A 72,089-nucleotide genomic window follows, 5' to 3' on the forward strand; every position below is an offset into this window, starting at 1 on the left:
TAGAAGAGTATATGTGTGCATTCATAGAAGAACAACATAAAGAAGAATATAAATATATCAATTTAGGTTGACCAGGAAAATGTCATAAGTGTAGTAAATTAGTTGCAAATAAATACTATAATACATATTCAATATTATGTCAAAAATGTTATAATAATAAGTTATTAGAAGTTAATTCAGCAGAATCATAAGAAAATACTGAAATATTAGGAAATATTGTTCATAGTATAGAAAAACCAAAAATAGTTCTTTAATTACCATAAATTGCGAAATAGAATTAGTAAAAGAACATAAGATACAAATGATAGCTATAATAGATACATGGAGTACAAAGAGTGTCATAAAAGAAGAGTTAGTACCAGAAAAATATAGACAAAAATTAGCAAAACTAGTAAGAATAACACAATTTGATGAGAGACCAATTTACTTAACACATTGTATAAATAATGAGTTTATTAAAGTAGAAAAACAACAATTTAATTTACCATTAACATTTGTTTCACCAGTAGGATCATATCCATTTATTTTAGGTTTAAACTTTTTGAAAAGTTTGCAAGGTTTTTTATTTATGAACCCTAACATAACATTTTTCAAAAGAGGCATTACAATAACTGACCAAAATAATACTGTAGAAGCATACTAAAACATAAGTATAGAAGAGTCTAGTGGCCAAGATAGTTATCATTTAGAAAACACAAAAGAAAATGATGAGCATAATAACGTAGAAGAGTTTGATGAAGACATATTTGAACATGAATACCCGATTTTAGAAGAAGGAACATGTATAGAAATATTACAGTTAGATAGACCAAAGAATTTAGAAGAATTGTTACAATTAGCAGAACAAACTAGGATTATAGGAGAAGATCCACAGTTACATTGGAGTAAAAATAAAATACTAGCAAAATTAGATATAATTAACCCAGATTTAACCATTAAGACAACTGATATGCCTTGTAGTCTAATAGATAAACAAGAGTTTGAGCAGCAAATAAAAGAGTTGTTAAATTTAAAAGTAATTAGACCCTCTAAGTCTAGACATAGATCAGCAGCATTTATTGTAAGAAAACATTCAGAACTAGAGAGAGGTAAGGCTAGAATAGTTTATAATTACAAGAGATTAAATGATAATACATACGAAGATAGTTATAAATTACCAAATAAGAATGAGCTTATAAATAAAATTCAAGAGAGTAAATATTTTAGCAAATTTGATTGTAAATCAGGTTTTTGGCAAATAAGATTAGCAAAAGAATCAATTGAGTGGACAGCTTTTACTTGTCCAGAAGGACATTTTGAGTGGCTCGTTATGCCATTTGAACTTAAAAATGCTCCATCGATCTTTCACAGAAAGATGGACCAAATTTTAAAGAAATATGATAATTTTTGTAGTGTTTATGTAGATGATATTTTAGTACATAGTAAAAATAAAAATGAACATAGGAAGCATTTAGAGATGGTATTACAAGAATTTATCAATAATGGAATTGTGATTAGCAAAAATAAAATAGCATTAGAAAAGCAAGATATAGAATTTTTAGGAATGTATATCAAGTCAGGTACAATACAATTACAAGATCATATAGCTAAAAGGGTGTTAGAATTTCCAGACAAATTAGAAGATAAGAAACAGTTGCAAGCATTTTTAGGATTGCTAAATTATGCAAGAAATTTTATCCCTGATTTAGGAAGAAAAATAGCAGTATTACACAGTAAAACTGGCAAAACAGGACGAAAATATTTTAATAGTGAAGATATTAAATTAGTTTAAAAAATAAAAGAAGAAATTACTAAACTTAAGCTATTAACATTATCATTCGATAATAGTTACAAGATAGTTGAAACAGATGCTTCATCATTAGAATGGGCATGTATACTAGACCAGAAAAAGCATAGGGAGTTTCCAAAGTCTGACAAACAAGTTTGTAGATATTCCTCAGGAAAGTTTAATGATGAACAGTCAAAATTACCATCAACGGATTTAGAAATTTTTGGGATAATTAATTCACTTGAAGCATTTTCTTTATTTTTACATAATGAAGTATTTACGATTAGAACAGATTGTCAAAATATAGTTTCTCATTATAACAAAATACATGCTAATAAACAGGCAATCCGAAGATGAGTTAATTTTGTTGATTCAATTACAGGAAATGGTTTTAAACCAATTTTTGAACACATAAAAGGTAATGACAATACATTAATTGATATCTTATCAAGATTAATTTGTTGAACATGTATGGAATATCGTGGATCATCATCAGCAAATAGCACAAGGCCGCAAGGCTGAAGAGTTTCTTTCAATCGCATGATGATGCACCATCAACCTCCAACATTCATTGGATTTCAAAATAGCACAAGCAGACCAGCATCACCACCAGTAACTACGTTCAACTTTAATGGCAATATTGTTAAAGGAATCAGAAATCCAACTCTGAGATATAGGTCAAGGGTACCAGAGCTTTCTGATAGGCAGCAGGTTCTCTTAGATAATTTTTGGAATATCCAAATTAAGCAGCCAAGCATGAGGTTAGGTCATGAAAAATTAATTAGAGCCTTGGAACAAGAGTTTGACAACTTTAATTTTAATTTCCACCAAAACCAATAGCATATTCATTCTTTTTAGCACAACCTTCAAGTCATCTCTAGGGACCATGAGTCATTACTTGACAAGTTTACCAAAATGAACCAAGAACTCCAATCTCTTAGAATGCAACAAAAGGCAAGTGACACCTTGAAAAGAGAATTGAAAATAGGTTTAGAAATTGATCAGCATAAGGATAAAGGAAAAGAAGTTATTGAACCTATAGAACAAGAGGCTAATGAGCCCATAGAAGAAATTAAGATTGAGCTCTTAGAAGAAGACGTTGAAATGGAGCAACATAAAAATAATAAGCAGCATCAGGTTTTGAGTGACAAAGAAAAACAAGAAAAATATGAAAGTTTTCTTAGGAATATGTCTTCAGACTTAATATTAGATGATGTTTTATTAGAAGAAATATCAAAAGCAAAATTAAGAATAATGCCACCAGATATGCAAAATGAGATCCTGAGCAGAGCATCATAGTCCATGAAGGAGTTACAATTACAATTACAATGTGCTTTGTATGAGTCCATCTTTGATCCAAAACCAGGGATGGATATTATTACAAAGATGTATCCACCATGCCTTTGTGATAGTACATAAAATTATATTTGTAAACCAGAGGTTAGCATAGCTGTGGCCAGGATAACATGAAAGATTTTAAACCATGGCATTTTAGTTATGAGCATCAGAAAAAGCATAATGTGGTAGAAGTTACCCCTGCCTTACTATTAGAGTTTAGTTATCTTGATAAAATATTCATTAACCATATTTCTCAACTAGAATCATTTCCTGAAAAACTTATAAAAGTAGCAGAAGATTATTTGGAAAGGTGGAAAGAAATTTGTATAAGCTTTATTAGTAGTCCTCCAGACTGGTATGTACATATGCATAAGGAGAAAGCTAGGCATATAGTCATGATTAATGAAGAGTCCTTTAGACTATCCCCTATCTCCTCACATAGGTGGACTCCTTCATACAAAGAAATTTTAAAATTTAGAGGGATCCAAATGTTTGTTTTAGATGAGTTTGAAGATTTTAGGCATGACATGGTACTAGTAGCAGAAGAAAAGAGATGTATATTTACAACAAGATAAGAATCGGTCATCAGCCTTATTGGAAGCCCCAAAATTTCAAAGAAGAAACAGTAGAAATATATTACAAGGTGAAAGAAGGCGATAAACAGTATTGAAATAATTTGACAAAAGAAAAGCTGCAAAACATCGACAACATGATGGAAGCCTGAAGAGATAGCTGTAAATTAGCATAAGTTTAATAGCATAATGTAAAATGATGTATTTCCAGACAGAAATGTCAACATCATTGTGGACCCCGGTGTAATGGCATAAGAGTAAATAAAGAAAAGAGCCTGATACATTATGAACTTTTCATACACAAAATGTTCTTTTGATTAAGAATGAATAGTACCAGGCCCTTTTCTTTAAAACTCCCTTTCATAAACCTACATATCTTTATATATTTGTTTATAAAAATTGTGCATGGTGTTTGTATATTGTAGGGCACGTACTCTACACAGAGCCTTATCATGTTGTGCTACGGGCCACTCAACTCAAAGGATAGGTGACCTTGTATTAAAGGTGCAATACAACTTTGTAGACTTCATCGTGTCACACACTTCACCCTTGTACAGTACACGATCTCATAAGCTCAAAGTACACTGCCCCATGGAACTTCGCCTTAGTCGCACAAACAAGCACAAACAAGCACAAACAAGTTCTCATATCAGACAACTATTGTCCAAGCAATGACTTCAACAATTAGCTTGGCAGCTCCTGCATCACACAGTCAGGGTGTTGGGTTGTAACTACTTTAGTACATGTGTGCAGAAGCATGGCAAGGTAACATAAGCATATATAATCCAATTTATGTGCATGGTCAGCAGAACATTGGATTTTGTTTAATCAACGTGCTTGTTTTGATGTAAAATAATTTTAAGCACACATGCATAAACTTAAATTAAGTTTAGAATTCCAACCTTTAGATTTCATATGAGGATGAATTCGTTGTTGAGACTCTCAAGTGTTAGCCTTCTACTAGTATCTACATGAATGAATCTCTGGTTAGTAAAATAGGAAGACGACAAACTGCTAGGGGTATGAGGTGTGGTGTTTTGTTTCTCAATTCCCTTCTATCTCAATTTTTTATTTCAGAATGTCAAATTCACACTAGGTCTAAAGACCCCTTAAGCTTATATAGAGAACAATTCCATAAGCCAGTAGGATTACAATTTAATCCTCCACCATACATGTGTGTTGCATTCCCTATGAAACACTTGCCACACACCCCCTTTGCCACTGGGGTTTGGCCCAGTTTGCTCCTATTTTATTTATTTAATTAATCTGGCATTTTCTTCCAGTCCGAGCTTCCTTATTTTATTTTAGTTCACATAACCAACAATTAATATATGGTCCAAACAAATTAATTAAAAGTAAAAACATTGAATATGAACAATCTATATGAAATTCAACATTCACCAATTTTATTCCAATATGTCATGTTATTGTGTGGGACCTTTTTTGTTCCAACTAAAGCTAGCAGTGGATAATATGATTAATCAAATTAATCTAATTTGATATAATTAGAACCTATTCTAATTCAACATTTTAAGAATATCCATAGACAGAATAGTAACATGTAGTAATGGCTTTCGGCTACTCAGATTAGTCAAAATATATTTGAATTAATACAACACATATTTAGAACCTTAGTTATGGTTACAATGCAATTTGATTCCTCTATCCAATATATTCCGATCATATATTTTAGAGCATGAAACATTTGTTAAACTCTAAGAATGAATATGATCACCCTGATGTATATCATGTAAGTTGCTTTGGCCAAAGAGTTATGGAGATAGATCATCAACGGGGCTACTAGAATAACAACCTTCATAATTACCTAGAAGGTGACAGATTCCTTGTTGTGCATTCACGTATCTCTATATTGATGTACATGATCCTAAACCATACACTATAGGGCTCTGCAATTGTTTAAGAGCTTCGGGGCGAAACCAAAGATTACATTCATCATCATGATATAACTAGTGATGGCTCAGGTCTAAGAACTAGTTGCATCCACAATGTAAGTTTAATACGATTGATAAGTAGGTTTATTCGTACACTTCTATGGTTGGTCAATGATCATTGAACTCGATCTTATATGGAGCAAAAAATGGAGCTGACAGGTGTAATACTTTTATGGAGAAAAAAATAATTCAAAAAATCATGGAGCTGACACGTGGACTTTTGTCCACAACTTATGAGAATGCCCTCACTAAATTGGTGAGACCCACATCCGTTCCACGCGTAGTTCAACCACCTAGAAGACCTTAGTTTCTAACTACAACTTATCGAAGCTCCTCTACTCATGGAAAAAATATAAAACAAGGGAATTAAATGTAGAATTAATAACTACTTCCTACCTATATTCCTTTAATCATGGAAGCACAACCACATCCAACCGAGAATTCTCCAAAGATAATTCCTACATATTATTTATTAATTTAATAATATTCCTAAGGATTACTCTTAAGCATCTATAAAATACTCCAACATCTTAAAGACACTTTACTATTGCATCTAGCCGATGACACACTCTGACCAATCGGATCTTGACACATGATGGCAATACCTACACATGTGGTCGGCCCTAGTTCCTACATATACGCCTCATTCTACACTCTCAAGTAAGTTGCAGTTAACTCTCCATAACTCAACCTTAAATCTCACTCTCTTTTTCTGAGAAACTGACTTAGGCATCTAAGGTTTATTGGCCAAACCCCCTCCTCCTTTTGAAGGTGCGTAGCTTTTAGTCTTGACCAAAGGTGTTTAATTTGTTTACTATATACAACTTCGTCAATCCTAAAGACGGCGAATGTTCACTACCACAACCTTACTTTGACCTATGGACAAATAAGAACATGAATAATCCCCTTTCTTTAGCTATATCAGAACATCGTGCACAAGATGATTAAAGGACAAAAAATTCACCTAACCCTAGATAGTCCATGAGGATTCTACAAGGAGTTCATAGGCACAAAGACTACTTGAGAAAGATGGACCTTTTGTATCGAGAAGTAGAAATTGAACGTTACTAAGATTGGGTTAGTAAATTGTCTACAAAAAATGGATTGACTGGTGAGTTTAATAGTCGTAAGCCCTGCATATGACTCAAACATCTTCTAGCCCAAGATGGTATACCAAAAAGTTGTTTACAAGGTTTGCAAATATGAAGATTTGAAATAATATATGCACTAAAAAAATTAGAGTGAAAGATATATTTTTGATTTCAAGTTTTACTCAACTTTTTCAATATATCAGAAAAGTTGGAGTTTGTTGACCCTCAAAATTACACGGACTAGACCGCAGTAATCTACAAGCTAACTACGCTTCTATGTGATGATTGTTGATGCGAGCGTGCCAATTCGGTACCAAGCTTGGTTAGGTTAATAAGATGGATGATGGTGTGAAGATGAAACGCGATGTTGACTTCTACATCAAGCGACTTCGACCAAGAAATGAACACTCTCGACCTTAGATTCTAAAACCTGAAGACAAGGTTATGCAATTGACTACTAAATTTAGGATCTTCTGCATCAGGTTTGGCAACTTTAACTATATTTGTGAACATATAAATGAGCCGAACTGGTACAAAACTAAAGGGATAAAGATATTAATAGGAAATGAGCGTCTTTGTGGTGAATGTTGTTCAATCGTCAGAATGCTGAGCTCTGAATAATACTTATGAGTAATCGATCATAGAATACTATACTTTGCCAGGAAAGTTGATGAAGTGACTTCGTTCGGTGAAAGGATTAGATATTTTTCGAGACTTGGGCTAAATAACCATCCGAAAGAGGAGTAAGTACTATTTAACCGAACTGAAGAAACTCTTAGACTGAACTAATTCTATAGCTCCAGTGATGTTTAACCAAATTGAATTTGTGCCGGTTTGTCAACCCAGTGATGTTTAACCAAATTGAATATGTGTTGACTGATCAGTGGAGTAGTTAGTATTTTTCTCAAGATATGAGAAAGTTTCGCATAGAGCGTTGTTTTATCTGTTGAGATGGAGGTCTGCTCTACGTTGCAAAACCACTTGTATTTGCATGGGTGAATTTTGTGATGGTTAAGTCTACCGAGTGGTAGAATCCTGGCAGGACTGACTCCTCAATACGCACTTAGATATCCTTGACATTACTTGTTAGACGCACTCCCCTGCCGAGACTCTATCTCTATCAAGCCTCGGCCTCTTCGACTTGAATTAAAACTTTGAACCTAGTCCTTTTATGCATCCAATTCATTCCTTACCTGATCCATAGGTTTTGATTCTTAAAATAATTCGAATGTTTTCAAAACTCACCGTGATCCTTCAAAAGTCCTAATCTAATCAGGACTCAACCAAATCAAAATTTGATCATTTAGCACTCCTAATCCTTCTAGGACTTGGGTGCAAATGAAAAAGTGGAAAAGAGTAGATGTGGGTGCAAATGAGAGAGAGAGAGAGACAGAGAGAGACAGAGAGAGAGAGAGTTTAGGGTATTGATAAGGTGAACCAGGATTCTCTCCTGAGCATTTCCCTAGGGATCCTAGGGATCCCACAATCTTGTCCGTTCATTTTATATCGTGCGGTCAGTTTTCGTTAGGTACTATTCATATTTGAATTTTAAAATTTAAATTTTAAATGATTTCTGACCGCACGATACACGATGAACGGACATGATTGCGGGATCCCTAGGATCCCTAGGGAAATGCTCAGGAGAGAATCCTGGTTCTTGATAGGGTAACGTAGCTATGAGGTTCAAAAGAAATAAAAAAAAGCAAATGTATAAAAGGGTATAATAGTAATTTCATTGGTTTTTGTTTTTGTTTTTGTTTTTGCTGATAAATAAGGTTTTATCAACCATAGTTGGATTAGTTAAAAGGTGAAAAAGATATGAAAGGAATAAAATTTGTCTACCATAGCAAAGAAGGGTAGTATAGGCATTAGAAGAAATAAAAGTACGAACTCCAAATTATAGAGTATGGTTGACAAAAGCAAAATTTTATGGAGTATGGTGGTGTGTTCATGGACTTTTCCAAAAATAAAAGTACAAACTCCAAATGATAAATTTGATCGAAAAATAGAATCCTACTTCGTGGATTGTTCCACCAGTCTGTGCTACTACATGAGCAAAAACGTGAGGTTTTGATGACTACTTTTGGAATGATAAATATCTACATCCTTACCACTGTATCATAATTTGTAGGAGCGATTTACGAGAACTCCAATTCCCTTCCTTTGCAAAATAATTCATCAAATTTGCACGTGGAATCGTACTGCAGGCAGAGAACAAAAGCAGCTAGTGGCTGGTGCGGAACATAAAAGGAAGTTGTGTACACCCTCTATGACTATATCATGCCACATGATCTAAAGTTATGTTCAACCTTCAACCTTCCCCTAAGGACTATGCATAGCATGTGGTTGAAACTTGAACTCAGATTTAATATTTGACCAGACAGTACTTGCACGGCCCTTTACTCACGTCCCTGCTGCGAGTTGCCCGTTCAGAGTCTTGAGACTTTTAAGAGCAGTTCCAGCGTGGTAGAGGCCCCTAGGGCTAGCCACTATGCTATCCACCTAATGAACACTAACTGTTCTTAATGAATAGTAATCGTTTTTTGCATCTCTACCCTTACATTGAATAGCCTTGGCAATTGATAATAAAATATTAGTATTTTTTTATTTATAAAATAACACAAAATAATTTTATTTGTAATTTCAGATAAGATGTATAATCGTTCTCGTTGCGCCACGTGTCAATTTCCGAAAAGACAATTATTGATGATGGATTTCCGATAAGATTTTTAATCGTTTTCGTTGCGCCACGTGTCATTATCCGAAAATAAAATTATTGGTGATGGATTTCCGATAAGATTATTAACCAATTACGTCGCACCACATGTCATAATCTGTTTACAATCTTTGAGGATAGATTTCTATTATATTTTTAACGAATGATGGCATGCCACGTGGCATTATCACAAATCTCACACCGTCCATTCTGAATCCTTTCTGAATCCTCCATATAATCCACCGTCCATTCTCACAAATCTCACACCAATTTTATCAAGATCTTTATCATTATTCATAGTTTCTGCTTCCTTTTTCACCAAAATCTCAATCATTATTTTCTGCTTCCTTCTTGGAATGTCTTCTTCTTCTTTAAGGATGATGTGGGAAATCAATTAGCAAGAGGAAGAATTGTTTAATCAATCAAAAGGAATGTTCAATCTCCAAGAGGCCTAAAATGAGATGGAAGATGATGAGGAGATTAGAAGGAGAGATGACGAAACAAGAATGACCAGAACCTCACATTCCTGTCGAGTTATCCAAGCTGTGGCTTAGATCAGCAGGCCCAGCCGTTCCGAAAACCTTGATAGAGTAAGCAACGACGAGGTACGAATCTCTTGGACGATTATTTTGTCCGAAATAGTGCATTCCCTGATACATACTTTAGACATCATTTTAGAATGGAACGACATTTGTTCAACAAAATCATGGGCGCTGTTTGCAACCATGATTCTTACTTTATGCAAAAGAAAGATGTTTTTGGTGCTATGGGCCTCCTACCTGAGCAAAAAATTACTGCTGCCTTGCGGATGCTTGCATATGGAGCATCTACAGACCAAGTGGACAAGATAGCGAGGATGGGGAAATCAACCATTCTTGAATCCTGATGAGGTTTTGCGGAGCAATCGAATCTATCTACATCGCAGAGTACCTCCGGAAACATACTGAGATGGACTTGCAAGGGCTTCTGAAGAAGGGCGAGATGCGAGGTTTTCCTGGGATGATTGGAAGCATCGACTATACGCACTGGACCTGGAAAAAATGTCCAAGTGCATGGCAAGGCGTTTATGGGGATAGAAAAGGATAAAAAGTATCATTTTGGAGGCAGTGACATCTTTTAACACATGGATTTGACACACCTTTTTCGGGGTTCCGGGAGCTCAAAATGACCTTAATGTCCTTGCCCAATCCCAAGTGTTCAACGATATCTTGCAAGGAAAGGCACCAAAGGTCATGTATTAGGTCAATGGACGTAAGTACGACGGACCATACTACTTAGCAGACGACATTTACCCAAGGTGGTCAACGTTTGTCAAAACAGTGCTATGTTCACGAAGTGCAAAGGAAAAACACTTTGCAAGCTGTCAAGAGGGGTGCAGGAAGGATGTGGAGCGTTGTTTTAGTATCCTCCAAGCTTGATGAGCAATTGTCAGGGTGTTGCCAGAATGTTTGATGTAAAGTTGCTTTGATCCCGCATGATGATGTGCATCATTCTTCACAACATGATTGTGGAAGATGAGTACGATTATGATGTTGTTGATGAATATGAGCTAGACATGATGAACAACTCAAAAACACAAATATATTGTGCTCATGACGCCACTGAAGAACTTGTGCAACACGAGCCATTAGAAAGGGATGGACGTTACAATGAAAGGCTCATTCAACGACATACTGCACTTCAAAGGCCATATATGCACAAAGCCTGGCAAATTGACTTGATAGAGCACCAGTGGGAATTGAAACAAACTCAAGATACTTAAGTTCGTTTAGTGTGTTTGTTTTTATTTGGTGTGTTTATTTAATTTTATTTGGTGTGTTTTTTTTAGTTCATTTCATAAGTTTTTTTATTATTTGGTATGTTTATGTAATTTTATTTGGTGTGTTTATGTTATTTGAATAAATGTTCTCTTTGTATAAATAAATTACCAAATTAAATAAATTTACTCTCACTTTAAATAAAGTACTAAATTCAATAAATTGGAAACAACATAAAGTACTATATTCAATAAATAATAAATTACAACCCAAAGTACTCTATTCATCATCACTTAACCAATTTGTGGTGCTAGGATGATCTTCTCTTGTCGTGCTAGGACCATCTCCTCTTGCTCTCGTTTCTTTTGCACGCCTCCTTCGCACCACGTCCACTTTCTCCGACTTCCAAAAATATTTAGAATTTGGAGACTTCCCTTCTAAAAGCATGTTCATAATGTCACAATCTCGTTGACCCATTCTTTCTTCTTTAACTTGTTGCCTTTCTTGCGTAAGTAGCTATCTTTCTCTCTCATTAGCTTGAAATGTTTTCTCAACAGCTGCAGCTTTTGCCTCCTCTCTAGCCTTATTAGCCTCAAATTTCACCATTTCCCGTGCCAAAGTCAATTCACCTTGGCGAGCAAGTTCATCCATATACTTTGCATAATCATTCTTGGAAGCACTCCCTTTTCTTTTTGAAGCCTTCTTACCTTGAGGCCTAATTGGATAACGGGTTGACCCCGACACTTGTTTAGGGGGCGTTTCGGGCACTTCTTCTACGTCATCTTCATGAACATGCCCACCGGTTGAATGATCGGGCGTAAAGTGTAAAGAGGTGCTATTCAAGAAAACTTCTGGACCGACAAGCACAACTCTGAATTTAGGACAATCTTTTACAATATTCCAACATTCCCACCGGTTGAATGATTTGTTTTTGCTTTTGGTTTTGGCATTATACCAAGCTTGTGCTTGAAGTTCCTACACAATGCGGGAGAAGAAATAATTATAATGAAAGTAGGTAACAAATAAATAATACAAACAAATAATTATAATCAAAGTAGCTAACAAATAAATAAGATAAACAAATAATTATAATGAAAGTAGGTAACAAATAAATAATACAAACAAATAATTATAATGAAAGTAGGTAACAAAAAAAAAATACAAACAAATAATTATAATGAAAGTAGCTAACAAATAAATAATAAAAATAAATAATTATAATCAATGTAGCTAACAAATAAATAAGACAAACAAATAATTATAATGAAAGTAGTTAACAAATAAATAATACAAACAAATAATTATAATGAAAGTAACTAACAAATAAATAAGACAAACAAATAATTATAATGAAAGTAGCTAACAAATAAATAATAAAAATAAATAATTATAATCAATGTAGCTAGCAAATAAATAAGACAAACAAAAAATTATAATGAAAGTAGTTAACAAATAAATAATACAAACAAATAATTATAATAAAAGTAGCTAACAAATAAATAATACAAACAAATAATTATAATGAAAGTAGCTAACAAATAAATAATACAAACAAATAATTATAATGAAAGTAGCTAACAAATAAACAATACAAACAAATAATTATAATGAAAGTAGCTAACAAATAAATAATACAAACAAATAATTATAGTGTAAATTTGGGTATAGTACAAACAAATAAATAATATATTGTTACCTGATCCTCTAAATTTTCCCCGCTTCGAAGATTACCACTAGCTTGTGGCAAGGCGTCTCTCCATGTACTAAATAATTAGCTAAGTAATTTCCAACGACTGGACATCGATTCTTTGGTTCTTTTCCCACCATTTTTCTCAAGAAAATTGGTATGAATAAGACTTCACATTTCTCACAACTGCATCTCATTACCCGTAATTGGATCATGAGTAACTTCAACCCAGCTAGTACACAATGCAACATCTTCAATAAGCGTCCAATTCGTACCTACATTAGTAATCATTTTGTTGGAAAAAAATTGGATTGAAACTTTTTTTTTTTAGGGAAAGATAGGAATGTGGTTGAAAGTAGTTGAGAAAATCTGAAATTGTGGTGTAAGGTAGAAGATAATGAGAATGTATTTATAGAAAAGTAAAATCATTTTTTTTTTAATTTTCAAATTCTTTTTTTGGATTTTTATTAATTTTTATTCACCTAATTAATCTCTGTCGTTGGATAAAAAAAAATTGAATTCCAACACTCTAGATTGTGCCACGCGACACAACAGTAAGATTTCTGATTTTTATTTTATTTTTAATTTATAAAGGTGAATAACGTGGACCGTTGATCTCAGATCCAACGGTCCATGTTAAATAAGGTTTTAAAATTATTATTACCGTTGGAAATCCAATGGTAGAAAACAAGTGACCGTTGAGATCCAATGGACGTCGAGGTGCCACGTGGCCTCCAACGGTCATTGACGCAGCTACGCACACGAGCCCCACCGACTGACGCAAAACAAAAGAAAAAACGTGGCTGACGTCAGGGAGACGTCAGCCTTGTGTCAAACCCACTCTGGGCTCTCGGGCTAGCAATTCTCCACGGGCCTGCTCGAGCTCCTTCACCAGCACACGCTGGACTTGATTGCTCAGACTCTTAGGCCATGTTCCCTCGCCCGTCCCTCAGGCTCCAGCCCACGCTGAAGCTGCTCTAACAAGTCATGCATGGGCGGTCCAACCTATTTACATGTATCTAAGATATATGGCCTATAGGTTTTCATCCATATCTTTTCTACTTCATTGATTAAAATCTTATTTCTTTTCAAATTTTAATTAAAGTCCTTAGATTTTAATAAACATCATTAATTATTTAATAATAAAATATTTAAATGTCAAGATAATTAAATTTATTTCTTTTTAATTAAATTGTATTTCTAAATATATTCATTTAGTGTTAGAAACATTACTTTTGGAATATTTATATTTATGGCTAAACTTTGTATCATATATTTCTATTTTTAGTTTGTACCGATTTTTAATTTGCAACCTTTTTTTTTTTTTTTAAATTTTGTCAATTTTCTTTTCAGTTTCAATTTGTACTCATATATTATTTTCTTTTTGTGACCATATTTTAAAAACTTTTATTTGTACTCATAATTTTTTTAACATTTTATTTGTACACATAATTTATTTATAATGTACCCATATTTATTTAAAAATGTACTACTGTGTTACATGCAAAATGTACCAATTTTTTTGTTTTGTGAGTAGCATACGTTTATGTAAAATGTACCCATATTTTAATGTAAAATCTATTTATTTTTTAAAATCTAAAATGTACCCATTGTTTTTTTTATATAAAATGTACCTCTTGTTTTTTTATATGTAATGTACCCATTTAATTTATATAAAACATGCCCATTTTTTTTTTGTATAAAATGTACAAACTTTTTGTATGTGAAATGTACCCACAATTTTATATAATGTACCAAGTTTTTATATGTAAAATGTACCCAGATTTTATTATATAAATGTATTCATATTTTTTTTTAAATAAAAAACAATTCTAGAATGCACCCATAAGCAATCTTTTTTTTTTGTTGTTGAGACCCATAAGCAAATTTCAATAATTAAATTGGTAGTGTAAATAAAAGCAAAATAACGGTTTGAGGCTTTATTGACATTGTTACATCTCTTTTATTATTATATCATTTGAGTGTGACTTTTTAGCTAAAATGGTTTTTGGTATTTGCATAACTCCTTACTTTGGTTCCTGATATTTGAAATCAATAGAAGTTGTTTCTGAGTTTGTTCACCATTAATCATTTTGGTCATTCCAAGAAAAATCTCCATCAAATAAGGAAAGATGACAAAAATACCCTCAATATTTGTCAAATCATTTAAATTTAGGGTATTTTTGTCATTTTGGTCCTTATTTAGTATAATTTTTCATGGAATGATCAAAATGATTGATGGTAGACAAACTCAGAGACCACTTCTATTGATTTCAAATCTCAGTGACCAAAGTGATGAGTTATGCAAATCTCATAGACCATTTTGGCTTAAAAACCTTTATGTGGAGAGGGATTTCAATCTAGAACCTAAACTGCATAAGGTTTGAATCTATAACAGTTAGAAGCCACGGACCGCAACTAAACTATCCCTATATATTATCATCACTCAAGAGGAGTGGAAAGAGAAAGTTGAGAAGGATGAGAGTTAGAGAGAAGACTAAGAGACAATTAGTACTCACAAATTTACACTCTAATTAACTACAAAATATGCGTAAGTACTACTTCCTTCCACATGGTATATTTGAGTCGTATTGTCACCCGTACTCGTGCTAAACCGAAGATGTGCAGTGCCCCCAAAGACGTCATATTCTTGTAATACTTTCTTATTTATGACGTTAATCCATGTTGTTGAATTTATTTATGGAGTAACTTGTTATATTGGCTCTTCATTTAGTCGTATTTTGTTATCAAATCTATGAAATGTCTCAAGTTATAACTATCAACCACGTTGATAAAAGAAACGAAAAGTGATTTTTGGGTAGCATGGTCACAAAGGGTGGGACTCACATGTAAGAAGTCTCCTACCATTGTGAATGCGTTGCGGGATTTGGATGACTAAATAATCTCTAATTTGAATTGTTTGTAGGCCTGACAATTTCTGACACGACCTGATAACCCGACACAACACGACACGAAATTAACAGGTGTTCGGATTGACACGATAACGAATCGGGTCTTATCGGGTAACCCGATAAGCACCTGTTAAGATAACGGGTTGGTTCGGGTATACACGTGGGTAACACGATACACGATAAGCAAAATATTAATTTTATAATTTTATAACCCTAAAAAAATACTATAATAATTATATATATATATATATATATTAATTTAACAATTTTATACACCTAATAACTATAATAATTATATATATATATATATGAAATTAAATATTAAAAATTGGTGACCATTGGATCGGCTTAAATATACATATCATTCAATTTCTTAAGTGTTATATGTACAAAATAAATAAATTTAAATCTACTTAATATATATATATATATATACCATTGAACTTGATGGAATACGAATTCTACGAAACTAATTTCAACGATCCAACCGTCAACCTTGTTTGTATATGCTTTGAGATCGCATCAGCAAAAAATTGCAAAAAACAAACATTCAGAGATCAAGTAACGGAACAAAACTTTTCGACGGTTATCAACGAAAAATCACGATTTAACAGTTATTTTAACTTCGATTTTGATGATTTTCTACAGCTACACTCCTTGACCCTATATGAATACAATGAATGAACTCGATCTTCAATTTAAAATATAAACACTAGTGGATACCACAAAATCTTATGTTATACTTAATGAAAGTATGAAGAAACTCTTAAGTGTTAGTAAATCTATTGTTTTGATGGGATACGCATTCTACGAAACTAGTTTTAACGATCCAACCATCAAACATGATTGTATATACTTCAAGATCGCATATGCCAAAAATTGCAAAAAATAAGCATTCAGAGATCAAGTAACAGGATAAAACTTTTCGACGATTATCAACTAAAAATCACGATTTAACGGTTATTTTAACTTTGATTTTGATGATTTTGTACAGCTACACTTCTTGACCTTATATGAATACAATGAATAAATTCGATCTTTAATTTAAAATATTGACACTACTGGATGTGGATACCACAAAATGTTATGTTATATTTAATGAAAGTATAAATAAACTCTAAGTGTTAGTGAATCTATCGTTTTGATGGGATACACATTCTACGAAACTAATTTCAACGATCCAACCGTCAAACTTGTTTGTGTATGCTTCAAGATCGCATACGCCAAAAATCGCAAAAAATAAACATTCAGAGATTAAGTAACAGGACGAAACTTTTCGACGATTATCAACGAAAAATCATGATTTAACGGTTATTTTAACTCCGATTTTGATGATTTTTTACAGCTACACTCCTTGACCATATATGAATACAATGAATGAACTCAATCTTAAATTTAAAATATTTACACTAGTGGATACCGCAAAATCTTATGTTATACTTGATGAAAGTATGAATAAACTCTTAAATGTTAGTGAATCTATTGTTTTGATGGGATACACATTCTACGAAACTAATTTCAACGATTCAACTGTCAAACATGTTTGTATATACTTCAAGATTACATACGCTAAAAATTGCAGAAAACAAACATTCAGAGATCAAGTAATGGGACAAACTTTTCGACGGTTATCAATGAAAAATCACGATTTAACGGTTATTTTAACTCCGATTTTGATGATTTTTTACAGCTACACTCCTTGACCCTATATTAATACAATAAATGAACTCGATCTTCAATTTAAAATATTCACACTAGTGGATACCACAAAATCTTATGTTATACTTAATGAAAGTATGAATAAACTCTTAAGTATTAGTGAATCTATTGTTTTGATGGGATACACATTCTACGAAACTAGTTTCAACGATCCAACCATCAAGCATGATTGTATATACGTCGAGATTGCATACGCCAAAAATTGCAAAAAACAAATATTCAGATATCAAGTAACGGGATAAAACTTTTCGATGGTTATCAACTAAAAATCACGATTTAACGGTTATTTTAACTCCAATTTTGATGATTTTTTGCGGCTACATTGCTTGACCCTATATGAATACAATGAATGAATTCGATCTTCAACTTAAAATATTTACACTAGTGGATACCACAAAATCTTATGTTATACTTAATGAAAATATAAATAAACTCTAAGTGTTAGTGAATCTATCGTTTTGATGGGATACACATTCTACAAAACTAATTTCAACAATCCAACAGTCAAACTTGTTTGTATATGCTTCAAGATTGCATACGCCAAAAATCGCAAAAAAAAAAAACCATTCAGAGGTCAAGTAACGGGACAAAAAATAAAAATCACGATTTAACGGTTATTTTAACTCCGATTTTGATGATTTTTTACAACAACACTTCTTGACCCTATATGAATACAATGAATGAATTTGATCTTCAATTTAAAATATTTACACTAGTGGATACCACAAAATCTTATGTCATGATGATTGATGAAAATTGAGGATTTTGTAAAAGGAATAACTGCAAGCTTTGAGTTCCATTGGCAAGGTTTAAACTTTTGAGAAAGGTTTCACAACCTTGAAAACAAAAACTCTTTTATTTTGCATATCCTTGCACATTTAATATTTTGTAATAGACTAGTAGTGTGTGGATGTTTGTTTATTATGCTCTTATTTTCGAGCGTAGATGTAGTACTTAAACGACAAATGTGTTTTAATGTTTTGAAGTAATATTTATATAGCAATGTGTGGTATGTGCAAATTTAAGAAAAAAAAAATTTCTTAATGGGTCATAATGGGTCGGGTCACTTTACCCAACATGGGTCGGGTCACTTTACCCGTTGGGTAAAGTGACCCGATCGTTTAAGGACCCGTTATGATAATGGGTATGACATGACACGATCTGTTAAGGTAACAGGTGTTACACGAACACGACAGACATGACCCGTTTGCCAAGCCTAATTGTTGGAATGATTTTCAAATAAAGATTAAGAAATTAAACAATTCTAATTATGAAACTTATAAGGTGAATATATGATTTATGGAATTACATCCAGTGGCGTAGTCAGGATTTTCAAATAATGGGGTCATGATTTCTACAAATAAAACTGCATTGGACCATTTTGTTGAGCACCTAGTAAAAACGTAAAGACATAAGCTTTATTGGTCCTAAGTTCCATTTAAGGTTTTGATATAAAGGCTCCCAGCTAGTGTTGTAGTGAAGCTTTTCAAATAATTAGGTCATGATTTCAACAAAAAAAAACTGCAGTGTACTATTTCGTTGAGCACCTAGTAAAAACATGTCAATTCTTGCCAACATCTGCTTAAGGCTTATGCCAACATATGTCAACAATTACTATGATACGTAAAGGCTTGTCAAGGGTGGCTACAAGAAACTGTAGAGGAGTGTTGAAGACTGCCAAGGCTTGTCAACTGAGGCATTTCATTCGAACATTTTGTGTGCACAACAGTCGGACACAAGAAGAGAGAAAGGGAAGTCAAGATAGAAAAAAATAGAAGTATGAGAATGAGGTTGTAATTTAGTTTGCCCTAGCTGTTTATAGGGTCAAATAAAATACACATGCAAATATATACTAGGTTTTAAAGTTGTTGGGGTCATGAACAACCAATTACCCCATACTGGCTCTGCCACTGACTACATCCCACGAGGAATGCAAATATTATCCACTATTTTCTCATGATAATAAATGTTCGCAGGCATAAGATAAAGGACAATACTTGGGTATTAACTAGTCATTACCCAATTTCATTGTCCATCTATGTGGCCTAATAATTATGTTAGAATTTTGTAAGATATTTCAAAATACAAACCATGCTCATTGTGACAATTCATTTTCCGTCAAATCCATTTGTTGGTTGAATTGAAATTCTAGCCAATAACATTGGCATTATTACTCATAATTTCAAAAGAATTGGGATGCTGGCAGTTTTGTAACCTTTCTACTCTTTATTTGATTATTAACGTGACCATTATTTATTTTTAACTCTCCAACATTATATACATAGTAAATGACCAAATTCCTTCGTTGAGAGCTCTGATTCGAAGACTCGAAGAAGACTCTCGCTTTCAACTTCCTTCGTTCGTAAATCCATGACTACGATAGCAAGAAATTCAGAAACTACAATCAATGGGACCCCCTACGTTGAAAGACTTGGACCAAACGATGGAGATTGCGTTGTGGCTCCACGCTGCCACTTCTTGAGGTGTACCACAATAAGAACTGCACCTTTGCCACCACGAGGTACCGTGGCCATACTAGCAACGGTTGCCGCCTTTGTAGTGGCTCATGGGGCAACCTTCATTCATCACGAGGAAACCTTAGAGCAAGAGGCCCACGATGCCGGCAGCCAGCAACCGTAGGCATAGGTAGTTGCTCACCCTCAACAGCAACCCTTGACGCTTACCTCTTTCATTTAGATGCAAGCTACAGCCTAGCACGAGCCCAACGCATTTACAACTCAAGGCCAAACAGGACAAACAGAGGTGGCCTATCGCCTATGCGCAGAACAAATCCAGATCTCGAGTCCGACGTTTGAACCAAGGGTATTTTCACCCCACTTGTTGCAGATTTGACCCATCCTGACTTAAGCTTTGTACCTAAAGTCCGTTACACTTCCACAACTTAAGCAAACGTATACCGTCTCAGCTTTTCCACTCTAAATGGCGAACAACACCTATCTCGACAGGTCGCTGAACTAACAAGCACCCTGGCGCAGCAGACAACCTTGGTGAATCAACTCTTGTAGCACACCGAGATGCAGCGTGCCCCAAACGAGGTGTCCTGAAGTAGGAAAAGGGCAAGCGATGACATTTCTCTCCAGCAGCATCCCAGAAAGCAGCCTTTCGACTAACCACGAACCGAGCGGTCTAGCAGTGTACATTTTCGCCTAGACCCCTAAGACAGCGTATACTCTCGTCTTAGCACACGGAGGAGCGTACACTCTTGGTTAGGCCTTCGGACGAGTATACATTCACAGTTGGGGCCACACTTCGATAGTTGACATGGACAAACTTTCAGGCGAAGTGTTTATTTGCGACTAGGCCTGCAAGGAGCATCATCCACCTTACATTCGAGTAGGTAGCACGACAGACAGGGAGATGCAGTTGCACAATCTGTCTTAAGTTCATTCGGCAGCCTACGAGTAATCCCCTCACATGCTAGGAATGTATCACATGCACTACATTTAGGGCATAGACGATCCATGCATAGGGAAAAACAGCCGAAACCAGCAGGTCATGATTGGGGGCAGTCGAAAACTTCGTTTCCTAGACAGAGGTAGATTCAGGAAGAAGTAGAGAGACTCATGACTGAGCGATTGCATGGATTCCACCACATCAAGACCATAAATGAGGCCATTGGTAGAGACGTGGCATAAATGGGTAGATCAGATCACCTTTAACAGACAAGATCGACCAGACGAAGCCCCTGCGTAAGTTTAATACGCCGTATTTCACTTTATTCAAGGGAGATGTAGACCGAAAAGGCGCTTGAAGCACTATCGCAGTATGATGATCCTCTACAGAGCCAACGATGTTGTAATGTGCAAGATATTCGCCTTTACTTTGTAGGCGAGGCACATGATTAGTTTTATACCTTGCCTCCACAGTCTATCAGAAGTTTCGACAAGCTTTCCATAGTTTTCACTATGGAATTCTCATCTTACCGCTCGATTAAGAAGAAGTCTGATCATCTCTTAAACATAAAAAAAAATCCAAAGGAGTCGCTCCGCGACTATATGAAGAGGTTTAGGCTAAAGAAGGCGAAAATAGTTGGTTGCCACGACTCAATCGCCAGCATTCTAAAAAGAACTCCCAGCAGATCATTCACTTATCGGAGAATTGGTTATGAAGGGAGACCTGACTCTAGCAAACTCATTTACTCTAGTAGAGAAACATGCACTTTGGGACAAGGCCCGATAAGCAAACAAGGCACCTGAGCAGTCTCAGAAGGAGTCCGAGATGACTTAGAAGAAAGTGGACAAGAAAAAGTCCAACAACCGAGGCAAGCATAGGGCCAAGCGTAAAGATCGATCCCAGGCAAAAGGAGGTTAGGCCACCAAGAACTATACCAAATTCTCGATCCCGATCAACTAGATTTTCCACAACCTCAAGAGTGTGCCTTGGTTCAAGCTAATCTAAATAAGGCACCTCCAAGCTAGATCACACCAAGTATTGTGCGTTCCATCAAGGTCTTGGTCACACGACCGACAACTGCTATACCTGAAGGGATTACCTAGAGAAGCTGGTGAATGAGGGTAAATGTGACATATACCTAGATAAGCCAATTGCGCAGCCTAAGAGGAACGCAGACAAAGACAAGAAGTCGGTTGCCAAGACTATCAAAATCAACGACATCTTTGTCGAGTTCGAATACTTAGGGGGCCACAAACAACTCCAAGGAAAGGAAGATCTAGCGGGCTATAGCAATCTTCCAAGTTCAGGCAGTTGATGTCAAACCTGGTCATATCATTGATTTTACCAAGCTTGATGCTGAGGGAGTTGATTTCCCACACGATGATACTCTAGTAGTGTCCGTTACTGGTACACGCTATAGTCGACAGAATGATGGTGGACAACGGTAACACAGTAAATCTACTTTAGATATCTGTCATTCAGAAAATGTGCCTGGAAAGCACAATAATACGCCGAGCAGATGTACTCACCGGATTCAACAAATACACCTCAACTGCTATTGGCAACATAACACTCGATGTGAAAACACCACCAATAGTCTAAAAGTAGACGTTCATTATAGTCAGCGACCCGTCTCTCTATAACGGGATTCTAGGAATGCATTGGCTAGTGAAACTGGGCACCGTAACCTTCATTGAGTACCAAAAAATTCAATTCCGCATCTCAAGATGAGGAGTCGGATAGATTAAGTCTCACCAGGCCACATCCCAAAGATGCACGATGCAAATACTGAAAGAGTAAAAGAATAAGTCATTCACCCTCATATGAGCTACCGAGGTTGAGAATGACAAGCTTGCTACCAAATAGCAACTATAACAGGCAGATTAAGATAATGACGTTTAAGATGACACACCGACAGAGGAAAAAGGATGGAAGCCGGAAGAGGACATCGAATACATCATTTTTTATCCTGAGCAACCGGAGAAGACGGCTAGAATCGGCTCACGACTAAGCCTAAAGAAAAAAGAAGAACTCACGACCTTTCTTTGGGAAAACCGTGACGTCTTTGCATGGTCACCCTTCGACATACCTTACACTGATTCCAAGATAGCCTGTCACCAGCTACATGTCGACCCCGCTGCCAAACCGGTGATCCAGAAAAGAAGACATTTTGTTCCAAGATGAGTAACAATCATTGAGGCAGAGATAGACAAGTACATGAAGCCGGATTCATGAAGGAGGCGATGCATTCAACATGGCTAGCCAACGTTGTGCTGGTTACAAAGAAAGAAATGGGCAAGTGAAAAGTATGTGTAAACTACACCGACCTTAACAAGGCTTGCCCGAAAGATCTGTTCCTTGTCATATGAATTGATTTACTGGTGGACTCACCTATAGGGAACTAACTGCTCAACTTCTTAGATGCATATTCTGGCTACAATCAGATCACCATATTTGAGCCCGACAAAGAGAAAACTGCGTTCGTGATAGAACAAGGCACCTATTGCTGCAAAGTTATGCCTTTTGGCCTCAAGAATGTAGAAGCTACCTATCAAAGGTTAGTAAATATGATGTTCAATAAGCAAATTGGGGTTACCATGGAGGTCTACGTCGACGACATCATGGTAAAAGGAAAGCAGTGGTCATACTAACTTAGAAACTTGGCAGATACATTCAGTATCTTTAGGGTGCACAAGATGAAGCTCAAACCTACCAAATACACATTTGTAGTCTCATCAGGCCAATTCTTAGGGTACCTCGTAACCCAGCGAAGAGTCGAGGCACATCCCAAGTAGATCAAAGCAATCTTAGAGATGAAATCCCCAACCACTTTAAAGGAGATCCAAATTCTAACCGGACGAGCAACTATGCTCAACCGTTTTCTCTCATGCTTAACCGATCAACGCAAGCCCTTTTTCAGGACTATTAAAAAATTGTAGAGAGACAAATGGGATGACAAGTGCAAGAAAGCATTTCAAAACTTGAAGAGATACTTGACATCACCTCCGATACTATCCAAGTCGAAAGTAGTCGAGGAATTATACATCTATTTGGTAGTCTCAGACGTAGCAATAAGCTCTGCCCTCATACGAGAAGAATTGGAGACCCAATTACCAGTATTATACACTTCTAAAGTTTTCCTCAATGAGGAAACAAGATACCCGAGGATTGAAAAGTTAATTTTGGCGTTAAATGTTGCAGCTTAGAAGCTCAGACCATACTTTCAGGCCCATACGGTCATCATTATGACTTAATATCCTCTACGATCTAGCGTACATGGTCCAGACGCTTCTCAACTAGTGATGAAGTAGGCGTTGGAACTCGGCCAATACGGTTTGGTTTTCCGACCCTACACCATGATAAAAGCTCAGGCCTTAGAAGACTTCATAGCAGAGTTTCACTTTCGGCCTAAAAGATATAGCACCATAGCCTAGAGGTACATTCGAAGCAGCCGAGCATGCCCTGACCACACCAACCCTTGTTGACAAGAACTTTTAGTGTCTGCACGTCGACGATTCATCCAACTATAAGGGTTCCGAAACAGGCTTAGTTCTCGTCACTATAGGCTTCAAGGCATCAAACAACAAAGTAGAGTACGAGGCCTTATTGGCAGGCCTCTAAATGGCACAAAATCTGGTAGTCAATAAGCTCGCAATCCATTCTGATTCTCAGCTCATCACTAGCCAGACTATCAAGAAGTATGCAGCAAAGCATCAAAAGAGGGCACTATATGTCGAGAAGGTACGACAGTTGCTTGAGGCATTTCAAACTTATACCCTCACACAAGTGCCACAGGCAGACAATGCTCATACAAATGCCCTGGAAGCCATAGGCTCCACTTTGGACTACTAGTTTAGACGCTTTATCTCGATCGAGTATTTGGGAAAGTCGAGCATAGAAGAGGAACCAACAGCTGAGGTGTTACAAGTCAACATAAACCTAAGTTGGCAAGACCCCATCATTGACTATCTAGTCAATAGGATACTTCATCCATAAAGATTGGAAGCTAGGAAGCTCCAAATAAAGGTAGCACGCTATTACATATGGGGCGGCATTCTCGTCAGAAGATCATTTTCAGGTCCACATCTTCATTGCCTAATGCCTCCTGATGACTTGAAAGTTATGAGCTCGATCCATGAATGAGTTTATGGAAACCACTTATGAGGTTGATCCTTAGCACATAAGGTCTTTAATGCTGGCTATTATTGACCCACCATGCATCAAAACGCTAAGGAATTTGTTCAAAAGTGCGATAGTTGCCAACGCTTCAAGCCTGTACCCGTAATGCTAGCCAACAAACTCCACCCACAGACAAGCCCATGGCTATTCATGCAATGGGCAATCGACCTGGTCATCCACCCGTTACTAGGGGCGGGGGCATGATGATCGTGGTTACTGACTATTTCACCAAATGGGTAGAAGCCGAGCCTATGACCACCACTACTCAATCAATTATAGAGCACTTCATATGGAGAAACATCATCTGCCAATTAGGTATCCCTTAATCTATCGTGACGAATAACAGCCCGCAATTCGTGGGCAAAGACTTGGCAAAATTCTTCCAGAAACATGGCATCAAGTAGCATATATCTACGTCTATATATCCCTAAGGCAACAGGCAGACGGAGGCATCTAACAAGATAATCCTGGACTACCTTAAGAAATCCCTCATAGACAAGCAAGGAAAGTGGCCAGACGAAATTCCTGGTGTCCTATGGGCGTATCACACAACCAAACGACCAGTAACCAACTAAACTTCTTTCTTTTTGGCATTTGGTTAAAAAACAATCATCCTTCCCAATGTCATTATGCCGAGCATCATCATTATACTACCAACTTTAGAGTAGAACAGTAAAGAAATGGCCATAAATCTAGATTTGGCAGAAAAGGAACGCGAGAAAGTCATCACTCGCATTGCAGCCTTCCAGCAGCATCTCCTTTCCAGCTACAATAAAAGGGCAAAGATCTGGCAGTGTCAACCTGGAGATCTAGTCCTAAGAAAAGCATTTGTCACTACCTGAAGAGAAGGCTTCAAAAAATGAATCCAATCTGGGAAGGTCCGTACAAAGTCAGCAGAGCAGGCTATAAGGATGGCTACACCATTACCACCATGAACGACAAAGAGATCGATAAACAGTGGAATGCTTACAATCTACGAAAGTACTACGCATAATCTCCCACTTCTCCCTGAGCGTTGCTTAGACAAAATAAAGCTCGAAGACTTAAGTAGCTCGATAAGCATTACCTCACAAACCGATGATGACCCAATTGTTACACAGTTTCTACCTTTTAACTAAGTTTAATAGCCTTCCTCTCATTTTTCAATGAACATTTCCGAAGTTATTCATCATTTGGCTCGATTGCGTATGTACAACAATTGTCTACTCCTGCTCTCATTAAATATTGCGCCCAATCAGGGACCCACTGTAGGCATTGCACCCCCTGGAGACCAACCTTGCTCTCCTCCTGGAAGAAGGTAAACTACGCACTCCGAATATCCAGACGTGGATGGGTCACGCTGCGCTGGTGTAACTAGAGCACGATGGCCTGCATCGACATCCCTAGAAGTAGCCACAATGGTCATTTTCAAGGCTTAGCTAGATTAAAGGATTTTAGGACATTAGCTTGATCCGCGAGGACTCGGGCCTCAAAGACGGAGAAGGCACGTTGTGCAGCTTACCCTTTGGACGGCTGCCCACGAAGATAGACCGCAGTTGAGCATCCAGGATGTGACCAGCTACTGGCAACCCTGATTGAGCATTCTGTATATGACCAACTAGCGATCCTTGTGTTATGATGTATATTTAAACTAACCTAAATAATATATTAATTTAAACCAAATTAAACTCACAAGCACATGAATCAATTGTGGTAATATATGCAAATACAAGGTCGATCCCATAGTGACTGCTTAAATACCAATTTAACCAATTAATCATGCTAGACTTAATTAAACAAACTAAGGATAGATTGAATTGAATAATTGAGTAATTGAGTAAGACTAAAATTAACAAGAAAAAACAATTAATTAAAATAAACACACAACACAAGAAATCCTAAGGTTATGAATCCACCAACAATAGTCCTATTTACTTTTCCTAGAGCCAACTACTATCCAATTACCGTGCCAATGTTAAAGGTTGTTCTTTCTAATGTATGAATTAATCTATGGTCAAGCATCAACTCTTGTATCACTACATGATAATTATATCCTATTGGTTAGGCATACAATTAAACACATAAAAATCCATTAAGTGTAGAAGAATCATGTCAACCAAGCAGGACTAGCTTGATATTGGTCATCCTCACTAGTTTGTCTACTCTTCTTAATCTGAGTTCCAATAAACCTAATTGATTGGTCATCCTCATAGATTTATCTAAATATCTAGATGCAAAATTCCTAAAGGTGATCAGTCATTAGAAATCTGAATCTAGAATAAAATACCCACAAAGATTAAGAATATAACATGGCATATAATCAGATAATAATTAACAAAGTACTTCGCAAATATTCATGTCATTGCTTCATCATAAACCTTAGAAAAAACTTAGTTACACATAGAAATAAAAATAAAAGAAAGATAGAACCCGAAATCCATGGGATTTATCTAATCCCGCAGCAACGTGCAGGCAATATTTCTAGTTGTGATCTAAAATTGATGCATTCCGTAGACAATGACATGAGACAAAGATAGGCCTGGCATGCAACCTATCATCTTTAATTTGACATTTTTTTTCACATATACACACATATATATTCTTTGAATTGTTATGATATTTGTATCATAATTAAACTTATGGTTGTGTGGTTTTGGTGTAGTGAGATATGAGGAGGGATGAAGGAGCTACATAAACTATAGCGAGCTGCATGAAGTAGTGAGATACATGAAGGAGCTATATGAAGGAGTGATGAAAGAGCCACATACATTGTATGTACAAAAGGGAAGATACTTTTATTTGCACGTCTTCAAAAGAATTCAAATTTGTATTTTCAGAGTTTGAGGACTTGTGTTAATAAGTTCAAACACATATCTTAGGTTTGTAATGAATGTATTGGCTTTACCACATTGATCTTATATACGTTTGTTTTTATTAATGATAATACAAAATATTCTTTAAACAACGGTAAGCGAAAATTTTGCCAAAAACCATATATTTCTTGCCTCAATTTCCATTGGTTTATTAATTATTGTTTATAATTTAATTACAATATTTATAAAAAAATTAAATAAAAAATATTTTGTCCAAAAAAAGAAAAAAGAAAAAAGGGTTTGCACGACGAAGAAGTAATTTGCGTCGTGCAAAGACCTTTTGCGCGATGCAGGTACTGTCGTCTCGCAAAGACCTTTTGCGCGATGTAGGTGCTATCGTCATGCAAACATAGGTTCTGTCATCGAGCAAAGACCTTTTGTACAAGGCAAGTTCTTCCGTCGCGCAAGGTCCTTTTGCGCGACGTAGGTTGTCTCTTCATCGCACAAACCCTGCTTTCACTGCCTTTGTGTGACGATTGGCACACGACGAAGATTTTGTTGGGCAAATTTTCTGGCAATGTTTTTTTACTTTGCAGGACGAAGGTACCTGCATCGCACAAACTATTTTTTGTACTAGTGCACGGGTGTGGCTTTTTGTATAAACTCTGAAAATTGAGAACTATAAAGCCAAGGTTTAGTTGGAAATTGTTGATAAGCCATCTCTTTCCTCCTACAGGAAACAATGAAACGGGATTAAAAAGTAACAATAGAAAAGGAAAATAATAAACATAAATTAAATAGAAAAGTAAGGGAAAGAACTTAATTCCACCACAAAGAGAATCCTATAATGGGTTTGAAAACTAACAAACTCCCGCAACTTTTTTCTTTTTGTTTTTTTTTTCAAAATAGAATAAACTATGAAAACTAATCTAGAAAAATTAAGAAAAGCGCAATTAACAAGCCAAATTGGAATTAAGGGGCAATCCCGGGCAATGGCGCCAAAAACTTGATGTGTATTTAAACTAACCTAAATAATAGATTAATTTAAACCAAATTAAACACACAAGCGCACGAATCAATTGTAATAATATATGCAAATATAAGGTCGATCCCACATAGATTGCTTTAATGCCAATTTAACCGATTAATCACACTAGACTTAATTAAACAAACAAAGGATAGATTGAATTGAATAATTGAGTAATTGATTAAGACTAAAATTATCAAGAAAAAAAAACAATTAATTAAAATAAACACACACCAACAACAATCCTATTTACTTTTCCTATGGCCAACTACCATCCAATTACCATGCCAATGTTAAAGGTTGTATTTTCTAATGTATGAAAATATGATAAATAATGCACCTATTATGTTACAGAATAGTATTCTCTCTACCTAGTAGAGGAACATCCCTTTTGAGCATTCACGATGTGACCAGCTAGCATTCGCAACTAAGCATCCCCGGTGCAATACATAGGTGATCTCCACGAGGGTACAGAATTTTAGCTTTGCCTACATGCGTGGGGTGCACGCGATTGAGCATCCTTGATGTGACTATCTAGCGTAAGAAGCTGAACATTTTGTATGTAACCAACAATCTCTGTGTATCCTTGGAAAACCTAAAGGCGCAGCTCATTTAATGAGCAACCTACGGTTTCGGGAAGATCCTTGGGAACCTAAAGTCCCTGCCAATTCAATGAGCAACCTACGGTTTCTGGAAGACTGTTTACGATACACCCTTTGAGCAGTTAGCCGCATAACCTACAACCGTACAATCTGGTGAAAGGTTAACAGGTTAATGCGAACATGCACTGCTTATCACATAACAACCCTTTAGGTTTACACTGACTCTCTGGTTAACAACTTTGCAGAGGTTCTAAGCCTAGATTGGCAATCATATAGGTCATGCAAGCCTATCTGCTTATTGAAAAGTAGCGCGCTTCACTAATGACCTTGTGATTTAAGATCTAGTGGAACACCGATACAAAATATGCAACTACAGAGGTCATTCGGCCCAGCAAGTTAGAAGTTTTGAAAGATGCCTCAAGCAAGCAAAGATTGACACCCGACAACTCGAAGTTGGGGCCTAAAACAATAAAGATGGGCTTGACTGCTTTGTTCAAAGCAGCTTGCTCAATTGTTCATTCTACGACAAATCCTTGAAGCAAGGCAAAAAGACAAGGATGAAGCAAGGTGAAGAAAAACAGTTTATTCATTTCTAGCAAATTGGTAAACCGACACGAAGGCCAATAGAGTTCAAGCACAGGAAAAAACAAAGTAGGAAATGAAAAGAAAGTAAATCCTAAAATGTATCTAAAAAGACTACTCTTCAGCAGCTGCATTGCTGCCAACAGCATCAACCTCCCACACTTCACCTACAGTTGCCCCATCTTGGGTAGCACTATCATTAGCCGCCTCTACTGGGCAGCACCACCTTCGGCCGCACCTATCTAGGTAGCCTAATCCTCAACTGCTCCACCAATAACGCTCTTGAAGGAAAACTTAAGGAGATCCTCGGAAGAAATAGCAAAAAGCCAGAGGACTTTATCGGAGTGGCGTAGTCGGATGGCATGCCAAAGAAATGATCTATGTAGCCAAACTTGTAGAAGTCAACTTGACATTGGGTAATGATAAGCTCAGGACTAGACTTTTTGCTCCTTAGCTGCTTATGTTCTTCAATCAGATCAATACGAGCATTCTGCAAGTCATCTAGTTCCTTCTTCAGGTTCTCACTCGCAGACAATACTCCTTGCAGCTCTACTTTCTTGGACTCAAGTCTAATGACGACCTTTTTAAGTCAAACAACGCCATTATGCATAGCGAACAACTCTACATCCTTAACATAGCGGGAAGACTGAAATTCTGAAATGGCACACTCAAGGTCCTACACTAGCAATGCTTGGACTTGAATCTTCTTATCTACAACGCCATATTTCCCCTAGATATCATCAAGCTAAGCCTTCAAATTATTAATCTTTTGGTGAGCAGTCTCAAGTTGCTGAGCAGTGAGGGTAGACATATCAGATCCCTTAAAAAAGGCAAATTCGGACAACAACTCTTTAATTTTATCAGTAGTCGAGCAAGCCTTTACTACCATGGTTGTTGCTATCTCCCTAGCAACCTTGGCGTCATCCTGCTCCACATGAGTGTACTCGACTACCAAGATCACAGATTTTTACAGCATATCAAGCAGAGAACCCCTTCGTGATTGAGCCTCATGCCTTGCAAAGAAACTAGAGTCACCAACTTTGATCACGCCATCAACAAACTTGGCACATGCTTTCGTGTCCTCAAGTAGATCAGGCTTCAACAATGCATGGATCTCAAAAAACTTCCCTAAGGTTGGTTTGGCAGGCTGATCATGATTGCTTATGCAGGTAGACGCTTCATTCTCAACAGGAGAAGCCGACCTTAGCATCACCTTGATAGTGGAATCGCGATCCTCCCTCTTCACCGCTACACGCACTTTTGAAGTTAAATCAGACTTGGGCACAGAAAGCTGCTTTGAAATATACCCAGGCACATAAGTCATAGCAGAACTATTTCACTGTGCAATCCTGTCCGCAATAGTTCTAGCAATCATTGGAGTAACAGGTTTCATAGGCTCAGATCCAACAGCCTCTTTCTTCCCCTTTGAAAAAGTCAAGTCAATAACGAGCCTCCCAGTAGTAGACGAACCCTCACAAGTAGTAGAAGAAGTCTTCGACTTTTTCTCCACCAAAGGCTTTCAAATAGGCGATGAAGATCTTTTTCTCCCCCCTTCGCTTGTAGTGGGCTCCATAATGACGATCGAACAAGTAAACACCTCACCCTTGATCCTCCTAATCTCTTCTAATAGGGACAGCTCACATGTCTCCTGATGTAAATTTAAACTAACCTAAATAATAGATTAATTTAAACCAAATTAAACTCGCAAGCGCACGAATCAATTGTAGAAATAAACGCAAATACGAGGTCGATCCCACAGAAATTGCTTTTAATACCAATTCAACCAGTTGATTACGTGAAACTTAACTTAACTAAGGAACGAATGATTGCTTAATTGATTATGAAAAATAATTGAAACTTTAACTTCAAATTAGACTAAGAATATGAAATAACGACAACACACAACAAAAGAAAGTTGAAAAGAAATTAATGTGATGAAAGCCTAAGGTTATGAATCCACCAAATACAATCGTATTCCCTTTCCTTCAAGCCAATTACTATCCAATTACCATGCCAATATTTAAGGTTGTTCTTTCTAAGATATGAATTGATCCTTGGTCAGGCATCAACTCGTGTGCTTATATATGAAAACTATATCCTATTGGTTAGGCATACAGTTAAACACATACAAACCCTTTAAACACAGAAGAATTATGTCAACCAAGCAGGACTAGTTTGATATTGGTTATCCTCACTAGTTTGTCTACTCTTCCTAATCTTAGTTCCAATAAACCTAATTGATATTGGTCATCCTCTCAGATTTATCTAATTATCTAGAAACAAGTTCACAATGATGGCCAATCACAAGAACATGTAAATCTAGAATAAATTAAGCACAAAGATTAAGAACTAAACATGGCATGTAATCAAATAATAATCAACAAAATAATTCGGAAATAATCATGTCATGGCTTCATCATAAACCTTAGAAGAAGAGTTTAGTTACACATAGTCATAATAAAAATCACAAAAGAAATCATGGAAAAAAAATAAAAATTCCAGAAAAGAATGGTAAGAACACACTTAAAGCCTGTCTTCACTTTGGACGAATCTTCCTTATGTATTTCGTTTCCTGCTCCCCCTCTAGATAGCCTTTGGTACTCTATTTATTCTAATACTATCCTAAAAAATCTGATAGAAACTATCCTCAAGGAAAACAAACTCCTAAGTAATTAATGAAACAAATTAGGAAAGAGTTCCTCTTGACTTGGGAAACACGGCATCTGACTTGCACGCCAGATTTGGGGTTGATTTATCTTTTGAAACATTCTGTAAAAATATGGGAAACGTAGCTTTATCTCTTATCTTTCCAGGCATATATCACATGTCACTAGGAAAATTCGAGAAAGCCTCCAAATCTTCATTCTCCCATAGCTGTGCAATTCTGACGGGAAAGTTACTTCTGCGGGATTGATTTGTAAAACTGGAACGTTTGGCTCCATGAAAAATTACGAAATTTGGACACAATGATCTTCCACCTCTTAGCCTCCTTCTCCAATTGTCCTTGCATCAAAACTCCTCCGAAAAGTCGAATTATCATCAAAAATGTCCTGCATGCGCAGATTGACAAAAACAGAGAAAAGGAAAGTAATAAGGCTCTTTTAAGACCAATTCTTTAACAAAACTTAGGGAGAATTAACCTGAAAATGTGATAAATAATGCACCTATCAAATACCCCCAAACTAAACTTTTGCTAGTCCTCAAGCAAAACAAAATAAAAGACAAGGAAAACAATAGACCTTCCAAAAATTAGCCTCAAAGCAATCTAGAGATGGTCACCAAACTTAAGAGAATTAAACATTGTTCAAAATCAAATTAACCAAACCTTACACAACATTCTCAAGTATGATGAGTGACATAACCAATATCAATACAACTTACTCAACCCGGATAGGTATATGCAAACCAAAGCTTCCACTTCAAATCCTCTATCATGAATATCACTCACAAAGGAATCACACATTAACGGGCAAAGTGTTTCACTCAAATCATGATATGCAAAATAAAACCCCATAAGCTTGCTCTTCATATCATCTCTCCACTAATGTAAATCAATGCAACACCAAAGATCAAAGGTCTTTATAATGGTTGTAACATTTGGCTAGGGTATGAGCTATCAAAGAATGGATAGGGAAAAACTAAAACTTAATAAATACCAAGTTCTCCTCATAATGTACTTGCGGTGGGTCCTCTTTTGAAACTTGAATTTCCTATTTTTGGCGTCCAGGACTCATGTCATAAGGATGGAACAATTTCAAACTCTTAATTCATAACTTCTTTTGATATCTTTTCTTTTTTTTTTTTTTTTTTTTCGGAAATATAACAATAACAAAATAATACTACACATGGTACCTCGAGAGATATTGAAGCAAGTTCTAGTGAATGATAATGCAATCATGAAACTCACAAGAAAGAATATGCAAGAGGCTCAAAATCTCACAAGGGTTCAAATAGTTTTCACTTAAAATCCACATATAAGTCTCTAAGTAGGAGATAATCATACTGACATTGGTTATTGGTATAAAATAAACTTGAGAATGATCACGTAAGAATTAGATTAACCATATCAAGCAGTTGAATTTTTACATAAAAAGAACAAATTCAAATAAGTCGGTGACCTAAAAGACAGCAACTTATTATCATTGACTTATGGAAGATCTAACAAAAGAAAACGACTCACGAAAAAGAAAATCTTTTTGAATTTTTGACACTTTTTATGATTTTTTTTTATTTTTTATTTTTTATTTTTTATTTTTTTATAAGACTTAAATAAAAGACAAAACATAGCACAAATAACCAAAGGAAAATAACATATGCCAACAGAAGTTGCAACAGCACGGTGCAAATATGATAAACCACAGGCATTTCGACCTTTAGACAAAGATTTGATCATAACTTGTGACAGAAAAATCCGATTTTCATAATCTTTATATGGCTGGAAAGAAGACAAAAAATTGAAGAGGACCACGCGGGCAAAATCTTCAAATTCCTTTCCAATTAAAACAGTTTTAAGCAAACATAGACAGCATGACACAGAACACAGAAACAGAAATCAGGATCCTCCCCCAAACTTGAATCAAACATTGTCCGCAATGTGTAAAACAAATAAAACAAAACAGAGATCATAAGTAAAGGTAAGGATGAGAACTTCCTGGGATTGTTAATTGAAGCATGCACGAGCAATATTGAACATGAGATGTCATGCCGGTAACGTATTCCCCTCAAACTGGATCATTGTAGACCACGGTTCCTGAGAGCATGAAAGGAATTAAAACTGACTCCAACAAAAATAAACTAAAATGAAAAATAACAAAAAGAAAGGAAAAGTTTAGAAAGCTTGGGTTGCCTCCCAAGAAGCGCTTCTTTATAGTCATGAGCTAGACTACGTCGGATGTCTAAGGAGTGACAGATGACGGGGCTTCAAAATAGGCAACTTCTTTGATTTCGGGTAAAGTTGCATCCAAGTAATGCTTGAGACGGTGCCCGTTAACCTTGAACAACTCTCCAGTTTGCAGATTCTTGATTTCGATGGCGCCATGAGGCATAACTTGAGTTACTTCGAATGGACCAATCCACTTAGAACGCAGTTTGCCTGGAAAAAGACGAAGTCTGGAGTTGTAGAGCAATACTTTCTGACCAGGTACAAACTCCTTTCGAATGATGGCTTTGTCATGAAACTTTTTGGTGCGTTCCTTGTAGATTTTGGCATTTTGATAGGCCTCGTTCCGCCATTCTTCAAGTTCATTTAACTAAAGCTTTCGCTTCTCTCCTGCAGCTTGGTACTCAAAGTTCAACCTCTTGATAGCCCAATAAGCTCTATGCTCCAATTCGACATGAAGATGACAAGCCTTGCCATACACTAAACGGAAAGGAGACATTCCAATAGGCGTTTTATACGCTATCCTATACGCCCACAATGCATCACTAAGCTTGAGAGACCAATCTTTGCGCGATGCATTTACCGTTGTTTCTAAAATCTTCTTGATCTCTCGATTTGAAATTTCAACTTGCCCACTCGTTTGTGGATGATACGGAGTAGCAACACGATGATTAATGTTGTATTTCACCATGAGAGCAGCAAAGGCTTTGTTGATAAAGTGTGGACCGCCATCACTAATAATTACTTGAGGTGTGCCAAACCTGGGAAAAATGGTACCCTGCAGAAAACGCAGCACAACTTTGTGATCATTAGTTGGTGTAGCAATGGCTTCTACCCATTTGGATACGTAGTCTACAGCGATAAGGATGTATTGGTTGTTGAACGAAGAGGGAAACGGACCCAGAAAATCGATTCCCCATACATCAAAAAGCTCCATAACCAATAAACTCTGTTACGGCATCTCATTTCTCTTTGATATGTTGCCTAACCGTTGACACCGATCACAAGTAGAACAAAACAAATATGCATCCTTGAAGAGTGTAGGCCAGAAAAATCCACTTTGTAGAACTTTGGCAGCTGTCTTACTCGGCCCAAAGTGTCCTCCACAGGCGTAACTATGGCAAAATTTCAAAATGCTTTCTTGTTCAGTAGCGGGCACACATCGTCTGATCACTTGATCTGAGCAGTACTTGTAGAGATATGGATCGTCCCAGAAATAAAGCTTCACTGTAGAGAGAAACTTCTTTCTGTGTTGAGTGCTCACATCAGGTGGTAAGACTCCACGAACAAGGTAATTGGCGATGTCGGCATACCAAGGGACCACGTCATGAATGGCAAAAAGTTGTTCATCAGGAAAACTTTCATTTAAGGGCAGCACGTCTTCTTCTTCATCTTGGACATGTGGAAGGCGAGATAAGTGATCTGCTACTACATTCTCAGCTCCCTTCTTGTCTCGAATGTCCAAATCAAATTCTTGCAAGAGCAACACCCACCGGATAAGGCGAGGTTTTGCATCTTTTTTTGCCAATAGGTACTTGAGTGCTCCATGATCAGTGTATACAATCACTTTTGAGCCAATGAGATACGATCGAAACTTCTCCAAAGCGAAGATTACAGCGAGCATCTCTTTCTCTGTGGTGGTGTAGTTCAACTGCGCATCATTCAAAGTTCGACTTGCATAGTAGATGACATGAGGAAGCTTCTCTTTTCTTTGTCCTAAAACAGCACCCACTGCATAATCACTAGCATCACACATTAGTTCAAAAGGCAAGCTCCAATTTGGAGCTATGATAATAGGTGCAGAAGTGAGGAGTTGTTTCAAAGAATTAAAAGCATGTAAACAATCAGAATTAAAATCAAATGCAGTATCTTTGGCAAGAAGATTGCACAACGGACGACTAATCTTGGAGAAGTCTTTGATGAAGCGTCGATAAAATCCGGCATGTCCAAGGAAAGACCTCACTCCCTTCACAGATGTAGGGGGTGGCAATTTAGATATCAAATCGATCTTTGCCTTGTCAACTTCAATGCCCTTGCTCGATATTAAATGGCCTAACACAATTCCCTGTTTAACCATAAATTGGAATTTCTCCCAATTCAAAACAAGGTTAGTTTCTTTACATCTTTCCAACACCAATTTCAAATTTGCCAAACAATGATCAAAAGAAGAACCATAAACAGAGAAATCATCCATAAAGACTTCAATAATTCTTTCAACCATATCAGAAAAAATACTTATCATGCACCGTTGGAATGTGGCTGGGGCATTGCATAAACCGAATGGCATGCGTCTGTATGCAAAGGTTCCATAGGAGCATGTGAAAGTTGTCTTCTCTTGGTCCTCCGGAGCAATTGCAATTTGATTATAGCCTGAGTAACCATCAAGAAAACAATAATGTGGGTGACCTGCGAGCCGTTCAATCATTTGATCAATAAAAGGTGAAGGAAATTGATCTTTGCGAGTAGAAGAGTTTAATTTACGATAGTCAGTGCACACTCTCCACCCAGTTGTCTGCCTTGTTGGCACCAATTCATTGTCTTCATTCTTGACCACGATGATTCCGGTTTTCTTTGGAACGACTTGAATCGGACTAACCCACTTGCTATCCGAAATCGGGTAAATTACACCAACGTCTAAGAGTTTCAAAATTTCTTTACGCACGACCTCCTTCATGTTGGGATTTAATCTTCGCTGTGCTTCTATGCTGGGCTTGGAATTCTCCTCCAAAAAGATTCGGTGCATACACATGGTTGGGCTTATGCCCTTGATATCTGCAATAGTCCATCCCAGAACCGTTTTATACTCTTTTAACACTTGTAACAGCTGCTCCTCTTCATAATTACTTAGGTCAGCTGCAATGATCACTGGAAGCGTCTTGGATTCACCAAGAAAAACATACTTTAAGTGCTCAGGCAACAACTTAAGTTCCAGTGCAAGAGTTTGCTCAATGGAAGGCAATATATGAGGTAACGCTGGTCCTAGAGGTTCCCATGCTTACTGCCATCTTGGTGCATGAATAGGGGATGAATTCAGAGCTGCAATTACGTCCATGGCTGCTTCTCCTTCCATATTGAACTCTGGGTATTCAATACATGTCTTCAACAAATCTGCCGAAACATTCTCCAAGAAGTTGGCATTGACAATAGGAGCAATAAGCTCGATGTTGCTGCACTCCTCTACATCGGCTGGTAACTTAAGTGCTTCAAACATCTTGAATTCTATGGATTATCCTTGAACTCGCAGCTTGAGTGTGCCTGCTTTGACATCAATTAAAGCGCCAGCGGTTGCAAGGAAAGGACGACCAAGTAAGATAGGAATGTTTTGGTCTTCCTTTATATCAAGCACAAGGAAATCCGCTGGCAAGATGAATTGGTCTACTTTGATCAAAACGTCCTCAACAAGGCCTTTGGGATAAGTCACTGATCGATCAGCCAATTGCAAAGAGACGGATGTTCTTCGTAGCTCTCCAATACCTAGTTGTTCATAAATGGAAAATGGCATGAGATTAACACTCGAACCAAGGTCTAAGAAAGCTTTATTAAATTTAAAATCACCAATAACACATGGGATAGTAAAACTCCCTAGATCTTGTAATTTTGGAGGCATCTTTGTAATCAAAACCTCGCTGCAACAATTGGTAAGCTCAATCTGCTCATGATCTGTAAACTTCCTCTTGTTTGTGCAGAGACCTTTCAAAAACTTTGCGTATGATGGAATTTGTGCTATAGCATCAAGTAAAGGAATGTTGATTTGAACCTTTTTAAATTGCTCCAGTATATCTAACATATTCTTGTCCTTTCTTTGCCTCTGAAATCTCTGCGGGAAAGGCATAGGAGGATCATAATTCGTCAACCTTGGAGCAGGAATAGGAGTAGCGAGTGGTAAAGAAGGTACTGGAGCTGCTGCTTTGTCATTCACTTCTTGATCATTTGGTACTACGACTTCTTCCCTTCTATCATAAGGTTTACCACTCTTCAATGTTCTAATGGCATTAACTTGCTCTTTGCCTCTTGGATTAACTTCAGATTGACTTGGAAAGCGCCCTGGTTCTCTTTCACTCATTGCAGCAGCGATTTGACCGACTTGTGCTTCCAATTTGCTGATGGCTTGACTATTAACTTGCTGCCCTTGCTGGATAGCTTGCACAACTTGCGAATTAGCGTGAGCCATTTGAGCAAAAGCTTCTTCCCAAGACGGTTTCTTGGTTTCTATAGGTGCTGCTCCTTGTTGCCATGGCTTAGATCCTTGGTTAAAATTATTCTTCCAAGCTAAATTAGGATGCTCTCTCCACCCAGGATTATAAGTATTTGAGAAGGGGTCGTTTCGTTGACGATTAAACGCATTGACTTGATTAGCCACTTCAACTTCTTGACAAGTACCACTTTGTGGACAAAGATGAGTAGGATGAGTCTGAGTAGCACAAATCCCACACGGTTCTGCATTCCTGGATAACATAGTCACCACTGCATCTAATTTCCTTGATAGTGCAGCCACCTCATTAGATGAACTTACTTCATATGCCGAATTCCGAGTTAACTCTCTACTATCCCATTGAGATGAATTTGCAACAACATTCTCAATGATAGTAGTAGCTTGATCTGGTTCTTTACCCAGTATATTCCCATCCGCTGCAGCATCCAATCTATGTCGACATTCATCACTCAAATGTTGGTAGAAGTATAAAATTAGTTGCCATGGTAAAAACTGATGGTCTGGACAACTAATTATCAAAGCTTTAAATCTCTGCCATGCTTGAAAGAGTGGTTCTCCCTTGTTTCGCCTAAAGTGAAATATGTGATCCCTCAACCTCTGAGTTCTAGACTGAGTGTAAAACTTTTGAATGAACTTACTAGAAAGTTGAGTCCAAGAGGTAATTGATCTCGCTGGCAGAGTTTTGAACCAAGTTCTAGCATCACCCGTGAGAGAAAACAGGAAAAGCTTTAGGCGAATGAACTCATCGGAGACGCCTTTAATATTTTGTGTCCCACAAATATCCAGAAAGTTATCTACATGTTCACTAGCATCTTGATTCTCATCACCAGAAAACTTGGGCAACATGTTAATGACATAATCCTTAATCTCATAAGAAGAAGTAGCATCAAGTTCAAGATAAACTATGCATGATTGTCGAGAAGAAAATTGCGGCATAGAGAAATCTTGAATAGTTCGGGGCGCATCACCGTTATTGCCGTTTGCAGCCATCTCTTCCTGTTCGTTCTTCTCCTTAGTCTTCTCTTCTCTCTGTTCTCTTTGTTCCTTGCGAATTTGCTTGAGTTTTTGTTCAATCTCTGGTTCAAATTCTACAAGCTGCCCTTCTGAGGAACGAGTTTCAATCATTCACCTACACGGAATCAAAGAATGATTTCAATAATATGCTGGTAGATGTGTCGCAAAGAACCTGGTGAGGATTAAACAGCAATTAATTTAAATGAACACAAAGAGAAAGTGAACCAGAGAAATCCAATTCCTAATAACGCACTGATTAAACCGCAAAAGAATCCAACTGGAAGAAGGAGAATGAAAAGACTCGGACTGGGATAGGAAAACTGAAAGCCAAAAGAAGAAGGTATCCACTGGATACTGACAACCGAATACTAATAGTCAAACTAGGAAAGATTTATGCAATCGGTGATTTTTTTATTTTTTTATTATAAAATGAAAGCAAAAAAAATAAAAATAAATAAATAAAAAATAAAATAAATAAAAACTAAACTAAAAATAAAATAAAATAACCTAAAATTAAGAGAAATCAATTAAGTAAAGTGTAATCAACAAGCCGAGTTGGGATTAAGGGGCAATCCCCGGCAACGGCGCCAAAAACTTGATGTAAATTTAAACTAACCTAAATAATAGATTAATTTAAACCAAATTAAACTCGCAAGCGCACGAATCAATTGTAGAAATAAACGCAAATACGAGGTCGATCCCACAGAAATTGCTTTTAATACCAATTCAACCAGTTGATTACGTGAAACTTAACTTAACTAAGGAACGAATGATTGCTTAATTGATTATGAAAAATAATTGAAACTTTAACTTCAAATTAGACTAAGAATATGAAATAACGACAACACACAACAAAAGAAAGTTGAAAAGAAATTAATGTGATGAAAGCCTAAGGTTATGAATCCACCAAATACAATCCTATTCCCTTTCCTTCAAGCCAATTACTATCCAATTACCATGCCAATATTTAAGGTTGTTCTTTCTAAGATATGAATTGATCCTTGGTCAGGCATCAACTCGTGTGCTTATACATGAAAACTATATCCTATTGGTTAGGCATACAGTTAAACACATACAAACCCTTTAAACACAGAAGAATTATGTCAACCAAGCAGGACTAGTTTGATATTGGTTATCCTCACTAGTTTGTCTACTCTTCCTAATCTTAGTTCCAATAAACTTAATTGATATTGGTCATCCTCTCAGATTTATCTAATTATCTAGAAACAAGTTCACAATGATGGCCAATCACAAGAACATGTAAATCTAGAATAAATTAAGCACAAAGATTAAGAACTAAACATGGCATGTAATCAAATAATAATCAACAAAATAATTCGGAAATAATCATGTCATGGCTTCATCATAAACCTTAGAAGAAGAGTTTAGTTACACATAGTCATAATAAAAATCACAAAAGAAATCATGGAAAAAAAATAAAAATTCCAGAAAAGAATGGTAAGAACACACTTAAAGCCTGTCTTCACTTTGGACGAATCTTCCTTATGTATTTCGTTTCCTGCTCCCCCTCTAGATAGCCTTTGGTACTCTATTTATTCTAATACTATCCTAAAAAATCTGATAGAAACTATCCTCAAGGAAAACAAACTCCTAAGTAATTAATGAAACAAATTAGGAAAGAGTCCCTCTTGACTTGGGAAACACGGCATCTGACTTGCACGCCAGATTTGGGGTTGATTTATCTTTTGAAACATTCTGTAAAAATATGGGAAACGTAGCTTTATCTCTTATCTTTCCAGGCATATATCACATGTCACTAGGAAAAATCGGGAAAGCCTCCAAATCTTCATTCTCCCATAGCTGTGCAATTCTGACGGGAAAGTTACTTCTGCGGGATTGATTTGTAAAACTGGAACGTTTGGCTCCATGAAAAATTACGAAATTTGGACACAATGATCTTCCACCTCTTAGCCTCCTTCTCCAATTGTCCTTGCATCAAAACTCCTCCGAAAAGTCGAATTATCATCAAAAATGTCCTGCATGCGCAGATTGACAGAAACAGAGAAAAGGAAAGTAATAAGGCTCTTTTAAGACCAATTCTTTAACAAAACTTAGGGAGAATTAACCTGAAAATGTGATAAATAATGCACCTATCAGTAGGGATCCCCAAAGCAACCAACACCACTCGCGGTATTCAGTAGGGATCCCCAAAGCGATGTGCACCTTCTTCATGTTTGGAGAAGTTTTGGGAGTTGAACCGAATTCTGAATCTACATAAATAGAGAAAAAATAAGAAGACAGTTCAACAAAAGTGTAAAGCAGCTTAGAGATTAAGTAGCCTACTTACCATCGATAAAAGCAGTCGGAATGCGCAGCCCAAGCGAGAAGTCGGATTCCCACTCTCCGCTAATCTCTAGGGTCTCTCTAGACAAGTCATGATCCTCTTTGCTCGAATGATTGAAAAGCCTATAGCAGGTCTTCAGCTGCCCAGCACCATCGATGTAGCCTATGTCAAAGAAGTACCAAAACTCGTTGGCAATCAGGTCCAAGTCAAAGAACCTGCTTAAGTTGTAGAACCCCACTATTAAATGGACACGCTCAAAGGGCACTGAGCAGGAGCACACTTCATAGAGCAAATCACCACTTGGAAGAATCGAGGCATAGGAAAGGGAACCCCAACACAAAATAGTAGGGGTGAAACTTGATAGCTTTCCTAGAGCCACACAGTTCATTGCTCCATCTTTGAGTCACTTCACGCGAACCCCAAATGGAATTGCTTACTTAAACATCTCGAGGAAGTCTTTGAACTGTTCATCGGAACCTACCTTAACGTGAGCAGCCCTGAAGTAGCCTAACTTACTTGCATATCCACCTTGACAATACAATGGTAGAATAAATTTATCATTTTTATAGCTTGAGGAAGATATGTTCGAAAATCCTACAACGGTGCAAGAAAAAATGGTTAGAAGGCTACTCAAAGAAGAAATAAAAAATAAACAAATTTCTAAGACCAAGACCGCAAATGACCAGTAGCCAAGCCATGCCCCATGGCCTAGTCTCATTTCCTCAACCCAAAGGGTGCAACAGCCCAGATTGCATGGCAAGGGACAAGTGCCCTAGCGCTGCCTCTCTTCCCCTTGCAACCCAATAAGCCATCACGGCCTAAACCAAATGGAAAGAGGCTGGCGCCCACGTATCTCCATTTCTCTTTTTCACGTCTCCCTTACTGCATGGGCCCAAGCCCAATAACCCAAGACCCAAGCCCCATCGCTAAGGTCCAGCGCATGGCCTCGAGCCTAATGCTATCACATGGAAGGCCTAACCTTTCCTTCTCCATAGACTAGCACACCGAGCCGAGCACCGACCAACCGAGCTGAGCCACCTGTAACGGCATAACTACCACGGCAGCAGCACAGCGGCCCCACGGCTGCCATTTTTTGCCGCCTCCTCGACCCCTGTTGAGCCAAAAATTCAAGCCCTGAGACTTGAAGAAATCAAGAAGAGAAAATTAATTTTTTTCTTACCTTGGAGAAGAAAAGAAGCAACAAAATACAATTCTTTGCACAGGCAAGTGAAGAAGATTGCTAATGGAGGGGGAACAAATATCCTCTGCCTTTCTCTCTTTCTTGTAGGGTTTTAATTGCACTCCAAATTTATTTAATCCCCTGCTTGACACAAACTTAAATAGGTTTTGGCGGTAATTACATTCCCTTTCCTAGAAGAATTTAAATTCCAAATCAAAAAGGAAATCTACATCAAATTGGGACACAAACTCTATTGCAACTTTGGATTCCTACACTTCTTGCCCTTTCTTACAAGCAGCCCAGTAGGTGTAGGGACATTTGTGGAGCCAAAATTCATGGATCTAACACATGGATTATTTCCCAAGAAAGACAAGATTGCCCTTATCAAATTAGCAGGGAGCAGTCTCATTCACCACGCTCAACTGAGGTAGAGTAAGTAGAGATCAACGACTGCTCAAGGCCCTCCTGCCCGTAGGAAAGGTCAAAGATATTTATGATAGAATAATCCCTTATTCTTATCATAAATACATTCCTAATAAGAGAAAACCTACTTCAAGTAATTAATCCTAATTCCATTTATTTAGGATATTTACCTAATTACTCCAAGATATTTATTACACAAATATCTTGGAATATTCTCACTTAAACACAAGCCTAGGGCCGGCCACCCCTAAACCCTAGAGGACTGACCCATCTCCTCCATTTTTCTCCTATAAATACCCCCTTTATCTCCGAAATTCAATAAGCTTTAGCTACCCCAAAAGAGGCTTTTTTGCTTCCCTCAAACACTTAAACACTTAAACACATTCTTTTTAGAATTCTAACTTTGGCATCAAAGATTCTTCGGCCAAAAGCCCCCCCCCCCCGGTTTGTCGTGGGCGCATGAGGCTTTTAGCCTTAATCTTAGGTGTTATTATTTTGCAGGTGTAGATTCGTCAATCAAAGAAAGGCAGAAATTTGCATCCACATTCCACATCACACCTCACTTGAGCAAGCAGTTATTTGCTTAATCATCCTATCTTCAAGTCATTGATCTTATCGGGATATTTCCTAAGACATGCTAATTCTTTCAAGAAATTTCAGGATTTGGTATGAAACCGAACCAAAGGAGACAAAAGGACATTCTCAAAGCTCAAGTCCACCTTGACCTAATAAAAGTCCCACAACACCTAAGCTTTTTGGTTGCCTAAAGAATATTTTCCATTCATTTTATTTTATCATGTTGATCTAGGTTTTTAACTCTCTGTTCAATATTCGGTTTTGATTGTGGCATTCCGAAAATTACATACTTTCCCATCCTCCACTAGCCTTTCATACATAATGATTTTTCGAGTTTAAATGTGAATGATTTTAACATTTAGGGTTTAGTGTTTAGAGATTACGGATTAGGGTTTAGGGTCATAGATTATACTACCATGCTCCATAGTTTTTAAGTTAAAATAATTAAAGAAAATTGTTATTAGCACTTTCAAAAAGTCATCATGCACTCCTACTATTATTTTTCTTATATATTTTTTTTCCGAAAGAATGCAGAGTAGCAATAGTAGCACCCTAATAAAAAACTGTAAAGTTATTATAGAAACTCTTGTACAATTTTAGGCCAATCATGCTCTCTAATTTAAGGAGTTATAAGAAGCCAACATTAATAGAGTATGTGTAAAAAATAATAATACAATAATAATTACTAACGATAAGTTGGCTAGAGCATGTACTGTACTTAGGGATGGATTTTTTTGTTAAATTGCCATGCCAACCGAATTGCCAACTGTGCCACACCGATTTTGTGCCAAATTTTTTCTACCAATCGGTAATGGTACGGTATTGTACCATACCGAAATTTCATGGTACGGTATTGGTAATGGATACTGTTTATACCATATTTAGGGCCTCGTATAAATACTCGAGGGACTCAAATGTAATTATGTGGTAAAGGAAAGGGCAAATATGTAATAAGTGAGGAGTCCTTATTCTATAAAAGGACCCTTCACCCTTACAATTAGGGGAGGCCATTTCTGGAGCCTTCTCACCCCTCTCACATCCCCTCTCATATTCAGAGGTTCTCTCCCTCATACTCTCATAAAAATACATAATCAGTGTGGACGTAGCCCAAACCTTGGGGTGAACCACGATACATCTTGTGTTATTTACATTTCTTGCAGATTCAAGGTAGGATTTATGTTGTTCTAAGACCTCCGGTTTTGTGCATCAACATTTGGCGCCGTCTGTGGGAATCGACACAAAAAACTATGTTTGTTCTCTTTCATTTCTTCACATCCACTGTGAATCTGCAAAATCACAAAAACCAGGAACACCACTCTCTCTCTGCCTCTCTCTCTCTCCCCATGGTTTCTTCAACTTCAGTTAATGCTTTGAATTTGGCATTTGGGCCTCCTCGATATTTGCAGTGTGAAATCTCTACATACAAGATCCCCACCCCTTTACCGTTACCGCAACCACCGGTTTCCTTCTTCATCTCCCTCCCTTTTATTCCTTGAGAAATCTCTGTATACAAGATCCCCGATCGTACTTTCTTGATTGAATCACTTTATGCTTTCCTGAAGCTTCAAATCCTTTAAGATGGCAGATAACGACGAGGGAGGAGGCTCGGAGACCCTTCTTCGCCTCTCTCCGCCCAACCGCTTGATCGCCAGGTCCAGGCCAGTTTCTTGGTCGCCGCTTACAATCTTGCAGTCGTTTCCCTTTCCAATTTTCAGATTCTATTGTCTCTCCAATGCCAGCTGCACGACTCCGCCGGTGCCGACACCACCACAGCTGCCCAGTTTCTTCACTGTCTCATCTCAACACTCTGTGCTCCTCCTCCATTTCTCCTATAGAAGCAGATGTTTTCGACGGTGCTCTCGGCAGCTTTACTAGCCAAAGACAAGCTCAACGCCTTTGGATTGATGGAACCCTTCACGGAATTATCGTAGAGGTCGAGCAGGGCCTACGCCATTTATCCCAAAACTTCATTCTTTAACCACGACTGCCTCCCTAATGCCTGCCAGTTTGATTATATCGACATAGACAGCGAACACAACACGGACATGGTGATCAGGATGATTCATGATGTCCCGGCATGGAGGGAGATCTGCCTGAGCTATTTCCCGGTGAATCAGAGTTATTCGAACCGGCAGAGGACTTTGGCGAGGGACTACGGTTTTGCTTGTCAATGTGATCGCTGCAAGGTGGAAGCTAGTTGGTCTGACAATGAAGAGGGTGAGGAAGAAGCAAAGGGTATGGATGAGGACCAAGACTAGAAAAATGGAGTCATCCTCGGAATCAGAACCCGAATCCGAGATTGACATTGAAGAAGCCAAAGCCAAAGCCCAAGAGGAAGCCGATTTCCCACACGCGTATTTCTTTGTCAGGTTCATGTGCAACATAACTAATTGCTGGGGCACCCTGGCCCCATTGCCCCCGAAAGATGACGGAAGTCCTTCGAATGTCATGGAGTGCAATGTCTATGGCAGCCTTAAGAAGAACGAGCATAGCTAACTGCTTCCCTTGCTTGCTGGCCTTGTGTCTACGACAGCGTCGTCCCTGGCAATGGCATGTGGATCTTTTCTCACTTCCAAAGTTCCATCAAGCATTCAAGTTCTTCTTTCTCCAGTAACAGGTGATGAGACAGAGAGATGCGCAGTGGGAAACAGAAACAAAAGCAAAAGAGAAAGGCAATGGGAACAGAAAAGAAAAAGAAAAAGACAAAGGGAAAAAAAATGAGTGAGAATGGATGGGCATGACCAGGCTGTCCAAGAAAAGCAAGTGGAGTTAGCCCTCCAGTTTCGCCAAGAGACAGAGACACAGTGGAAAGTAAAAGGAAAAGAGAAAAAGAGAGAGCAAAAGTGAGGAATAAACACCCTACCATAATGATGGGATTTACTTTTCTTATTTCTGAATGATGTAATTTATTTTTCTTATCATTCGGAGACATCTGTATAAACCCCATCAGAGGGTAAAAAAAAAATGGCAAAGCCCAAAATAAATGGGCTGGCATGTTGTGGAGGGCGAAGGCCCATAAGCCCAAAATAGCACCAACTAGATGACCAAAAGTACGCCCAATACTCCAAAATTATTCGACAACCTGCCACTATTAGCACCAACCAGGTGATCAAAAGTACGTCTAGTACTCCAAAATCATTCGGCAACCTGCCGCTATTACCACCAACCAGGTGATGAAATGTACTACCCGTACTCTAAAATCATTTGGCAACTAGTCATTCATTCCACCAACCAGGTGATGAAATGTACAACCCGTACTCTAATATCATTTGGCAACTAGCTATTCATGCCACCAACCAGGTGATGAAATGTACAACCCGTACTCTCCTTCATGCCACTAACCAGGTGATCAAAAGTATGCCCAATACTCCAAATTACACATGAGCATTACTCATTTCATTCATACATAAACATTCATGAGCATCACTCATGACAATCATACATAAACATTCATGTCATCATTCATGAACATCACTCATGTTAACATTCATGAGCATCACTCATGACAACATCCATGAGCATCACTCATGACAACATCCATGAGCATCATTCATGTTAATCAACATAAACATTCATGAGCATCACTCATGTCAAATAACTTCAAAAGCTCCATTTACAAAAGCTCTAGCTTCAAAAGCTTCATTTATAGAACTCCAGCTTCAAAGCTTCACTTGCAAAGCTTCACTTGCAAAGCTTCACTTACAAAGCTTCAATGCAGGGTATACAAATACCACTTCCGAACAACCACCACTTCAGCCCATACATGGATTCAATTTGAAGTCTCCAGCCAACAGACTCTATTGACCAAAGACTTAGGGAACTACATTATGTACCATATATTGGGCCTCAACTGGGCCTCATGAAATATACTTGAGGGACTTAGCCCATTATTTATGTATTAAGGAGCGAGCCCTTATTCTATAAAAATGACTCCCTCACTTTCATTAGAGATAACCCATTATTTATGTATTGAGGAGCGAACCCTTATTTTATAAAAAGGGACTCATTCACTTTCATTAGAGAGCAACGCCACCAGCTGAGCAATCGCCTCGCCGCGAGCATCACTCCTAACCCATCACTTATGTATTGAGGAGCGAGCCCTTATTCTATAAAAGGGACTCCCTCACCACCATTGAAAAGCATCACCGCCAGCTGAGCAACCGCCTCGCCGCGAGCATCAACTCTTAGCCCATCACTTATGTATTGAGGAGCGAGCCCTTATTCTATAAAACGGACTCCCTCAACTTTAACGCCACAAGCCGAGCCAACCAAGGCAACATAAACCACGAGCCGAGCAGCCTCGCAGCATGTGCTACTTCTAGTTGAGCATCATTTCAGATTGAACACCGCCTCATATCGAGCATCAGTTCAAAACAACATCTAGTTACTTCGGCCCACACATGGACTGAATTTCAAGTCTCCAGCCAAAAGACTCTCTTGACTGAAGACTTGGGGGACTACTGTTTATACCATATTTAGGGCCTCGTATTTAGATCTCGTACAAATACTCAATGGACTTAAATGTAATTATGTGATAAAGGAAGGGGCAAATATGTAATAAGTGAGGAGTCCTTATTCTATAAAAGGACCCCTTACCCTCACAATTAGAAGAGGCCATTTCTGGAGCCTTCTCACCCCTATCACATCCCCTCTCATATTCAGAAGTTCTCTCCCTTATACTCTCAGAGAAATACATAATCAGTGTGGACGTAGCCCAAACCTTGGGGTGAACCACGATACATCTTGTGTTTTTTACATTTCTTGCAGATTCACGGTCGGATTTACGTTGTTCCAAGACCTCCGATTTTGTGCATCAACAGATACCATTACCACGGTATTACCGTACCATACCGAAAATGCAATATAATATATAATTTATAAATTATATAACACATATTTATAATATTCCAATAATTTGAAAATAAAACCCTACTTATATTAGCATTGTTGTTGATGACTTTGATCTCTTGAAATTGTGGAAATCAAACACAAAAGAGTTCCTAATTCTTTTACAAATAGCCAAAATATCTTTGTAACCCCCACTTCTATTGTTGCTAGTGAAAATACATTTAGCCTAGGGAGGAGGGTTATTGACCCTTTTAGGGTATCCTTGACTCCAAAAATAATGGAGGCACTAGTGCGTACTAGTGGTTGGCTTAGGGCAGATAAAGTCAACTTCTACAAGGAACCAACATAATATATGCTTTAATTTTACAAGGAAATGGAAGAAGAGAAAACAAAAAAGATATGCTTTAATATTTTTAGTAAATTTGTTATTAAATGGTTTTCAACTTTAATTCTTCTTGCTACTAATTAATATATGTTTTCTTTGTTTCTAATGTAGGCTTGACACAAACTCAATTTTTTACAAGTTCAATGCCTCCTCCAAAAGCTTCGACATCTCAAGCTTGAATAACTGATAAATGAATTCTCCTTTTTGAAGTTTACTTCCAATTTTCATTTGGTTTGAAACTTTAATTTTTATTTGGATTGTTAACTTCTATTTGTTTTGGTTCGTAACTTCTATTTGAATTGTAAGCTTAATTTTCATGATGAATCTTGATGCATCATTTGAATTATTATGTGTGTGAATTGTGAATGATGAATAATAGATGAAATTAATCTATAATGTATGAGATAAAGGTACAAAAAAAAAAGTTTTGCCCTTGAATTGGGTTAAAAAACAAAAACAGATTTGTACTACCTCTTATCTGCTCCCTAGTTCAAATTCTCATATTCGTAGTCTAATATAGAGATGATAAATATCAATCGAAGAATAAATGGAACCACTAGGATCTCATTTCTCTCTTCTCAAAATTGGTAATTTTAGACTTTAGTGGCGTGTTTACGAAACGGGGTAGGAATGGGGAGCAATTGGAAATGCACGCCTTCCCAAGAATTCCGGCGTTTACTAACATTTGAGGAATCAGAAAATAAGTGGGCTCCACCTAATATCCGGAATTATGCAGAATTGGATTACCAAAATGAAGGTGGTATTTGGATTCCGGGGAGAACACTTCATCCAGAATCAAACCTTTCTTCCCAAAATACCCACATCTTCTCATTGGCTTTGCCATTCTCTGCAGCAGCTATCTGCTTTTCTCGTTCTCATCATTTAACAAAATTTCCCTACCTCCTCAAAATCCTCCAAACCCTCCTCTATCAGATTCAGCAAATCATCACAAGATGATCCAGAGGACTCGCTATCATTCACAATGGCTTCTTCCTCTCTGCAATAACGTGTTGTTTGCTCTCTGCAACAGCGCCTTCACTGAATCCAACCGACCTCGAACTCAACGACATTTTGCCGGAATTCGTCGCCGGAGCTGGCCTTGCATGCATAGAAAAATGATAGGGTTTAAAACCATCGAATTCAAGCTCAAAAACCAACTAAAATTCGTCCCTAATCAAGATAATTACCCAGAAATTCAGAGAATAGCAAGGAACCTCACCTGGGTTTAAGGTTAGAGCTCGGAGCTCTTGGCTTCAATGGAACTGCACCTCATGGTGCTCCGATGACGCATGCAAGGCCATCACCGAGTTCCCTGAGTCCCATTGCTCTCAAAAATGTAAGTTTGGGGTTCGGTTTGTGGAGGAATTTAGGTGGTAGTGAGGTTTGGGGCTCTCAGAGCTTGAGAGAGAGCTAAGGATAGAGTGACCGACAGTTAGAGAGAGAGAGAGAGAGAGAGAGAGAGAGAGAGAGAGAGAGAGAGAGAGCTATTTACAAGAACGAAGGAAAGAGGGAGACCAAGAGTGGATTAATCCAACTTAGAAAATCTAAGTGAAATTAAAAATTTGTCCCTTGTTAATTGTAAATTTTACAATTATGCCGTCGAGGCTTCGATTTTGATTTTCGTTTTTCATTTCACATCCACGTACATGAATATAGTTAGGAAAACGTAAGAAAATATAAGAAATTGGATTTCGAGTCGAGGCTCGAAAATTACTCAAGACACCCATTCAAGGGCAAAATTATCATTTTCACATATCTTGAAAATAAAACACATTATTTTAAGGGACGGGTTATAACATTAAAGTTTAAAAACCCCATATTTATAAATAATACATCATACATAGAAAGAAATAATTATTGATTCTTATGATTGATATTACTTTCTTTGATATGACAAGTGATGTGATGTGAACTTGATTACTATTATTGTAGTATTATATGTATATAGCTTTTACTATATATATGATTTCAAAACGGGGGTTATTATATTCAATTATTTTAACTAGATAAACTTGATCCACTCATGCTTTGTTTCTCAACCCCTCATGATGTAACGAGAATAAGGAGAACCCCAGAGGTGACGAGTGGGCTTCATAGTGAGGCATCCATCCCTTGGACTTTTGGTGATGATTCCTTTGCTCCAGTTTCTTCCTGGGACAACCCGTCCCAAATTTTATGATTTTATAAATCTTAAAATGTGAATTCACGAGAATACCCTAGATGCGAGGGTATTGACTTTCGTGGACCAACATTTAGTAAGATGTACAACATATTTCTATAGCGATCCAAAGCGGGTATATTAATATCTTATGTCTTTCTTTATATCCGTGCATTCAAACCATTTTTTTAAAAAAAGGTTAGTTTGATAGAGGAAGAAGGAGAAACGGAAGAAAAGGAAAGAAATCAGGGCATTGGCTGCCCAATCAGAGTTGAGGGAGACGGAGCAGTTAGGAGAAGAGGGGAGAGAGACAGACCAATGGGAAGGAAGAGAGAGCAGAGAAAGGAGAAAGGTGAAGAGCACCCAACCCGAACCCTTTCGGTGACCCGTTCACCTGCACCCAACCCAGTTTCAAAACCAGTTCCGAGCCGTTTTGCAGGCGAATTTCATCCCATTTCCATCGGCTATCATCACCATACCTATTCCCCTTATTCTTCTATCAAGATTCGATGGAAATTGGGTCAAATCTGTGACATTTGGCGATGGTGACACCAACAGGTCTTGTGTCGATTCTCCCATTTCTGAAGCAATTTCTTCCAATTGCCACCACCAATAGACTTCCCTTGAAGCCTAGAACAATGCCCAATCATTGGTTGGAGCGTCAGAGTCGAATTGGGATGAATCAAGAACACCTATTTCTATGGTTCCTGGCAGATTTGAGGTAAATTGGAGCCTTTCCAGGTCAAATTGGACTTGGCCACAGGCGACGATAGTTCATGACGTCTCGATATGTGTGCTAGGGAGTCGTAGCACAGACCTCAGGTGAGTGGGTCTTTTCCTTTCTATTGTATATTATATATATATATATATATATATATATATATATATGATTGACAATTCCACAAACGGTCAGAAATTGATTATTTCATATAATTACTGTTAATGCTTTGAAGTACTAATGTGAACTACGAATGGCTTGATCCCTGATTAGGGTACGTAGGCAGTCTAACGAGACGTTAGATGATATATATATATATATATATATATAATTGACAATTCCACAAACGGTCAGAAATTGATTATTTCATATAATTACTGTTAATGCTTTGAAGTATTAATGTGAACTACGAATGGCTTGATCCCTGATTAGGGTACGTAAGCAGTTTAACGAGACGTTAGATGATATATATATATATATATATATATATATATATATATATATATATATGATTGACAATTCCACAAACGGTCAGAAATTGATTATTTCATATAACTACTGTTAATGCTTTGAAGTACTAATGTGAACTACGAATGACTTGATCCCTGATTAGGATACGTAGGCAGTCTAACGAGACGTTAGATGCATCCATACCATAAATGAGACTAAATAATTGAGACAATAGCCTTGTTTGAGAAATTGAGCAATATGAAGGAATCTGGTGAAAAATGTGAGATTTAACCTTACATCTCGATGATTAAATGTTGATTATAAATCAATGTGTGAAGAAACGAGAGGTTGTGGTTTTACATTTTATAAATGTCATGCCATAATTAGTTTATATTTTAGTATGTAATTTGGTACAAATCCGCATAGTGTTGCACACAATACAAAGGTCAAGGTAAGTTCGGGTGCGTTATAATGTTGGTATGATTGAATAATAATTAGTGATGAACGAATATGAGTAGAGCTCATAAACCTGCATCCCAGTGTTAGTGCTCCCGTCTGTGGCCAGGGCACAGTTCTTCACGTGATGTTCACCTTACGCACCTTACGCTCACCTTGGATTCAAGGTTCGTGCACAGGCCTGTCGTACCGACCACTATAGGTGGTTCCGACTCGTAGGTGATCCACGATTATTCGCACAGTCTTCACGTGATCGTAGCACTAGAGCGTATTTATTTACACCCAGTCCTGTTGTACAAACCACTATATGTGGTTCTAACTCGTGTGCAGAGATATGTGATGAGCTAGCATATGTAATGAGATATGTGACGAGCTAGCATGTGTAATGAGATATGTGACAAGCTAGCATATGTAATGAGATATGTGACGGGCTAGCATATGTAATGTAATGAGATATGTGACAGGTTAGCATATGTAATGAGATATATGAAGAGCTAGCATATGTAATGAGATATGTGATGGGCTAGCATATGTAAAGAGATATGCGACGGGCTAGCATATGTAAAGAGATATGTGACGAGCTAGCATATGTAATGAGATATGTGACGGGCTAGCATATGTAATGAGATATGTGATGAGCTAGCATATGTAATGAGATATCTGACGAGCTAGCATATGTAATGAGATATGTGATGAGATATGATTAAGTCGTACAGATCACTAGAAATGACTCTTACTTATAAGCTAGCATTGATTGATGAGATATGGTTGTAGTCGCACAGGTCACCATAGGTGACTCCGACTGGCATGCTAGTATGGGTTATTAAGCACTTCATTATTTATATTGCTAATGTGATGCTATGATGTGGTATACTTCTGGATTTAATGTTAGTATACTTTTAATTTCATGTTTATTCGTAGTATGATTTTCTAGAAGATAAACAGGTGTTACAATGAGGGATTATATCATTTAGAAGGTCTTTATTAAAGCTCTATTTTCTGACACTCACTCTTGTTTTTATCCTTCCAGGTCTAGTAGTAGAGCTTTCGTATCGACGATGATTCATGGCAAGTCTTGGTATTGGAGATTACCTTCGATGGTATGATTTTCAATCCACACCACTGTACTTTACTTGTGCTCTGACGTCACGTGTGAAATTGGTTCATATCCGCTCACAGTGCACTCTTGTATTTAGGCACTCTTAGGTTTAAATTTATTGACATTTTTCCACATCATCATACTTTATGACTTCGTCACCCTCCAGGTGTTGGCCAGTACAGCTCGATTCGGAGTCCTAGTGGACATCTCGGGTCGGGGTGTGTCAATTCTAGTTTGTAACAATCATGTAATCATACTTTCGATTATGCATAACTGCACTTTTATGTGTTTGCTGTTTTATGAAACTTCTAGATGCTCTGATGTAAATAATAATGAGATTTAATCCCCGAAAATGTGTCCCCAACTGGGGAGTTTGATTAGGAAACTTTGTAGCAACTCTTATTAATAATCAACATTTTGGTTCAAACTCACTCACATGGTGTTTATCTTACTATGGCTTTCGTTATTAGGTTGGCTTGTGACGTCATCTCTCAATGGGGACATATGGTCAATTTAGTGATAGCCAGCACATGACGGCCTCATAACTTGTGTTATTGGGGTCGGGGTATGTCATTTAATTCTTGAAAAAATTGAAATTTTGATTAAAACCTAGTGCTTAAATTATATATTGGTTATAGTGTTTTGATGTGCACTTTAATTCAAATTCATATTTTATTTTTGTTTCAATATTAGAATTAAGTACCTAAAGCTCCCCAACCTTTTAGTGTCATTCCAAATTAATCTCAACTTTTTTGAACATTTCAAACAAGTACCAAACCTATTGAAAATGTCATATCCGTTAAGCCCCAGTTAAAAATATGTTAAATTAAGTAGGGCTTACATTGTATCCAAAATCAATAGAAGGTCATAAAAGCATAGCCTCCACCAACTAGATGACTACCACCCATGTTAGGCAATCACCTCCAAATCCAATGCAAAACCACCAACTCCACCCTACAACTCAAGCCACCAACATCGAGAAAAAGTTTATGGAGGTTGCTGAAACAGTATGGACCGTCATGATGTGGCTATCACCATCTTCATGCCCACAAAGAAGAATTTGAAGCTTTACGAGCTAAGAATTTGCAAATGATGAAATCACATGAGCATCTAAATTCTTAATCCTCTTTCTTGTTAGGAGATTGCCAACCTAATGTAATTTCTATTTGGATCCATTTTCGATTCGATTCAATACGTGTTTGATCATTTGGGATTCATATTATATAATTTATATTTGAAAATTAAATTTTGAGGCACTACTATTAATGTTGACCATGATATACCAAGTTGTTTGGTTTTTAATGTAATCTATGTTTAAAAAATTTACTAGGCTTTAACAAATGTAACATTTCAATAGATTGAATACTTGTTTGGAATATTTTAAAAGGTTGAGACCAATTTAGAATGACACTAAAATGTTGACGGGTTTTATGTACTTAATCCTAATATTTAATGTATATTTTTATAATGTCTCTCTTAATTAAATATTTAAATTTTTTAATATACACATTTTAATTTATTAATATTGTTTAACTCCCTCCAAATATATCCTTATAAATGTACCTAAATGAGAAACATTCCACAAAAATGTGACACATAAGAAAAATATGTAAATACATAAGTGTACAGAAATATTAACATGGATTGATGTATCTAAATGTATGTACTGAAATTTATGTACAAAATGGAAGTACTGAAAAGTATTATGAATAATTAATGTACCTAAATGTCTGTATCAATGAATATATATTGAAAGATATTAAATGAATTAATGTACCTAAATGAAAAACACAAATTGTATCGAAATATAATACAAAAAAACTAGTTTACCTATATGTCTACACCAAAATATATAATTAAAGGTAACTAATACATTAAAATTAGAAATAAAGAGAAATAAAACATCAAAATATAATTAATAAATGAGGTGATTAAATATATCAGGGCACGAAAAATTAATTAGATATTTTTTTTTTTAACAAATGACATTATTTACACTAAGAGAGAAGGGGTGGACTTAACCTCGCAATGAGTTAGTAATAATGCGGTTTAAATTCTTCTTTGGCGATAATCGAGTCTAAGGCCTCTTACTTACAAATGAAGAGGAATACAACTATACTGTAGTACTAAGTAGCTTAATTACATATTAATCTTACACAAAATTATAGTCTAAAAGTGATATTTTCGAACGATGAAAATGAAGTTTTCTATAGAAATATTATCTTTAGATCATTAACTTAAGATGCCGCTGGACTACTATCTCTCAAAAGCAATGGTATAAAATAGGCTATTTCATCGGACTAAAGTCATCGGCCTACTATGACAGTCTACCATCTCCTCCCTCAGAGTAGCTCCGGCGGGAGCTCCTGCTCGAGGGACAGGCTCCTAAACAGGGTTTGATTGCCCAAGGGAGGAAGTCCAGCGTTCGCTGGCGAGGGAGCCCAAGCAGCCCCGAGCGCCAGGGCGTCGATTCTCGCCATCCCGAAAGCCTGAGGTGGATCTGACGTCAGTTGACGTCAGACGCCTGTTTTAATGTTTTTTTCTGTTAGGCCGTACCTCCTCCAGCTCTAACTCCATGGCCGTACCTCCTCCAGCTCCCACTTCACTCTTCCCCCCACTCCTCTCAGCTTTTCTTCTCCCAATCGCGAAAAACCGAAATCTCTCTCGTCTCTCCGATTCCGGTCAAGCTCTCCCTCTCGGTCTAGCCAAGAGAAGCGAAATTAAAACGCCGAGCAAGTAAAGGAGTACCTTCGAGGCCGGTCTCTCCGGCTGCGGAGCTCCATTCCTGGTTCGACCCGTTTCCGACGGGGCTTCGTCCGTACAACTCCATCACAAAAACGGCGGCGTGTTGGGTTTGTTGTACACTTTCAGCAACTATGAGGAGCAGAGTAAGGGGGAAAGGGAGAGCTGTACATGATTCCCACCACCCTTCTAGAAAGGCCTTAAAGGATCGAAGAAGCTCGATCAAGCAGAAGAGAATGTGAGAGAAAGAGGAGAGAGAGAGGAACGGAGACGGTTGCTTCACAGTGATGGAGAAGCTTAATGCTCTCTCTTGATTTTTCACGCTAGTTCTTGCAAATTGTAATGCTTTTGTGTGTGTTCTTACCTCTATAAAAATTTAAATTTTGATAAGTGGATTGCTTATTCTTACTAAATTTTGGTAAGTGGAAATTAAGTAATTTAATTAATTAAAAATTAAATAATCGCCGAGTGGATTTTGCGAAATTACAAATCTTATACGAAATTACAAATAAAATTATTTTGTATTATTTTATAAATAAAAAATAGTATTATTTTATTACCAATTGTTAAGGCTATATGCAAAAAGCAGTTATTGTTCATTAAGGCGGTTACTGTTCACAGGGTGGATTGAATAGTGGATTGACTGGGAAAAAGCTCGAGTTGCTCTCAAACTCAAGATAACCTATCCCGGCCCCTCAAGCGGTAAAGGGCCACTTGCTGGCCTATAGAATACTTAAATTGTTATTTATGAATATGAACTTGTGAAAGAAATTCGGTCGTACAATATAATTTATCCTTATTACTATATTTATTTTGGAGAAAAGTTACATAAAGTACACAACCATAAATTTATAAACTTTTGTTAGGTGCACTTAGCACAAATTTTAAACAGACAGGTCCCCTACTAATTATTGTAAACCATCCATTTCAAGGTACAACTTGGAGAGCAGAGCTGATTTTTTCGGTCAGTGCTATTGTTTTAGCGTCTCCTTGCAGCAGTTTCTCTTTGGGCATTAAAGAAGACAGCAGTCACAGGAAGGCCAAGGTCATTTGCCTCTGCAAATTTTCGGGTATTGAAGTGGTCCTTTGATGCAGGAGGGATCACTGTCTGCCTGGCTTTCTGCTTGAACAGAAGAAACACAAACCTGTGGATCCCTATGTTTGGCCTTGGCATTTCATATTTCAACACCTCCTTTCCTGTTTTTAATTAAATATCACACGTTCAAACAAACAAAAAATCATATTCATTATCTCTCTAAGAACATAATGGACTTACCAAATGTGTTATCAGTAGTGCCTGGGATGTCAGTCACAATCCTATAATCAAGAAGGCCAATTATTTAGTCCAAATTTTTTAACAAAATTATCACACTGAATTCATGAGTATGCAATAGAAGCTTCTGTCTTCTGATTATGTAGGTTTATCCAAAAACAATTATAAGGAAATAGAAACTCCCTGCATCAGGCCATCTCTGACAGGAAAAAAAGCCCAGATAAACATACAAACTTATTGGAAAGGAAAAGGATCAGTAAGATTCAAGGACGCAGTTAATTTTATGTTATATAAAAAAGACGCATATTTAGTTTATAATTTGCATGATTTTCTCGATGTCTTGTAAAAATATTGGTAACCCCTAATAACTGATATTCTCTGCGGTATAAAAGGTTTGTGTTTCATATTTTAATCTTCAGGTGGATATAATCGCAAGTTAATTAATTAGAGGTCGGTACAAGTGTAAGTGTTCCCTCAGATATGGGTCTCTAGGGCCGGGAAAATGATTGCCTTTTATTTTCTTTTCCTTATTTAAGGTTGCATTTTTATGATCATCTCTTCAGGGAAGGGTTTACCAGTGTAAGTGTTCCTTCAGGTATGGGTCACTAGGGCCCGGAACATCTGGATCCGTCATGACCTACAAAGAACAAAATAACTATTTTAAATTAAATCCTTATTTAAGAAAATAAATTATGGTATATATAAACATGATAACAAGAGAATATATAGAAGCTGGGAGGGTGACATGCACGTACCAGTGTAAAGAAACTCCTCAAATCGCCTCCATGAACTTCAACCTTAGGCTTGATGGTTACTGAGGAAGGAAATAGCTCATGCCCATTATACACCTTCTTGTTCGAGTTGTATGTGACTGTCATTCTTACACTGGGGGAGAAGTAATCAACAACATCTCCAATAACTCTCCCAACCACAAGAGGATCTGATGACATCATTGCCATGATATCTCTCAAAGATTACAACCTTTCTGTTTTTCCTGAGGAAGCAGCTGGTTTCTTAATTGGCTTTGGATTGGAGATACCCATACTTATAGTGTTCAGAGAAGAACCTCTGAAGCTACAGAGATCCATCAAAGTTGAAGGCAAGTGGGGTAGGAAAATAGTTTATGAGCTGGAAGATACATAAAGTCTAGGACTGTGTTTTCTATGTAAAATAAGAACTTTTAAGGCAACGTTATTGTGAAAGTGGCCCTAAATTTCTTTTTTCATGAGTTTTCAAACAGATGATAATTTTTTTATATTTCTTTGTATGCGGACATATATACTCTCTAGTAATCGGTTTGATCGTATGGAGAATTTTAGTAACCATTAAAATTAGGTTACTACATTTTTGTATCATATTGATGTACCACATGATACGACAATTGTACTACCAGAAAATAGGGTTGCCCTACAAAGTTTTGCCCAACAAGAGTTCGTCTTGTAAAGTCTCTTTACCCGACGGATATTTGAGTTGGTAAGGCGAGGATGGTCAACATTCAGGGTTTACCCAAAACCCTTAAGTGATAGAAAATATTCGCAGGGCAAGTCAAAATTCGTTGGGGCAACATTTTGGCTCGAGGAGGGAAAAAATGACGATCAAACGGTTTGCCTGACGAATCCTGTCTTCGTCGGCTAGGTAGGCTATGCTCGACAACACTATATGTCAGCTAAGATCTACTGTCGTTGGTCAAAAGCCCATAATGATGTGTAATAAATATCTACCAACATAACCTTTGCCTGATGTTTTCCTTGTATTTGCCCAAGTGAATGGCTCGTCGGGCAATCCCCTATCCATCAATTATAAGTCTATGCCTTCCTCTTCCTCTTCATCCTTCTACTTAGTACCTTCCTCTTCCTTTTTCTCCTCCATGCCCTCTTTTTCCTCTTCCTCTTTCTCCCTTTCTTCTTTGCTTCAATGCCCCATTTTCCCATTACCCAAACCCTACCCTTTCACCACTTTGCACAAAGTCCCCAAGTATCTCATGAAAAGCAATAGCAGCAAAGGCACAACTATGGGCCTGAGTTCACAACCAGAAGACGGTGCCTAGATCCACACGGCTAGTTAGGGGAAGGAGGTGCACCTTCAATTATGTAGGTCTAGAGAGTAGTATTGGTGGTAAAAATCAGAGAAGTAAGTATGAGAGGAGCATGGAGAGGATACCACCGTCATAAGTTCCAAAAGTTACTTGGATGTCTTGCATGTGGAAGAACATGAAAAGGATACCACCATCATGGGTTCCAAAGCTCTAAGACCTATTGCTGAGCCTTTTTTTTTTTTTCACGAAAGACTGCATTGTACTTAATGGAAGTATATAATAAACTCTAAGTATATTGGAATCCCAACAAATGCATGAGGCAGTGCAAAATTGAATTTGTCTTGTATCATAGCATTGGCTAGTATCATTTAAATTTCTTTTTTTTTTTCTCAATTTTTTGTTTGTTTGTTTGTTTTGTAAGGGGTTCTAAAGCTCTAAATCATATGGTTGAGCCTTTTTTCACGAAAGACTACATTGTATTTAATAGAAGTATATAAAACACTCTTAAGTGTTTTGGATCCATTATTTACGAGGGCACATGCATTCTATGAAACTAGTTTCCACGATCCAACCATTGAACATGTTTGCATATACTTCGAGATCTCCTACTCCAAAAATCACCCAAAAAATGTTCGGAGATTAGGTAACGGGACAAATCATTCGACAATTAGAAGATAAAATTCACAATTTAACAGTCGTTCTAGCTCCAATTTTGTTCTTTTTTTTCAAATACAATCCTCAACCGTAGAAGAATAAGATGAACAAACTAGATAATCAATTTAAAATATTTAAAATAGTGGATACAACAAAAACTTACATTATACTTAATATAAGTATAGAAAAAACTCTAAGCGCAAGCGTACTAAAGGGGAATGAAATGGTAGGAAATGGAAATGCACACATCAAAAGTCATTCAAGTTTTTACTAAAACATCCGGAATAAAAAGAAATAGTGGGACCCGCCTAAAATCAGGAATCCAATTTCTGTAATGGCAGGACGTATTTGGATTCCAATTTTTGTACTGATAATACCCTTAAACTCCAAACGAAGATGAGAACTATGTCAGGAACTAACCAAGGGATGATGATGTTTACAACCCTTATGATGTGATGGATGGCCAAAGAAGCTGCCTTCAAGCCCTTGATTAACAAGACCCGCACGACCGCGTCGCTAAAGATAGCTCGACCCGGCTCGCGTTTTCGATGAAGACCCAAGAACATGGAAGATGGTGGTCTCGCAACCAGAAAAGAGGGTAGATAGATAGAATTGCAACAAATTACTGGGTACTTGGAGAATTTAGAAAAGGAGGAAGGGGGTAGAAGGAAGTAATTTTATTTATTTTTTTTTTGATTTTTTTGGTTTGCTTTATGATGGTAAGGAGAGGACCAATGGAAAAAAATAAGTGTTACTAAAACATAAAAAAATACTTATTTTCTCTACTAAAATATAAAAAAAAATGAAAGAATAAAAGTTTTACTAAATATAATTAGCATATAAAATATATTAGTTAAAATAGGGGTATTTTAATAATCACATTAGTTTTCATTCCGATTTATGTGAATTAGTAAATAGTTTATATAGATTAATTTCATTCCTACTCTGATGCCAAATAGTATTAGGAAACAACTTTAATAGTCTGATTCTGATTCCATCTCATTCCAATTCATCCACAATTCAATTCCTTTCAATATGATTATAGATTAGTAAATGAGCCATAAGTGTTTTGGAATCCATTCTTTACCAGGGAATACACATTCTACAAAACTTGTTTCCACGATCCAATCGTCAAACATATTTGCATATACTTCAAGATCTCCAATGCCATAAATCATCCCCAAAAAAATGTTCGAGGACTGAGTAACGGGACAAAATCATTCGATAGTTAGAAACTAAAATTCATTATTTAACAGTTATTTTAGCTTCGATTTTGTTCATTTTTAACAATGCCCCAAATCAAGAGTAAAAGCACACAATGAATTTAATGATCATCAAATTCGATGATTTTTATTGAACCGTTTGAACTTAATGTTCAAAAGTAGAGAAATATTTCTTTTAAGTTTGCCTAATGGAATACTCGTTTTCGTCGGACCAACCTTCTAAATTATGTCGGCTTTAGCTATCCTTCCGTCGGGCAATGTTGAAAAAGCCTTCTAAAAACTTTTCCAAAAACTGAAATTGGCCCCCAAAATAGAGGTAACCCGACGAAGTATTCCCAAATTTTGGTGACGTTGCCCGATGAAGTTATTGTGTGTTCCCAACAGAAATTTAGGGTTTTGAACACGTGTCAAATTTTAAAAAGCCTTTGCCTGACTAACCTTCTATCGGGCAAAGGTTTGAAAATATTATAGCCCCATAACCTTATGCTTTCTTCCTCCTTGCGCCGTTCAACCCTGTAAGCTCTCTCTCGATCTCAAATCCTCTCTCTTAGTCCTCTATGTGTGTTAAATCCTCTCTCTACCCCGTGCCCAGCAACTGCATGTCTCTCGCTCTCCTATTTTTTTTTTTTTTTCAATTTGAAGTTGTTAGGATATTGTGATTAGCGGATTGCTTATGTTAGGAATTGAAATTGTGGTTGTTTCTTGTGTGATTCAATTTGAAATATTTTTCGATTTGTGGATAGGGATAGGTTTGAGGAGGTGTTCAGTGGCTGTGGGTAAGGGCACGGTGGTGTTGGAGTGGGGTATTGGTGGTGGCGATGGTGGAGATGGTGGTGTGGTGGTGGGGTGGGTGGTTTAGGTACGGTGTTGGTGGGGTATGGTGGGTGGTCAATGAAATTTTAGGAAATTTTGAAATGTTAGGCAATTTTAGAAGGGGAATTATCATTGGCACTCCAAATTTTTTATGATTAGAAAGAAAAATAGACTTGTGAGGAATGTATAATGAGACTTTCGGAGTGCTAATAACAATTCCCTTTTAGAAATTGTTTGAAATGTTAGGCAGTTTTAGAAATTATTTGAAATTTTTGAAATATGTGAAACTTTTGAAACACATGAGAAATTATTTAGAAATTTTAGGAAATTTTATAAATTATTTGAAATGTTACGCAATTTTATAAATTATTTGAAATGTTACGCAATTTTATAAAAAAATTTTTTTTGAAATTTTAGCAAATTTTAAAAATTATATGGTTTCTTTTTCCACATATGTCTTCTCGTTTGATTAATAGTCGTCGCTGTTCTACTTCCACCTCTTCTCAGAGTGAGCGGTCGGCCCCCAGTGCCATTTTGTCGGCTAGCAGGACCTAGCGACCACTGCCAAGTCGACCGCCGGCGTGAGTACGTCTATGCCTTGACCTGGGTCGTCCAATCTGCCAGGCGATTCAATTGGCTATTCGATCTTCCAGGTGACTCCACAACAGCAAATAAAGGTAGCTAGGAGAAGAAGTCGTACCTTCACCATTCCGGTTCTCGATCCTTATCTTATCGGGTGGAGGAATAGCGGGTGGGTAGAAATCATTTCCGAGAGTGGTGGTTTGAAGGGAGATACACGCCAATTATGGCAACGAGGTCGCAAACGTAATTTCCGTTAGTACTCATTTCTATGTTTACTTGTAAATCCATTACAATAAAAAGCTCAAATGATGACCGATAACCTTATTTTGTTTCCTTTGTTTTTTTTTTTTTTGTAGGTTTCTATGGTTCAGGAGAGGGACGAGTACCTCCCCAACCTCTCCCAGCAGCAACCGAACGTGCCTATGGAGGAGCTGACACTTGAACCAGTGGTGTCTCTCCAGATGCTGATGGATGAGGTTGGATGAAGGAAAGGCAAGGAAGTTCGTGGTGTGGTTCAGGAATTCGGGGGTCTTCTTCTTCTTCAGCCAACTCTAATTTATCGATCGAGACTGATTCCAGACTTGGGCAACTGAAGATGGAGCCGGTGTGCCAAAAGGAAGAAGGTCAGCACTTGGCACAGGCTGCTGCGAAGGACCGAGAATTAGTGCACCTACACTTCGGTGTCGTAGCCCAGTCCTTATCAGCTTCAGGCATCAAGATTCTCGAGGCCCCGACCGAACTTTTGCAGGCATTCCCCTAATCATTCCAGAAGTTGCCCCAGCAACCACACCAACAGCTATCTCAGCAGCCACCACAGTAGTTTACATTTTATTTTCATTTTTTAGTTGTTGTAATTTAATTGCACGAAACAATTCCATTTTGGTTGTAAATTTTCTTTATTCATCTTTATTATAATTATTGATTTTTAAAATTTAAATAAATGATTTAATATAAAAAAAAATATTTAATAATTTTTAATTAAAAAAAAAAACAATTCGACGGACCTTTCGTCGTGCAAAAGGTTTAACATAATTTTAAATTTGGTTTCGTAGAGTTTGCCCGATGACTGGCTGTCGAGTAAAGCCCATTAAATCATTTAATTATGTGGTAGCTGATGAGATAACATTCGTCGGGTAAGTTTTTTCCGTTGGGTCAATTTGTTTCGGGAAGACAGGTGCCCGACTATTCTTTTATGACGAACCTCCGTTGGTTAAACTCTCCAACGACGAATAAAGATTTTGGCCGTCTAAAGTGTTTTTTTGTAGTGCAATTAAATGATGCACAAAACTACCATTAAATGAGATAAATTTGTTAATTGACATAACATGTATACATCACTTGCTATATTAGTGGGTGCGCTAATGTGGTACAAAATGTGATCTCTCTACTACAACAACAACAACAACAACAACAACAACAAAGCCTTTTCCCACTAAGTGGGGTCGGCTATATGAATCCTAGAACGCCATTGCGCTCGGTTTTGTGTCATGTCATCCGTTAGATCCAAGTACTCTAAGTCTTTTCTTAGAGTCTCTTCCAAAGTTTTCTTAGGTCTTCCTCTACCCCTTCGGCCCTGAACCTCTGTCCCGTAGTCATATCTTCGAACCGGAGCGTCAGTCGGCCTTCTTTGCACATGTCCAAATCACCGGAGCCGATTTTCTCTCATCTTTCCTACAATTTCGGCTACTCCTACTTTACCTCGGATATCCTCATTCCCAATCTTATCCTTTCTCGTGTGCCCACACATCCCACGAAGCATCCTCATCTCCGCTACACCCATTTTGTGTACGTGTTGATGCTTCACCGCCCAACATTCTGTGCCATACAACATCGCTGGCCTTATTGCCGTCCTACAAAATTTTCCCTTGAGCTTCAGTGGTCTACGACGGTCACACAACACGCCGGATGCGCTCTTACACTTCATCCATCCAGCTCGTATTCTATGGTTGAGATTTCCATCTAATTCTCCGTTCTCTTGCAAGATAGATCCTAGGTAGCGAAAACGGTCGCTTTTTGTGATCTTCGCTAGATTGCTCCGGTCATTAGTGTGGATAAGTATATAAATGGATAGAGATAGGAAAGCAAACACAAGATGTACGTGGTTCACCCAGATTGGCTACGTCCACGGAATAGAAGAGTTCTCATTAATTGTGAAGGGTTTACACAAGTACATAGGTTCAAGCTCTCCTTTAGTGAGTACAAGTGAATGATTTAGTACAAATGACATTAGGAAATATTGTGGGAGAATGATCTCGTAATCACGAAACTTCTAAGTATCGGAGTGTGGTGTTGTCTTGACTTGCCTTATATGTCTCATAGGTAGATGTGGCATCTTCTCTGGAAGTATTTTTCCTCCATCCAGGGGTGGTATCTTTAACTGGTGGAGATGCACAAGGTAATGTATCAATTTCACTTGAAGCTTACTTGTAGTTTCAGGCTTGGTCAAGCGCGATACAAACCATGTAGTAGGAGTCCCCAAGTCACCGAGCTAGGGGGTCTGCTGAAAGAGGTGACAGACAAGGTAAGCAATCAGAGCTCCGACTGATTGTTCACCTTCTCCCCATCTTGCAACAGCATGAAGGATAAAGAGAAGAAAAATGAGAAGAGATGATATGAGATACTTTTGCTTTTGAAGAAGTAACTTTCCACAGGCTTATTCTTGAATTGAGCTGGAGGGTTTTCTGGTTTCCTCCAGAGTATAAGGCCGACTGAAGAATTTGAGGGTCAAAACAAGTCCATCAAATCTAGAGTACGTTCCACCCTGCTGATATGGGATACTTTTGCTTTTGACAGAGTAATGGATGTATCGGCACGTGTGCTGTTACGCTTGTCTCCACATGCTTCCTTGTATCCTTCGCACTTGCCCTATCTGTTCCTCAAGCAGATGCGGAATCTTCCCTGGAAACATAAGATGTTGAAGATGAGTACTCGAGAGCAATGCCAGGTAAGTAATCAGGTAAGGGGTTCCAGGCAGTTAGTTCCTGGCTGGAAGCTTGATTCCAAGTGCTGACTGATTGCTCTCTTTCTCCTTGTCTTGCAGGTAAAAACAAGGCCAAAGGAAAAGACAGGGAAAAAGCATGATATGGGATACTCTTGCTTTTAACCCTGATGATATGAGATATTCTTGCTCTAGTATAGCTTGTTTGCAGAGGTATTATCGGGGGGAAAGAAAGCTGAATATTTCGAAAGGCTTCGTTGGGAGTGCCCTCTCAGATATGATGAAGGGTTGAGCATTTTTGCAGGTCTGCCTGTCCGTTGGGGATGGAGGTCGACATATATAGGCGTCTCCCTAACAACAAGTAGTAATGCTATTCCTTTACCCTGCTTGGTCATAGCATGGTAGTGGGAGCTGTCAGTTTCACATTTTTAACTCTGTCAGAGCACTTTGAAAAAGTGGTCTGTGGTATCTGGCTCTCGAGATTCGGAGAACAATGCCTGTTTGAGAAAGCAATCATGCTGGGGGTCTGGCTCTCGAGATTCGGAGAGCAGTGTCTCTTAGATTTTTGAGGAAGTAATCATGTTGGAAGTCTGGCTCTCGAGATTCGGAGGGCGGTGCCTCTTCGATTTTGGAGCAAGCAATCTTGTTGGGAGTGTTGTCTCGAATTTGAGTAAAGGTTGGGCATGTTTGCTAGTCTACCTTGCCACGAAGCACAAAGGTTGACACACAGGGACTTTCCAATTATCCAGCAATGGTACTGTTCCTTTACCCTTTCTTCGATTTTGAGAAAGTAGTCATGTTGGGAGTCTGGCTCTCGAGATTCGGAGGACGGTGCCTCTTCGATTTTGGAGCAAGCAATCTTGTTGGGAGTGTTTTCTCGAATGTGAGTAAAGGTTGGGCATGTTTGCTAGTCTACCTTGCCACGAAGCACAGAGGTTGACACACAGGGACTTTCCAATTATCCAGCAGTGGTACTGTTCCTTTACCCTTGTGGGTAATAATATGGTAGCTAGACCTTCAAAATTTATATGTCTAAACTTTGTTAGTGATGTTTCTTTGCTATTCTTTTACCTTTCTTGGTCAGAGCGATGTAGTGGGAGCTGCAAGCTTCACGTGCTCAACTTTGGCAGAGAACTTTGGCAAAGTTATCTGTGGTACCCATGAGCTATTGTTGCGTGTGGGAAGTGGGTAATTGAACAGTAAGATTCATGTGCTGTCTACTTCACCAGAAATCTTCGACAGAATGCCCATAATTTCTGCAAAGCTGAGTGTACGTGTGACAGGTGCTGACAAGGCTAGAAAAGTAGGTGCCTCTTCGATTTCTAAGATCGGCCCTCGTGGTCTCTGAGCAGCCCAGCTTTTGAGAAAGCGAGCGCCTCTTCGATTGATTCGGAGAACGATGCCTCATCGATTTTTGAGAAAGCAATCATGCTGGGGGTCTGGCTCTCGAAGATTCGGGGAGCAGTGTCTCTTCGATTTTTGAGAAAGTAATCATGTTGGGAGTCTGGCTCTCGAGATTCGGAAGGCGGTGCCTCTTCGATTTTGGAGCAAGCAATCTTGTTGGGAGTGTTTTCTCGAATGTGAGTAAAGGTTGGGCATGTTTGCTAGTCTACCTTGCCACGAAGCACAGAGGTTGACACACAGGGACTTTCCAATTATCTAGCAATGGTACTGTTCCTTTACCCTCTCTTCGATTTTTAATAAAGTAGTCATGTTGGGAGTCTGGCTCTCGAGATTTGGAGGACGGTGCCTCTTCGATTTTGGAGCAAGCAATCTTATTGGGAGTGTTTTCTCGAATGTGAGTAAAGATTGAGCATGTTTGCTAGTCTACCTTGCCACGAAGCACAGAGGTTGACACACAGGGACTTTCCAATTATCCAGCAGTGGTACTGTTCCTTTACCCTTGTGGGTAATAATATGGTAGCTAAACCTTCAAAATTTATGGGTCTAAACTTTGTTAGTGCTGTTTCTTTGCTATTCTTTTACCCTTCTTGGTCAGAGCGATGTAGTGGGAGCTGCAAGCTTCACGTGCTCAACTTTGGCAGAGAACTTTGGCAAAGTTATCTGTGGTACCCATGAGCTATTGTTGCGTGTGGGAAGTGGGTGATTGAACAGTAAGATTCATGTGTTTTCTACTTCCCCAGAAGTCTTCGACAGAATGCCCATAATTTCCGCAAAGCTGAGTGTGCGTGTGACAGGTGCTGACAAGGCTGGAAAAGTAGGTGCCTCTTCGATTTCTGAGATCGGCCCTCGTGGTCTCTGCGGAGCCCAGCTTTTGAGAAAGCGAGCGCCTCTTCGATTTCTGAGATCGGCCTTCGTGGTCTTTGAGCAGCCCAACTTTTGAGAAAGCAAAAGCCTCTTCGATTTCTGAGATCAACCCTCGTGATCTCTAAGCAGCTCAGCTTTTGAGAAAGCAAACGCCTCTTCGATTTCTGAGCAGACGCCTCTTCGATTTCTGAAGCTCCGTCGAGTGCAGATTTTTATAGGGGCTGGCATTAAGTTCTAAAGCACACTTGAATCTCCACCAGTAGAAGCTTCATTCTTGCACTTCTAAGATCTTGATTTGTCCGACCTCTTCTCTCTTCAACACCTTTGAAAATGTCTGGCCCATTCGACCGTCGTTTTGACTTGAACCTTGTTGAAGAGGCAGCCCCGCCTTCTCCAGACAACATATGGCGCCCATCCTTCGTCTCCCCTACTGGTCCTCTTACCGTTGGGGATTCCGTGATGAAGAATGATATGACCGCTGCGGTGGTGGCCAGGAACCTTCTCACTCCCAAAGATAACAGACTACTTTCCAAACGGTCTGATGAGTTAGCTGTTAAGGATTCGCTGGCTCTCAGTGTTCAGTGTGCAGGTTCTGTGTCTAATATGGCCCAACGCCTATTTGCTCGAACCCGCCAAGTTGAATCATTGACGGCTGAAGTGATGAGTCTCAAACAGGAGATTAGAGGGCTCAAGCATGAGAATAAACAGTTGCACCGGCTCGCACATGACTATGCTACAAACATGAAGAGGAAGCTTGACCAGATGAAGGAAACTGATGGTCAGGTTTTACTTGATCATCAGAGATTTGTGGGTTTGTTCCAAAGGCATTTATTGCCTTCGTCTTCTGGGGCTGTACCGCGTAATGAAGCTCCAAATGATCAACCTCTGATGCCTCCTCCTTCTAGGGTTCTGTCCAGTACTGAGGCTCCAAATGATCCCCCTCCGGTGCCTTCTCTTTCTGGGGCTCTACCGACTGCTGAGACTTCTCCTAAGCAACCTTTGTGAAGGCTCCCTCTTGTGTGTTTATTTTGACTCATGTATATGTACATATTTGTAGCTTATCGGGGATATCAATAAATAAGCTTTCCTTCATTTCAACGTATTGTGTTAAATACACCAAAGCCTTCTTCGCTAAGTTCTTTGAATTTTCTTTTGTTGAAGCTTGTATGTTGAAGCTTTCTGAGTGGAGCATGTAGGTTGGGGTAGTGTTCCCTTAATTTCCCGAGTGAGGAAAACTTCTCGGTTGGAGACTTGGAAAATCCAAGTCACTGAATGGGATCGGCTATATGAATCTTAGAACGCCATTGTGCTCGATCCTGTGTCATGTCCTTCGTTAGATCCAAGTACTCTAAGTCTTTTCTTAGAGTCTCTTCCAAAGTTTTCCTAGGTCTTCCTCTACCCCTTCGGCCCTGAACCTCTGTCCCATAGTCGCATCTTCTAATCGGAGCGTCAATAGGCCTTCTTTGCACATGTCCAAACCACCGTAACCGATTTTCTCTCATCTTTCCTTCAATTTCGGCTACTTGATGCGAAATATATAAGCACACAAAATTAAACCCTCTTTTTATCAAATGTAGTAAAGTATGTAAGTAGGGATCGTTCTAGGCCGGGGATTAGGAGGGATTGCTAAACACTTGAAAACTGACTTAAAAACATAAAAACAAAATTTAAAACACTAAACTAGACTCAAAGAATGCAAAACTATACTTTAAAATACTTAAACAAACATAAAACTCAAAACAGCAACCTAATGACTCAAAACTGCCTAAAAACCACTTTCTGGGCAGTTTTGAGAACCTAACAAGAACTTGGACGAAGTTGGATGAAAACTTGAATCAAAACACTTAGAAACACAAATCAAAACACTTTCTAACTAATCTAAGACTTCAAAATAAAGGGGGATTTGTTTTGGACGAAAATTGAAAACAAAACAGAAACTTTAAAACAAAACAGATTGTAAAACGTTTTTGGATGAAAAGGATGGATAAAAGGCTAGTTAGGAGGTTCTTCTCCACACATGACACACTTGCAAACAAAATGATTTTCAGTTGTTCTTTCAATAAATTATGAAACTCAACACCCCAAGTTAATTAGATACGCTTAAATTAACCTTCAAGTTCTCCTTAAGTTAATGAATTGGATGGAAAAGCGCATACAACAATTCAAAGCATTCCTCAAAGGTTCCTTACGTGATGAGCACAATAAAGATACAATCAAGAATCATGAAGCACAATGAGAACTATAAGTGTTGACGAGGCATTCGTAACTATGATGAGCATGAAACTAGTGCCAAGAATTCATTCAACGCGATCGTTTTCAAGCGACCTTCACTACTTGTGATTATAAGATTGTAACTATTAGGTGAAACTCCCTCATAATCTAGCATCATATTCATGCATGAAAACTAAGCGTGCACTCTCAATCAACATACACAAATAAGTTATCAATCAAGTAGGTGAACGAATTGAATCCGCAACTTATGAAATAACAACTGAATGTAATCAAATCATATTGCAAGCATGTACATGGTTTCGAATCACCCCCTAACTAAGAGGGGTTTAGTTCCTCATACTCACAAAGCAAAGATACATAAAATTAGACATTAAAATCAAAGGAAAGAAAACACCTAAAATGCTCCAACTTGGTAGCAAGTGCATCCAAGATTCCTCCTTTCCCTTGCTTGCGGCATGAAGCTTGTGGACAGATTTTTGGTTGGATTTATGGTGTAGAATGGATGGGGACTTTTGTG

The 72,089-nt window shown here is 37.8% G+C and overlaps 3 protein-coding genes, 2 long non-coding RNA genes, 1 other non-coding gene and 1 pseudogene across 7 annotated transcripts; 3 read left to right on the forward strand and 4 right to left on the reverse strand.

The window, feature by feature from the left end:
• Positions 1 to 35,357: 35,357 nt before the first annotated feature.
• Positions 35,358 to 35,924, reverse strand: LOC139189449 (uncharacterized). The gene has a single exon (XM_070808404.1). The coding sequence runs from the start codon at positions 35,922 to 35,924 to the stop codon at positions 35,358 to 35,360; it is 567 nt and encodes a 188-aa protein (XP_070664505.1).
• A 2,289-nt stretch (positions 35,925 to 38,213) lies between these two features.
• LOC139189450 (uncharacterized) lies at positions 38,214 to 39,901 on the reverse strand. The gene is made up of 2 exons (XM_070808405.1): positions 39,889 to 39,901; positions 38,214 to 39,616 (listed from the first exon to the last, which is right to left on the reverse strand). The coding sequence occupies exons 1-2, from the start codon at positions 39,899 to 39,901 to the stop codon at positions 38,214 to 38,216; spliced, it is 1,416 nt and encodes a 471-aa protein (XP_070664506.1).
• On the forward strand, positions 39,691 to 39,797 carry LOC114819883 (small nucleolar RNA R71). The gene has a single exon (XR_003767181.1). It is a non-coding gene; the product is annotated as a small nucleolar RNA R71 (small nucleolar RNA).
• A 5,608-nt stretch (positions 39,902 to 45,509) lies between the features above and the next one.
• Positions 45,510 to 47,194, forward strand: LOC103453389 (histone-lysine N-methyltransferase ASHR2-like; annotated as a pseudogene).
• A 3,232-nt stretch (positions 47,195 to 50,426) lies between these two features.
• Positions 50,427 to 51,332, reverse strand: LOC139189606 (uncharacterized). The gene is made up of 2 exons (XR_011573409.1): positions 51,151 to 51,332; positions 50,427 to 51,029 (listed from the first exon to the last, which is right to left on the reverse strand). It is a non-coding gene; the product is annotated as an uncharacterized lncRNA (long non-coding RNA).
• Positions 51,333 to 58,533: 7,201 nt separating this feature from the next.
• Positions 58,534 to 59,786, reverse strand: LOC103453341 (CEN-like protein 2). The gene is given in 4 exon segments (NM_001294011.1): positions 58,534 to 58,751; positions 58,831 to 58,871; positions 59,403 to 59,464; positions 59,583 to 59,786. Coding segments are annotated over 4 exon segments (525 nt in total).
• Positions 59,787 to 63,120: 3,334 nt separating this feature from the next.
• On the forward strand, positions 63,121 to 65,043 carry LOC139189594 (uncharacterized). Of its 2 annotated transcripts, none has more exons than XR_011573380.1 (3): positions 63,121 to 63,254; positions 64,060 to 64,386; positions 64,491 to 65,043. It is a non-coding gene; the product is annotated as an uncharacterized lncRNA (long non-coding RNA). The 2 variants fall into 2 exon arrangements; XR_011573381.1 differs by having other exon boundaries at positions 64,060 to 64,377.
• Positions 65,044 to 72,089: the final 7,046 nt, after the last annotated feature.

Source organism: Malus domestica, chromosome 11, assembly GCF_042453785.1.
Source record: "Malus domestica chromosome 11, GDT2T_hap1".
NCBI lineage: Eukaryota > Viridiplantae > Streptophyta > Magnoliopsida > Rosales > Rosaceae > Malus > Malus domestica.

What these genes read in the sequence shown, in the direction of transcription:
- LOC139189449 (XM_070808404.1), bottom strand. Translation starts at nt 35,924, where the DNA reads ATGGAGCTTTTTGATGTATGGGGAATCGATTTTCTGGGTCCGTTTCCC.